The sequence below is a fragment of the Oncorhynchus clarkii genome, chromosome 5 (assembly GCF_045791955.1).
Source record: "Oncorhynchus clarkii lewisi isolate Uvic-CL-2024 chromosome 5, UVic_Ocla_1.0, whole genome shotgun sequence".
Taxonomy (NCBI): Eukaryota; Metazoa; Chordata; class Actinopteri; order Salmoniformes; family Salmonidae; genus Oncorhynchus; species Oncorhynchus clarkii.
Window position 1 is genome coordinate 73,705,669 of NC_092151.1, and position 70,634 is coordinate 73,776,302.

At 43.6% G+C, this 70,634-nt stretch overlaps 4 protein-coding genes and 1 pseudogene across 7 annotated transcripts; 3 read left to right on the forward strand and 2 right to left on the reverse strand.

Annotated features, from left to right (window-relative positions):
• The first annotated feature begins 3,264 nt into the window (after nt 1–3,264).
• Nucleotides 3,265–34,152, forward strand: LOC139409371 (capping protein inhibiting regulator of actin dynamics-like). 2 transcript variants are annotated; one of them, XM_071154430.1, is made up of 9 exons: nt 3,265–3,336; nt 28,456–28,624; nt 29,225–29,357; nt 29,639–29,794; nt 29,924–30,166; nt 30,301–32,965; nt 33,142–33,335; nt 33,473–33,632; nt 33,837–34,152. In XM_071154430.1, exons 3-9 carry the CDS (start codon nt 29,316–29,318, stop codon nt 33,995–33,997), a joined length of 3,621 nt encoding a protein of 1,206 aa, XP_071010531.1. In that variant the 5' UTR covers nt 3,265–3,336; nt 28,456–28,624; nt 29,225–29,315; the 3' UTR covers nt 33,998–34,152. The 2 variants fall into 2 exon arrangements, with proteins under 2 accessions (XP_071010531.1, XP_071010532.1); XM_071154431.1 differs by having other exon boundaries at nt 3,292–3,336; nt 28,470–28,624.
• Nucleotides 34,153–35,709: 1,557 nt separating this feature from the next.
• LOC139409757 (beta-alanine-activating enzyme-like) lies at nt 35,710–37,860 on the reverse strand (annotated as a pseudogene).
• Nucleotides 37,861–45,229: 7,369 nt separating this feature from the next.
• LOC139409372 (amidophosphoribosyltransferase-like) lies at nt 45,230–56,185 on the reverse strand. Of its 2 annotated transcripts, none has more exons than XM_071154432.1 (11): nt 55,973–56,185; nt 51,444–51,510; nt 50,876–51,082; nt 50,663–50,775; nt 50,420–50,565; nt 48,662–48,734; nt 48,415–48,566; nt 48,115–48,242; nt 47,780–48,001; nt 47,395–47,515; nt 45,230–47,319 (listed from the first exon to the last, which is right to left on the reverse strand). In XM_071154432.1, the coding sequence occupies exons 1-11, from the start codon at nt 56,101–56,103 to the stop codon at nt 47,147–47,149; spliced, it is 1,533 nt and encodes a 510-aa protein (XP_071010533.1). In that variant the 5' UTR covers nt 56,104–56,185; the 3' UTR covers nt 45,230–47,146. The 2 variants fall into 2 exon arrangements, with proteins under 2 accessions (XP_071010533.1, XP_071010534.1); XM_071154433.1 differs by lacking the exon at nt 55,973–56,185 and adding an exon at nt 55,449–55,585 and having other exon boundaries at nt 45,373–47,319.
• LOC139409616 (zinc finger and SCAN domain-containing protein 20-like) lies at nt 51,934–53,322 on the forward strand. Its single transcript, XM_071155037.1, has 2 exons — nt 51,934–52,345; nt 52,678–53,322. Exons 1-2 carry the CDS (start codon nt 51,934–51,936, stop codon nt 53,214–53,216), a joined length of 951 nt encoding a protein of 316 aa, XP_071011138.1. The 3' UTR covers nt 53,217–53,322.
• LOC139409373 (multifunctional protein ADE2-like) lies at nt 55,301–61,443 on the forward strand. 2 transcript variants are annotated; one of them, XM_071154434.1, is made up of 11 exons: nt 55,301–55,342; nt 56,585–56,644; nt 56,743–56,779; nt 56,948–57,145; nt 57,823–58,001; nt 58,219–58,398; nt 58,537–58,650; nt 58,800–58,883; nt 59,790–59,970; nt 60,830–60,988; nt 61,106–61,443. In XM_071154434.1, the coding sequence occupies exons 1-11, from the start codon at nt 55,316–55,318 to the stop codon at nt 61,270–61,272; spliced, it is 1,386 nt and encodes a 461-aa protein (XP_071010535.1). In that variant the 5' UTR covers nt 55,301–55,315; the 3' UTR covers nt 61,273–61,443. The 2 variants fall into 2 exon arrangements, with proteins under 2 accessions (XP_071010535.1, XP_071010536.1); XM_071154435.1 differs by lacking the exon at nt 55,301–55,342 and adding an exon at nt 56,023–56,512.
• The last annotated feature ends 9,191 nt before the right edge of the window (nt 61,444–70,634 follow it).

The following is a 70,634-nucleotide window of genomic DNA, read 5'->3' on the forward strand; positions in this document are numbered from 1 at the left end:
ACCGTTTAATTTATTTTCTTTGTTATATATACAGTGCCTTGCGAAAGTATTCGGCCCCCTTGAACTTTGCGACCTTTTGCCACATTTCAGGCTTCAAACATAAAGATATACAACTGTATTTTTTTGTGAAGAATCAACAACAAGTGGGACACAATCATGAAGTGGAACGACATTTATTGGATATTTCAAACTTTTTTAACAAATCAAAAACTGAAAAATTGGGCGTGCAAAATTATTCAGCCCCTTTACTTTCAGTGCAGCAAACTCTCTCCAGAAGTTCAGTGAGGATCTCTGAATGATCCAATGTTGACCTAAATGACTAATGATGATAAATACAATCCACCTGTGTGTAATCAAGTCTCCGTATAAATGCACCTGCACTGTGATAGTCTCAGAGGTCCGTTAAAAGCGCAGAGAGCATCATGAAGAACAAGGAACACACCAGGCAGGTCCGAGATACTGTTGTGAAGAAGTTTAAAGCCGGATTTGGATACAAAAATATTTCCCAAGCTTTAAAAATCCCAAGGAGCACTGTGCAAGCTATAATATTGAAATGGAAGGAGTATCAGACCAATGCAAATCTACCAAGACCTGGCCGTCCCTCTAAACTTTCAGCTCATACAAGGAGAAGACTGATCAGAGATGCAGCCAAGAGGCCCATGATCACTCTGGATGAACTGCAGAGATCTACAGCTGAGGCGGGAGACTCTGTCCATAGGACAACAATCAGTCGTATATTGCACAAATCTGGCCTTTATGGAAGAGTGGCAAGAAGAAAGCCATTTCTTAAAGATATCCATAAAAAGTGTAATTTAAAGTTTGCCACAAGCCACCTGGGAGACACACCAAACATGTGGAAGAAGGTGCTCTGGTCAGATGAAACCAAAATTGAACTTTTTGGCAACAATGCAAAACGTTATGTTTGGCGTAAAAGCAACACAGCTGAACACACCATCCCCACTGTCAAACATGGTGGTGGCAGCATCATGGTTTGGGCCTGCTTTTCTTCAGCAGGGACAGGGAAGATGGTTAAAATTGATGGGAAGATGGATGGAGCCAAATACAGGACCATTCTGGAAGAAAACCTGATGGAGTCTGCAAAAGACCTGAGACTGGGATGGAGATTTGTCTTCCAACAAGACAATGATCCAAAACATAAAGCAAAATCTACAATGGAATGGTTCAAAAATAAACATATCCAGGTGTTAGAATGGCCAAGTCAAAGTCCAGACCTGAATCCAATCGAGAATCTGTGGAAAGAACTGAAAACTGCTGTTCACAAATGCTCTCCATCCAACCTCACTGAGCTCGAGCTGTTTTGCAAGGAGGAATGGGAAAAAATGTCAGTCTCTCGATGTGCAAAACTGATAGAGACATACCCCAAGCGACTTACAGCTGTAATCGCAGCAAAAGGTGGCGCTACAAAGTATTAACTTAAGGGGGGCTGAATAATTTTGCACGCCCAATTTTTCAGTTTTTGATTTGTTAAAAAAGTTTGAAATATCCAATAAATGTCGTTCCACTTCATGATTGTGTCCCACTTGTTGTTGATTCTTCACAAAAAAATACAGTTTTATATCTTTATGTTTGAAGCCTGAAATGTGGCAAAAGGTTGCAAAGTTCAAGGGGGCCGAACACTTTCGCAAGGCACTGTACCTCAATTACCTCGTACCCCTGCAAATCGACTCAGTACTGGTACTCCGTGTATATAGCCAAGTTATTGTTACTCATTTTGTATTTATTCCTCATGTTATTCTTTAAAATGATTTATCTTTTTTTCCTCTGCATTTTTGGGAAGGCCTGAAAGTAAACATTTCACTGTTAGTCTACTCCTGTTACCAAAGCAAGTGACGAAAACAATTTGATTTTATTTAGATTTGTTTATTAGTCACATGCACAGCGTACGCAGGGTACAAAAAAAGATAAATGAATGAGAAAATAATCATTTAAAAAATAATATACACATTTACAACTGTAGCAATGATAAATGTCCATTGGGGGGTGGGGGCAGGGGAAGTGTCTGTTGGGGGTGTAGAATGCCCATAGGGGGAGCAGCCCGGGAGTGAAGTGTGAAGTCATGAGACAAGAATGCAAATTATAATAATATATACATTTACAAATGTAACAATGTCCATTGTGGGGTGTGGGCAGGGTAAATGTTTGTTGGGGGGTAGGAAGTCATGGGGGCAGGAGGGAGAAAGGGGGAGCAGTGGCTATTTAGCAGCTTGATGGCCTGGGGATAGAAGCTATTAGCCAGTCTGACAGTTTTTGCCATGACACTCCTGTACTGTCCAGGTCTGAGTGATGGAAGCAGGGAGAACAGGCCGTGGCTACCTGCCACAGAGGGAGGGCCCTCTGACCTTCTCACCCAATGGGTTTTGAGAAGAAGGCAAGGAGAGAGGACATGAGGAATCAAGGAAATGAATTGATATTCTCCCTGAGTCTGGGAGCTGACAGAGGAAGAGAAGGACTTGTGTATATATAAATAATTTATCCTATACCGACTCCTACTGGAAGACCAGCCTACCTACAGCTGCAAGCAGCTGTTTTCAGTTTCTGACTGCATAAGTTTATGAATGCCCTTCTAGCAGCATTTTTGCACATTGATCTGATAAAAGGTTGCCTACATTTATGCTTTAGGAATTATTAAAGCACCCACTCCCATTGCAAGTAAAAATAGTAATTAATCTGGTTCCTTTTGCCAGGGTTGGCTCAAGATGCACAGTACAAAGAAGTCAGTCATGCCAGTCTTGATCAGAGAACAATAACGATGTGAATACGTTATGCCTCATAAATTAATTGAGAAAGCGCACATTCTTCACATATCATTTTTTTCATAATATTTTGAGATCCATTGCACAGCTGCTGACGGAAGAGACATTTTGATTGGTGCAATACTAATTATACAAGACAGAAATATGATAGCCACTGCACCGTGACAGACTGAGACAAACAAGCACCTCCACTCCGAATAAAATACTAGGCCTATTCATACATTAGGCCTATACAAGATCAATAGCCAAAGCTATTTGTGTGAAGATATGCTATATACAGGCAACCATTTTCGACCAACAGATGAGCCGCATCGCAGCGGAGATCGGTTGTGGGCGTTAGGTGATTTTTGTGCCAAGCACAGCCTCCGCCAGCCCCACCCTCCCGCCTCATGTGCTTGCAGGTTTCTGTTCGATTGTCTGTGCGCTTTGCCGTGCGTGCGTGTCGGTGCGAGCACCCGCAGCATCAGTAACACAAAGAGCGTCGAAGAGCTGTGGATGGGAGATACAAGGCGCGGCGGGCAACTTCAAGACCGATTTGCGGGCAAACAAGATCACTTATAAGGTGGTGGGAGCTTGTCCTTTACTCTTGCATATTTTCTTAGTCATAAATGGTGTCTTTATTTTCAATAAGCTGCTGACCTTGTCACAGCCTTTCATTTTCATTGACCTGCTGACGATTGCTCCATCTTCAGAGATGTGTGTGCACTGGAAAAGGACAGTGTCGTTTCATTTGATTATAAATGCGTAAATATATTTGGCATGGCTCGAATTGTGGAGATCATTGGCTATTTGGCATTTTCATTATATTATTTTATATTGCAATTGGAACACGTTCACCCTACAGCTTTCATTTATGTTGGCTACTGTCTCAATTTACAGAAGGCATATTTGTGATAAAATATGAAATAAACGACAGATGCTTTGATCTCCATATGCTTAAGACAGCCTTTTTATATCAATGTATAACCAGGATTGCAGCTCCTACGTTATATTATAAACCCTTATGTTATATCCCTGCATCTCTTTGTAGGCTACCTGTGCTGTGCCATATCCTATTGTGTCATGGACCAGAGAGATGGCATTATGCTTTTCACGCAATATTGTTTCTACTCGTATCCCCAGATATCAGATGGAATGTCTAAAAACAGAAATCATTGTCTCAAACCTTGTAACACGGAAGGCGCATAAACGCAGGTTTGTTGAATTTCAGCCAATGATTTTGGCCTCGATTTCTTCAATGCAGCATGTACCGTTATAAATTGCAATTTTTCCTTTGATCTTAATATAGAGAACATGAATAATTGAATTTAGCCAGAAATTGACATTCAGTGCTGTTATCTGCAGTAAATACACTGTATCTCGGTTGGGTGATGCCGAGTTGTGTTCCTATCAGTTATGGTTGGCTTATTTTGAGTAACTCATTAGCTTACACATTGCAGAGTAAGCAATATGATGATCCAGTAAGGCCCCATACCTTTATGTGTGATGTAGCCTGTAGAAAAACATAATTTTAAATGGCCAGCCATGTTTATGTCTCCAAGCCAGGGAGGGGAGCATGTTGACATTAGGCCTCTGAGAGAGTTTCATATCTCATAGTACATATACTACCTTTCAAAAGTTTGGGGTCACTTAGAAATGTCCTTGTTTTTTAAATAAAAGCAAAAAAAATTGTCCATTAAAATAACATACAATTTATCAGAAATGCAGTGTAGACATTGTTAATGTTAATGTTGTAAATTACTATTGTAGCTGGAAACGGCAGTTTTTTTATGGAATGTCTACATACAGTTGAAGTCAGAAGTTTACAAACACTTAGGTTGGATTCATTAAAACACGTTTCTCAACTACTCCACAAAGTTCTTGTTAACAAACTATCGTTTTGGCAAGTCGGTTAGGACATCTACTTTGTGCATGACACAAGTCATTTTTCGAACAATTGTTTACAGACAGATTATTTCATACACTAAATTGACTGTGCCTTTAAACAGCTTGGAAAATTCCAGAAAATTATGTTATGGCTTTAGGAGCTTCTGATAGGCCAACTGACATCATTTGAGTCAATTGGAGGTGTATCTTTGGATAAATTTCAAGGCCTACCTTCAAACTCAGTGCCTCTTTGCTTGACATCATGGGAAAATCAAAAGAAATCAACCAAGACCTCAGAAAAACAATTGTAGACCTCCACAAGTTTGGTTCATCCTTGGGAGCAATTTCCAAACGCCTGAAGGTACCACGTTCATCTGTACAAACAATAGTACGCACAGTATAAACACCATGGGACCACACAGCCATCATACCGCTCAGGAACGAGACACGTTCTGTCTCCTAGAGATGAATGTACTTTGGTGCGAAAAGTGCAAATCAATCCCAGAACAACAGCAAAGGACCTTGTGAAGACGCTGGAGGAAACAGTTACAAAAGTATCTATATCCACAGTAAAACAAGTCCTATATCGACATAACCTGAAATGCCACTCAGCAAGGAAGAAGCTACTGCTCCAAAACCGCCATAAAAAGCCAGACTACGGTTTGCAACTGCACATGGGGACAAAGATCGTACTTTTTGGAGAAATGTCCTCTGATCTGATGAAACAAAAATAGAACTCTTTGGCCATAATGACCATTGTTATGTTTGGAGGAAAAAGGGGGAGGCTTGCAAGCTGAAAAACATTATCCCAACCGTGAAGCACGGGGGTGGCAGCATCATGTTGTGGTGCTTTGGTGCAGGAGGGACTGGTGCACTTCGCAAAATAGATGGCATCATGAGGATGGAAAATTATGTGGATATATTGAAGCAACATCTCAAGACATTAGTCAGGAAGTTAAAGCTTGGTCGCAAATGGGTCTTCCAAATGGATAATGATCCCAAAAGCATACTTCCAAAGGACAACGAAGTCAAGGTATTGGAGTGGCCATCACAAAGCCCTGACCTCAATCCTATAGAACATTTGTGGGCAGAACTGAAAAAGCGTGTGTGAGCAAGGAGGCCTACAAACCTGACCCAGTTACACCAGCTCTGTCAGGAGGAATGGGCCAAAATTCACCCAGCTTATTGTGGGAAGGTTGTGGAAGGCTACCTGAAACGTTTGACCCAAGTTAAACAATTTAAAGGCAATGCTACCAAATACTAATTGAGTGTATGTAAACTTCTGACCCACTGGGAATGTGATGAAAGATATTAAAGCTGAAATAACTTATTCGCTCTACTATTATTCTGACATTTCACATTCTTAAAATAAAGTGGTGATCCTAACTGACCTAAAACAGGGAATTTTTACTAGGATTAAATGTCAGGAATTGTGAAAAACTGAGTTTAAATGTATTTGACTAAGCTGTATGTAAACTTCCGACTTCAACTTTAGGTCTACAGAGGTCCATTATCAGCAAACATCACTCCTATGTTCCAATGGTACGTTGTGTTAGCTAATCCAAGTTTATCATTTTAAAAGGCTAATTGATCATTAGAAAACCCTTTTGCAATCACGTTAGCACAGCTGAAAACCGTTGTGCTGATTGAAGAAGCAATACATCTGGACTTCTTTATACTAGTTGAGTATCTGGAGCATCAGTACTTATGGGTTCGATTACAGGCTCAAAATGTCCAGAAACAAATAACTTTCTTCTGAGACTTGTTTGTCTATTCTTGCTCTGAGAAATGAATGTTGTCCTTCTAGGCAGAGTTCCTCTGTCCAGTGTCTGTGTTATTTTGCCCATCTTAATCTTTTCTTTTTATTGGCCAGTCTGAGATATGTCTTTTTCTTTGCAACTCTGCCTAGAAGGCCAGCATCCCGGAGTTGCCTCTTCACTGTTGACGTTGAGACTGGTGTTTTGCGGGTATTATTTAATGAAGCTGCCAGTTGAGGACTTGTGAGGCGTCTGTTTCTCAAACTAGACACTCTAATGTACTTGTCCTCTTGCTCAGTTGTGCAACGGGGCTTCCCACACTTTCTATTCTGGTTAGAGCCAGTTTGCGCTGTTCTGTGAAGGGAGTAGTACACACGGTTGTGAAAGATCTTCAGTTTCTTAGCAATTTCTTGCATGTAATAGCCATCATTTCTCAGAACAAGTATAGACTGACGAGTTTCAGAAGAAAGTCATTTGTTTCTGGCAATTTTGAGCCTGTAATCGAACTGACAAGTGCTGACGCTCCAGATACTCAACTAGTCTAAAGGCCAGGTTTAGTGCTTCTTTAATCAGAACAACAGTTTTCAGCTGTGCTAACATAATTGCAAAAGGGTTTTCTAATGGTCAATTAGCCTTTTAAAATTATAAACTTGGATTAGCTAACACAATGTGCCATTGGAACACAGGAGTGATGGTTGCTGATAATGGGTCTCTGCACGCCAATGTAGATATTCCATTAAAAATCAGCCGTTTCCAGCTACAAGAGTCATTTACAACATTAACATTGTTTACTCTATATTTTTGATAAATTTAATGTTATTTTAATGGACAAAAAATGTGCTTTTCTTTCAAAAACCAAGACATTTCTAAGTGACCCCAAACTTTTGAACGGTAGTGTACATCGAACCCTAAATGACCTTAGAGTGCCTAGGTCCATGTCTTAAATAAGACCAAAGTGCTTTGGCAAGAATAATTATATCCCTGCTTGGATGGATGGTTGGGTAGGTAGTTGATAAATTGTATTTGTATTTATTATGGATCCCCAGCAGCTACTCTTCCTGGGGTCCAGCAAAATTAAGGCAGTTTATACAATTTTAAAACATTATAATACATTCACAGATTTCACAACCTGACGGCACGTCAGGCCCCTACTCCACCACTACCACATATCTACAGTGCTAAATTCATGTGTATGTATAGTGCGTGTGTGTGTGTGTGTGTGTGTGTGTGTGTATGCATGTGTTTGTGCTAATGTTTGTGTTGCTTCACAGTCCCCCCTGTTCCATAAGGTGTTTTTTTTATTTGTTTTTAAATCCAATTTTACTGCTTGCGTCAGTTACTTAATGTGGAATAGAGTTCCATGTAGTCATGGCTCTATGTAGTACTGTGTGCCTCCCATAGTCTGTTCTGGGGACTGTGAAGAGACCTCTTGTGGCATGTCTTGTGGGGTATGCATGGGTGTCCGAGCTGTGTGCCAGTTGTTTAGACAGACAACTCGGTGCATTCAACATGTCAATACCTCTCATTAATAAAAGTAGTGATGAAGTCAATCTCTCCTCCACTTTGAGCCAGGAGAGATTGACATGCATATTATTAATATTAGCTCTTTGTGTACATCCATACAATTTTCCTAAGTCCTTTTTTGTGGCACCTGACCACACGACTGAACAGTAGTCAAGGTGCGACAAAACTAGGGCCTGTACGACCTGCCTGGTTGATAGTGTTGTTAAGAAGGCAGAGCATCGCTTTATTATAGACAGACTTCTCCCCATCTTAACTACTACTGCATCAATATGTCTTGACCATGACAGTCAACAATCTAGAGTTACTCCAAGCAGTTTAGTCATCTCATCTTGCTCAATTTCCACATTATTTCTTACAAGATTTAGTTGAAGTTTAGGGTTTAGTGAGTGTTCTGTTCCAAATACAATGCGTTTAGTTTTAGAAATATTTAGGGCTAACTTATTCCTTGCCACCCACTCTGAAACGAACTGCAGCTCTTTGTTGAGTGTTGCAGTCATTTCAGTCGCTGTAGTAATTGACGAGTGTAGTGTTGAGTTATCCCCATAGATAGACACTCTGGCTTTACTAAAAGTGAGTGGCATGAAAGTTAGTAAAAATTGAAAAGAGCAAGGGTTCTAAACAGCTACCCTGGGGAATTCCTGATTCTAAATGGATTATATTTGATAGGCTTCCATTAAAGAACACCCTCTGTGTTCTGTTAGACAAGTAACTCTTTATCCACATTGTAGCACAGGGTGTAAAGCTATAACACATACATTTTTCCAGCAGCAGACTATGATCAATAATGTCAAAAGCTGCACTGAAGTCTAACAAGATAGCACCCCCAATCATTTTATTATCAATTTCTCTCAGCCAATCATCAGTAATTTGTGTAAGTCTGTGCTTGTTGAGTGTCCTTTCCTATAAGCATGCTGAAAATCGGTTTTCGATTTGTTTACTGTAAAATAGCATTGTATCTGGTCAAACACATTTTTTCCCAGAAGTTTACTAAGGGTTGGTAACAGGCTGATTGGTCGGCTATTTGAGCCAGTAAAGGGGGCTTTACTATTCTTGGGTAGCGGAATGACTTTAGCTTCCCTCCAGGCCTGAGAGCACACGCTCCCTAGTAGGCTTAAATTGAAGATGTGGCAAATAGGTTTGGCAATATCGTCTGCTATTATCCTCAGTCATTTTCCATCTAGATGGTCATTGTTGATAGACAACAACAATTTTTTCACCTCTTCCACACTGACTTTACAGAATTCAAAAGTACAATTCTTGTCTTTCATAATTTGGTCCAATATACTTGGATGTGTAGTGTCAGCGTTTGTTGCTGGCATGTCATCCCTAAGTTTGCTTATCTTGCCAATGAAAAAGTCATTAAAGTAGTTTGCAATATCAGTGGGCTTTGTGATGAATGAGCCATCTGATTCAATAAATAAAGGAGCCAAGTTGGCCCCAAAGCATTTTACTATAATTCTTTGTATAATTTATCTTTGATTCATAGTGTAGTTTATTTTAATTTTTATTTAGCTTAGTCACATGATTTCTTAATTTGCAGTCCGTTTGCCAATCAGTTGGGCTGCCAGACTTATTTGCCATTCCTTTTGCCTCATCCTTCTCAACCATACAATTTTTAAATTCCTCATCAATCCAAGGGGATTTAACAGTTTTTACAGTCATTTTCTTAATGGGTGCATGCTTATTAGTAGCTGGAATAAGTAGTTTCATAAATGCGTCAAGTGCAGCGTCTGGTTGCTCCTCATTACACACCAAAGACCAGCAAATATTCTTTACATCATCAACATATGAATCACTACAAAACTTCTTGTATGACCTCTTATACACTATATTAGGCCCAGTCTTTGGAACTTAGTTTTTTTTGGTGATCACTACATCCTATGGATTTGGATACTGCTTTAAAGCAAATATCAAGGAAAACCAAAGTTCCAGTAACTACCTTGCGAAGGTGTAAGGTCCTCTGCCTTTGACCAAAGTGCTTGTTGTTTCTCAGATTGTACAGTCAAGTCGTCTCTTGCTAGACAGAAACATAATTTGTCAAAGACATATAGTATTGCTGTGTTGTTTATTTATACATTTGGGTCTGTAACCCTTGGCATCTATGGTGAGGCAGGCTACATGTAGCAAATAGTGTTATTGATATACTGTACGAAAATACAAATGGAAATTAGCTCGGTATATTTAAAATAGCATATTGAGGGTATGTCAGAAAACGATATCTCTGTGGCACACAGTGTAATTACATCACTTGATTCCTTCCCAGGTCTGTCCTAATTGTTATCTGGCCCTCTGTGCTGTAAGTTTTGGACTCCCGAGTGGTGCTGCGGTCTAAGGCACTGCATCTCAAAGCAAGAGGTGTCACTACAGTCTCTGGTTCAAATCCAGGCTGTATCACATCTGGCTGTGATTGGGAGTCCCATAGGGCGGTGCAAAATTGGCCTACTGGGGTAGGCTGTCATTGTAAATAAGAATTTGCTTAGTTAAATAAAACTATAATATTACATTTTGACCGATTTGGTTCAATCTAAAATTGCAGTCATAGAGAGCATCCTTTAGGGAATTCTCTGAATGAATTGACATGCATCCTGTTTTCCCAGCATTGCCTACAAACTACTCTATGGAGTTGTTTAAATATATATACATTCAGTACTGGCTCCCTCTTCCATAAGTGGATCTGAGCCCTTCCTATGAAGTATGATCCATGAGCCTCTTGCAATGGCATCTGATCCAATCACACTATTCAAACACAACAAAATCCCTGTAGTACCACAGACTTAAATCCATCAGGACATTCCTGAATTGGACCAGCTTATCATAATGCATCATCGTACAGGCCAATCATACTGGAGGAATTCCAATAATTACACATTTGCGTTCAAATTAAAAGCCACACTTATGATCCCTGAATGAATTAATGCCTTACGATATAAGAAAAAAAGGCTGCAACTGTATGACTGAGAATCATCGCTGCAGGCTGTTGATCTTGGCCTGTAAACCTCCCAGCTCATGTAATGTTGAATGATTTAGACTTATTCTCCTCTCATTCCCCTTCTGTGTTTTGTGGGAGTTTCTATGAATTAAGCCAGTCAGAGAGCAGTGAGTCTATGATGTGTTATACTTTTGTAATGTCAGCCAGCCTCCAGGCTGGTAAAGCCCCATCATTACTACTGTACTGTATATCCCTATGAGGCTGTAGTGTGATACTACTGCCAATTCCCTCCTGTAACACGACACCGTTCCAACCCCATTATGATGCTGGAGGAGACCGTTACAACTGTGAAATGATTATGGATGACTTGTAGCTAAATAAGATTATTTGTTATCTGTTGAGGTTACTGTAAATGATCTCAGATTACAATAAAAACATATTACTCGATGGAACTCGTATAGCTTTACCCTATAATGGAATTTGGTGTTAAGTCCAATAAAGCATTGTCAGTCTATGATCATCCTGTGACATCTCTTTAGATCTAATGAGTTCTAGCCCGCTCAGAATTTTATAATTCTATGAAATATCATGTTACTGTTAGAACCCTTTGACAACATAATGATTCCACCAGCATATTCTCAGTGAAGGAGTCCACAAAGGCTCTGAATTCCTCAAGACTGCAAGGCAGGTCTCTTGACATTAGAGAAGTTATATGAGAGACTGCAATAACATTATGAAGCATGCCGACTATAATGGGTACAGATACAGTTACACACACATTTACAGTTAATTCACAATGATTGGCTGTGTGTGCGTGCGTCAGCCAGTTGAAATGATGAATGCCACTTTGTTCTCACCCTGCACTGGCTGATCTGGCTAAGAAACAAAGTATCACTTTGTGCCTCTTCAGCAACAGACACAGCAGAACACACGGCATCTAGCCTGTCACAGGCCAAAAGACCACCCCTCCCTCTCCTCAGAGACACTTTCTCCTGCCCACTCACACATTTACAGTGCCTTCAGAAAGTATTCATACCCCTTGACTTATTCCACATTTTGTTGTGTTACAACCTGAATTCAATCATTTTTTTCTCTCTCACATGTTTACACATAATGACAAAGTGAAAACATGTTTTTAGAAATGTTAGCAAATTTATTGAAAATGAAACTCAGAAATATCTCATTTACATAACTATTCAAACCCCTGAGTCAATACTTTGTAGATACAGCTTTGGATCCGATTACAGCTTTGAGTCGTCTTAGGTATGACTGTTTCAGATTTGCACATCTGGATTTGGGGATTTTCTCCCATTCTTCCTTGCAGATATTCTCAAACAGCTGTTAAGTTAGATGGGACGCTGCAGTGAGCAGCAATCTTCAAGTCTTTCCACAGATTTGTAATTGGATTCAAGTCTGGGCTTTGGCTGTGCCACTCAAGGACTTTCACATTCTTGTTCTGAAGTCATTCCAGCATTGCTTTGGCTGTATGCTCTGGGGTCATTTTTACTGTTGGAATGTAAATCTTCACCCCAGTCTAAGTTTTTTTGCACTCTGAAGCTGGTTTTCATCAATGATTTGCCTGTATTTGGCCCCATTCATTGTTCCCTCTATCCTTACCTGTCTCCCAGTCCCTGTCGCTGAAAAGCATACCAATAGCATGATGCTTCCACCAGCATGCATCATGGTAGGGATGGTGTTACTGTGACACAGCAGGAGGGTGGAACAGCCACACATACACACCACTCACATAGAGATATCTTTGCACACAGATACGACAGCAGCAAGGTAAGACTGCATTCTTATGCACAGAAACGGACATTATTGCTCTTTAAACATCATTCAAGATCATCTAACATTAATTAACATTAATGTATGCACAGTACACAGTGATAGAAGCACTGTTAGCTTGCTCTTGACTCTAATCAACAAATAGCAGGATCGTATAATGCTCTCAAAACAAAAACATGAAATTATATTTGAACAAAACTGCATTTTACATTTCTTCCTGGTAAATAGATAATGTAATACTGTATACTGTATCCTCCAAGTTCATAGGATGAAAATAATTTACCAGGTAAATTGACAGAGAACACATTCTCATTTACAGCAACGACCTGGGGAATAGTTACAGGGGATGAATGAGCCAATTAGAAGCTGGGGATGATTAGGTGGCCATGATGGTATGACGCCAGCTGGGGAATTTAGCCAGAACACCGGGGTTAACACTCCTACTCTTACTATAAGCACCACGGAATCTTTAGTGACCACAGAGAATCAGAACACCCGTTTAATGTCCCATCCGATAGACAGCACCCGACACAGGGCAACATCCCCAAACACTGCCCTAGGGCATTGGGATATTTTTTAGACCAGAGCAAAGAGTGCCTACTACTGGTCCTCCAACACCATGTTCTGCATCATCTGGTGTCCCATCCAGGGACCAACTGGCCTTAACTTCAGAGGCAAGCCAGCAGTAGAATGCAGGGTGGTATGCTGCAGTAGGTAACATGAAAACCGGTTTCCACATGAAGTGTCAGCCTCACATCACTGTGCCATTGTGAGATGTCCAGTGAGAGAAAAAAAGCCTATTTGTTTGTTTTCGTTGTCATTGCATGGCACACGATGGAAGCCTATTACCTCACTAGTAGTCAGTAGGGTAACGATAACCCTGCTGGTCATGTGACTGCTGCGTTGTGTGTCTCATGCTCTGTCCCACAATCCAACCATCTCTCTTCTGCTACTCTTCACATCTAGACTTCAACTTCATGTTATTTTTTCATCCCTTCTATCTTTCTTTCTCTAGCCTATCCTTTTATATTTTTCACTCCAACTGTTATATTAAAGCTGATGTTGTCGCTCTCGGTTTTATAGATCATATATACTTGGGGTGGCAGGGTAGCCTAGTGGTTAGAGCGTTGGACTAGTTACCGGAAGGTTGCAAGTTCAAACCCCTGAGCTGACAAGGTACAAAATCTGTCGTTCTGCCCCTGAACAGGCAGTTAACCCACTGTTCCTAGGCCGTCATTGAAAATAAGAATTTGTTCTTAACTGACTTGCCTGGTTAAATAAAGGTAAAAAAAATAAAAAAAACTTGCATATGGTAAGACTTGCTCAATATTAAGCTGATCCACCCCTTAAAATTAAAACATTTAAATACTTGCAGTATGGTGACAGACCGCATCATTTGGCCATCATACTTCTGTGTATGTACACTACCGTTCAAACGTTTGGGGTCACTTAGAAATGTCCTTGTTTTTGAAAGAAAAGCACATTTTTTGTCCATTAAAATAACCTAAATTGATCAGAAATACAGTGTAGACATTGTTAATGTTGTAAATGACTATTGTAGTTGGAAACGGCTGGCTTTTAACGGAATATCTACATAGGCGTACAGAGGTCCATTATCAGAAACTATCACTCCTATGTTCCAATGGCACGTTGTGTTAGCTAATCGAAGTTTATCATTTTAAAAGGCATTATAAAACCCTTTTACAATTATGTTAGCACATCTGAAAAATGTTGTTCTGATTAAAGAAGCAATAAAGCTGGTCTTCTTTAGACTAGTTGAGTATCTGGAGCATCAGCATTTGTGGGTTCGATTACAGGCTCAAAATGGCCAGAAACAAAGAACTTTCTTCTGAAACTCGTCTGGACAAGCCTCTTGATCTCTATGGTGTCTCCTTCATTACTGATTTGCCAAGAGGATTTTACCATGGAAACCGGAGGTTGCTAAACTTCAGATATTTTTCATCAGTGTATGGAGAGAAGAGAGAGGGCAGCAAAGAGAGGGATACATGTTACACTAACAACCCTGTTGTCATGTATTGTGAAGCATTGCAGACATTATTGGTCAATAACAACTGATATTCTGTAACCAAGAAGAGGCCCTTACCTGAATCTATGGATTCTATGTCCCTCTTGTCCCCCGCACCCACCATGCTACAGTACATGTAGTACTACTGACTCAGACTTCTTCCTCATCCATACCTTCAATTACTTTAGTTGCCTTGATGTCATACCTTTTCTCCATCTTATATCCCTAACTCTCAATAGAGTGCCTTAAGCAACCCTAATAACTTTAATAACAACCCCAAGGCTGCTGTTTACCTTTCTGTTTGTATTTCCCTTTGTTTCTCCCAAAGCCCCAGAGAGAGGAGGCAACAGCAGCAGCGCCGCTGGCCTGGTCTGGGTAAAAGAGACAGACATTGTGCAGAAGGGCAGATCGATGTTCCCTAAGATTTTACTGCAGTGGTGCGCAGCCCTGTCGAGTTGTGCCGTTGAAATAGGTAAAGGGTTACACTGCTGCATCGCATCCATGCGCTTCGACAATGACAACAAGCTGTTTCCGCTGAAAAGCTATACGGCACTTTAGCCGACCCATTGCGCTATCATGGCACTGAGTTATGCTATTGAGCTACGGCTGTTAGCTGTCCCACTATGCTTATGGCTATAACCAGTGCTATGAAGCCATGGTGTAGGGCTGTGTCACAGAGGAGGGATGTGGAGCTGTTGGGTGGCTACACAGCAGTGTGATGCTATACCACTGCCACTCTGTGTTGCAGCTGTACCCTTGTCAAAGGCATCTCTCTCTCTCTGCTTCTGCAGAGCACATAGCCGCTCCTCGTGCTTCTCTCATCCTATCTGCAGCTCTGCTCTCAAGTCTGTCTACTGCGTGCCAGCGCACGCACACACGCACACAGACACCCACACGCATGTACACACTCGCATACACGCACGCACACACACACACACAGACACACACATGCAGACAAACGCACGCACACACACAGACACACACACACACACACACACAGACAAACACACGGTCTCATTGCCACGCAGACACCTGCTCAACATACACTCTCATGTGGTCAGTTCAGCTAAAGCTAAAGCTATTATATATATACTCACACACCGCATATATACGTCCATATCCACACACATACTGTACACAAACATACTGAACACACACATACTGTACACAAACATACTGTACACACATACTGTACACGCTTTCACACCATTCACATACATATACAGTACACTAACACACGTCATTACAATCAATAACACAATCTCTCTCTCACACATCAATACACACAGTATACTCCAACACCTTCCCTCTCTTACATCTCCACATACATCTCCTTGTTCTGTGCTAACTAGAGTCAGTCAGTAGAAAGAGCCATTCTGAGTGAGGCATTTCTGAGAGGCTCTGTCACCCTCAGGAAGGAGAAGCATTGAGCAGAGGGAGTACAGCACGTTGCTGATCCTTCTGGGGACGGGATCATTTTCTCTGTCTGTCTCTCTCTCTCTTTCTCCATGTCTCTATCCCTCTCTTTATCTCTCTCTATCCATCTCTCCCTCTACCCCCCTTCTCTCTGTCTTTCCCTCTACCCCTCTCTCTCTGTCTTTCCCTCTACCCCCCTCTCTCTCTCTTTCCCTCTACCCCCGCTCTCTCTCTGTCTTTCCCTCTACCCCCCCTCTCTCTGTCTTTCCCTCTACCCCCCTCTCTCTCTGTCTTTCCCTCTACCCCCTCTCTCTCTGTCTTTCCCTCTACCCCCTCTCTCTCTCTCTGTCTTTCCCTCTACCCCTCTCTCTCTATTTCTGTCTTCCCCCCCTCTCTTTCTCAATACTGTCTCACACATGCCAGGCTTCTGGCCCAAGGGATTGGGATTTACACACCATGTGTTTCCACTGTACATGTGAAAGCGGTGGCTCAACAAAGTGCAGAGACTGATGAGAGGTGTTGCAGCCTACAAAGTGCAGAGACTGATGAGAGGTGTTGCAGCCTACAAAGTGCAGAGACTGATGAGATGTGTTGCAGCCTACAAAGTGCAGAGACTGATGAGAGGTGTTGCAGCCAACAAAGTGCAGAGACTGATGAGAGGTGTTGCAGCCAACAAAGTGCAGAGACTGATGAGAGGTGTTGCAGCCAACAAAGTGCAGAGACTGATGAGAGATGTTGCAGCCTACAAAGTGCAGAGACTGATGAGAGGTGTTGCAGCCTACAAAGTGCAGAGACTGGTGAGAGGTGTTGCAGCCAACAAAGTGCAGAGACTGATGAGAGGTGTTGCAGCCAACAAAGTGCAGAGACTGATGAGAGGTGTTGCAGCCAACAAAGTGCAGAGACTGATGAGAGGTGTTGCAGCCAACAAAGTGCAGAGACTGATGAGAGGTGTTGCAGCCTACAAAGTGCAGAGACTGATGAGAGGTGTTGCAGCCTACGAAGTGCAGAGACTGATGAAAGGTGTTGCAGGCAACAAAGTGCAGAGACTGATGAGAGGTGTTGCCGCCTACAAAGTGCAGAGACTGATGAGAGGTGTTGCAGCCTACAAAGTGCAGAGACTGATGAGAGGTGTTGCAGCCAGAGGGCTGTGTGTGTGATTGAGGTGTTGTAGCCAGAGGGCTGTGTGTGTGATTGAGGTGTTGTAGCCTACAAAGTGCAGAGACTGATGAGAGGTGTTGCAGCCAGAGGGCTGTGTGTGTGATTGAGGTGTTGTAGCCAGAGGGCTGTGTGTGTGATTGAGGTGTTGTAGCCTACAAAGTGCAGAGACTGATGAGAGGTGTTGCAGCCATAGGGCGATGTGTGTGATTGAGGTGTTGTAGCCTACAAAGTGCAGAGACTGATGAGAGGTGTTGCAGCCAGAGGGCTGTGTGTGTGATTGAGGTGTTGTAGCCAGAGGGCTGTGTGTGTGATTGAGGTGTTGTAGCCTACAAAGTGCAGAGACTGATGAGAGGTGTTGCAGCCAGAGGGCTGTGTGTGTGATTGAGGTGTTGAGACAATTGGTTGGTGAGATAAAAACAGCATCTTTCATTTGAATCTATTTTTTACAACATGATGTTTCTTAAATTGTCTCTGTTAGTGGTGAACATGGTGAACCATGTGGTTTTGTTCAGAAGTTACACTGCAGTCATGTGTGATGGGTGTTATTCACATTGTGATTAGGTGGAGGATCTCTAATCGAATGCAGGTCTGGAGGAACAAAGGACTTCCCTGCTGGGCTAACACGTTATCCACAGCTGCAGTGAGAGAAGGAGATAGTTGAGAGAGGGAAGTAGAGAGAGAGTACTGTGAGTATTCTGTGATTTGCTCAGTTAGGATTATCTTGATTTGAAAGATGTGTAATTCTCATTAACACTTGAATTTAATTGCAACCCTTTTCTGAGCTATGTAAGGTGTTTGTTTGGCTATCTAAGCAATAATTGTATATATATTCTTTTTTGTTACCTTTATTTAACTAGACAAGTCAGTTAAGAACAAATTCTTAATTACAATGACAGCCTAACCTGGACAATGCTGGGCCAATTGTGCGCCACCCTATGGGACTCCCAATCACAACCGGATGTGATACAGCCTGAAATTGCCAGGTAGAATTGTCATTGCCAGGCAGAGGATAAGAGGCCTAGGGAGAGAGAGGAGGGCAAGGGACAAGTGTGCTATTCAAACTGCACACTTTGCATGAACTCTCATGTTTCTCCCTTCACTCAGTGAGTGCTGCTCTGTCATCTCCTTTTCTCCTTCCTTACACGGGACAGGACTCACACTCTCACACTAAAGACGACAACAACCCCTGTGTTCCTGCTCTTTTTTCTTACCACAGACAATGTGTGTCGTTACCATTGCTAAGGACGCCAGGGAAACTAAGCGTGACACTCATTTATCCAAAAGCCCAGGTAAATATATACAGTGCCTTGCGAAAGTATTCGGCCCCCTTGAACTTTGCGACCTTTTGCCACATTTCAGGCTTCAAACATAGATATAAAACTGTATTTTTTTGTGAAGAATCAACAACAAGTGGGACACAATCATGAAGTGGAACGACATTTATTGGATATTTCAAACTTTTTTAACAAATCGAAAGCTGAAAAATTGGGCGTGCAAAATTATTCAGCCCCCTTAAGTTAATACTTTGTAGCGCCACCTTTTGCTGCGATTACAGCTGTAAGTCGCTTGGGGTATGTCTCTATCAGTTTTGCACATCGAGAGACTGAAATGTTTTCCCATTCCTCCTTGCAAAACAGCTCAAGCTCAGTGAGGTTGGATGGAGAGCATTTGTGAACAGCAGTTTTCAGTTCTTTCCACAGATTCTCGATTGGATTCAGGTCTGGACTTTGACTTGGCCATTCTAACACCTGGATATGTTTATTTTTGAACCATTCCATTGTAGATTTTGCTTTATGTTTTGGATCATTGTCTTGTTGGAAGACAAATCTCCGTCCCAGTCTCAGGTCTTTTGCAGACTCCATCAGGTTTTCTTCCAGAATGGTCCTGTATTTGGCTCCATCCATCTTCCCATCAATTTTAACCATCTTCCCTGTCCCTGCTAAAGAAAAGCAGGCCCAAACCATGATGCTGCCACCACCATGTTTGACAGTGGGGATGGTGTGTTCAGCTGTGTTGCTTTTACGCCAAACATAACGTTTTGCATTGTTGCCAAAAAGTTCAATTTTGGTTTCATCTGACCAGAGCACCTTCTTCCACATGTTTGGTGTATCTCCCAGGTGGCTTGTGGCAAACTTTAAACGACACTTTTTATGGATATCTTTAAGAAATGGCTTTCTTCTTGCCACTCTTCCATAAAGGCCAGATTTGTGCTATATACGACTGATTGTTGTCCTATGGACAGAGTCTCCCACCTCAGCTGTAGATCTCTGCAGTTCATCCAGAGTGATCATGGGCCTCTTGGCTGCATCTCTGATCAGTCTTCTCCTTGTATGAGCTGAAAGTTTAGAGGGACGGCCAGGTCTTAGTAGATTTGCAGTGGTCTGATACTCCTTCCATTTCAATATTATAGCTTGCACAGTGCTCCTTGGGATGTTTAAAGCTTGGGAAATCTTTTTGTATCCAAATCCAGCTTTAAACTTCTTCACAACAGTATCTCGGACCTGCCTGGTGTGTTCCTTGTTCTTCATGATGCTCTCTGCGCTTTTAACGGACCTCTGAGACTATCACAGTGCAGGTGCATTTATACGGAGACTTGATTACACACAGGTGGATTGTATTTATCATCATTAGTCATTTAGGTCAACATTGGATCATTCAGAGATCCTCACTGAACTTCTGGAGAGAGTTTGCTGCACTGAAAGTAAAGGGGCTGAATAATTTTGCACGCCCAATTTTTCAGTTTTTGATTTGTTAAAAACGTTTGAAATATCCAACAAATGTCGTTCCACTTCATGATTGTGTCCCACTTGTTGTTGATTCTTCACAAAAATACAGTTTTATATCTTTATGTTTGAAGCCTGAAATGTGGCAAAAGGTCGCAAAGTTCAAGGGGGCCGAATACTTTCGCAAGGCACTGTATATATATTTTTAAAGTGATTTTAGACAAGGCCTTAAAAAGATTGGACTCAGACTATAATTAATGATAACCTTGGGAGAATACAAGGAGGCCTTTGTTGGCTTATATTTATACCTCTTTTTAACTGTCTCATTTAGAAATGCATGGTGTGGTGATGCAGTGATGGGTTGTACAGTAACTGATATCAAAAGCTTACAGGGCTTATCTTAGACTTGTGTGATGGTTTAAGGCCTCTGTGTGACCCTGTGTGTGATTTCTGCACTCTGTACCTACTTGTATCACCTATTGATATCTACTTTCCTATGGTGAATTAATACATTCTGAAAGGATGAAATTGAAAGGACAAAAACGAAAGGAAATAAAGCAACGCATCAGGACAGCGAGCAGTAAACCCCTGTAGATTATTGATTATCCAAGCTAAAGTAAATAACTGAAATTGATCAGTGGAATAGTTTTAGTTAACAACTCTGAATATGGACTTACATAAATCAATTCACAGCCTGAGCCCATATCTCTTCACTCTAGGCTTAGGCTTGAAGCATTTCCTTTCTGCATTTACAGACAGCCCGATGTGATGTTAGGCTATAGTTCAAAATATAGGTCTGTGTTGATATTAGAGAGTAATAATAGCTTTACTATGTAGTCGATTATGTTTAATGCTGATCATTCAGACTTAACCCTAAAGTAGACGTGTGGAATGCTACTAGTTGTTCTACTCTGCTGAAAACATGTCCTTTCTGGTTTCATTTTTTAAACTTTATTTAACAGTTAAGAACAAATTCTTAATTACAACAGCCTAGGAACAGTGGGTTAACTGCCTTGTTCAGGGGCAGAACAACAGATCTTATTTCAATCTAGCAACCTTTAGGTTACAGGCCCAACAATCTAACCACTAGGCTATCTGCTGCCCCATGCATGAGTGTGTGAGCACGCCAGGGGCAGTGAGTGCAGTATGGGCCAGCCAGTGAAACAGAGCAGAAGCAGTGTAGTATGGGCCAGCCAGCGAAACAGAGCAGAGGCAGTGTAGTATGGGCCAGCCAGCGAAACAGAGCAGAGGCAGTGCAGGACAGGCCTTAATGCTGGGAATAATAGGGCATCATCCACAGTAGAACACTCAAAACTTCTCCAGAGGGAGAAACAGTCAAATCAAAGTTTATTATTGTCACGTGCGCCAAATACACCTTACAGTGAAATGCTTACTTACAGGCTCTAACCAATTGTGTGAAATAAAGGTGTGTGTGTGTGTGTGTGTGTGTGTGTGTGTGTGTGTGTGTGTGTGTGTGTGTGTGTGTGTGTGTGTGTGTGTGTGTGTGTGTGTGTGTGTGTGTGTGTGTGTGTGTGTGTGTGTGTCGGGGGGTAAGTAAAGAAATTAAACAACAGTAAAAATACATTTGAAAATAACATTAGCAAGGCTATATACAGACACCTGTTAGTCAGGCTTATTGAGGTAGTTTGTACATGAATGTATAGTTAAAGTGACTATGCATATATGATAAACAGAGAGTAGCAGCAGCGTAAAAGAGGGGTTGGGGGGTGGCACACAATGCAAATAGTCTGGGTAACCATCTGTTTACCTGTTCAGGAGTCTTATGGCTTGGGGGTAAAAACTGTTGAGAAGCCTTTTTGTCCTAGACTTGGCACTCCGGTACCGCTTGCCATGCGGTAGTAGAGAGAACAGTCTATGACTGGGGTGGCTGGGGTCTTTGACCATTTTCAAATCAAATCCAATTTTATTTGTCACATACACATGGTTAGCAGATATTAATGCGAGTGTAGCGAAATGCTTGTGCTTCTAGTTCTGATAATGCAGTAATAACCAACGAGTAATCTAACCTAACAATTCCACAACTACTACTCTACTACTATAAAGAATATGTACATAAAGATATATGAATGAGTGATGGTACAGAACGGCATAGGCAAGATGCAGTAGATGGTATCGAGTACAGTATATACATATGAGATGAGTAATGTAGGGTATGTAAACATTATATTAAGTGGCATATTTTAAAGTGGCTAGTGATGCATGTATTACATAAAGATGGCAAGATGCAGTAGATGATATAGAGTACAGTATATATATATGAGATGAGTAATGTAGGGTATGTAAACATTATATTAAGTGGCATTGTTTAAAGTGGCTAGTGATACATTTTTTTACATTTTTTTTTTTGTGGCACTTGACCACACGACTGAACAGTAGTCAAGGTGCGACAAAACCAGGGCCTGTAGGACCTGCCTTGTTGATAGTGTTGTTAAGAAGGCAGAGCATCGCTTTATTATGGACAGACTTCTCCCCATCTTAGCTACTATTGTATCAATATGTCTTGACCATGACAGTTAACAATCTAGAGTTACTCCAAGCAGTTTAGTCATCTCAACTTGCTAAATTTCCACATTATTTATTACAAGATTTTGTTGAGGTTAAGTGAATGTTTTGTCCCAAATACAATGTTTTTAGTTTTAGAAATATTTAGGGATAACTTGTTCCTTGCCACCCACTCTGAAACTAACTGCAGATCTTTGTTGAGTGTTGCAGTCATTTCAGTCGCTGTAGTAGCTGACGAGTATAGTGTTGAGTCATCCACATAGATAAACACTCTGGCTTTACTCAAAGTCAGCGGTATGTCGTTAGTAAAAATTGAAAAAAGCAAGAGGCCTAAACAGCTACCTTGGGAAATTCTTTATTCTACCTGGATTATGTTTGAAAGGCTTATATTAAAGAACCTCTGTGTTCTGTTAGACAAGTAACTCTTTATCCATATTGTAGCAGAGGGTGTAAAGCTATAACAAATACGTTTTTCCAGCAGCAGACTATGATCAATAATGTCAAAAGCTGCACTGAGGTCTAACAAGACAGCCCCCACAATCATTGTATTATCCATTTCTCACAGCCAGTCATCTGTGTAAGTGCTGTTCTTGTTGAGTGTCCTTCCCTATAAGCATGCTGAAAGTCTGTTGTCAGTTTGTTTACTGTAAAATAGCATTGTATCTGGCCAAACGCAATTTTTTCCAGAAGTTTAGGGTTGGTAACAGGCTGATTGGTCGGCTATTTGAGCCAGTAAAGGAGGCTTTACTATTCTTGGGTAGCGGAATGAGGCCTGAGGGCCCACACTTTCAAGTAGGCATAAATTGAAGATGTGGCAAATAGGAGTGGCAGTATTGTCTGCTATTATCCTCAGTAATGTTCCATCTAGATTGTCAGACTCCGGTGGCTTGTCATTGCTGATAGACAACAATATTTTTTTCACCTCTTCCATAACGACTTTACAGAATTCAGAAGTACAATTCTTGTCTTTCATAATTTGGTCCGATATACTTGGATGTGTAAGACTCAAGGCTGTAATCGCTGCCAAAGGTGCTACAACAAAGTCCTGAGTAAAGTGTCTGAATACTTATGTAAATGTCATTTTATTTTTTTGTTATAAATTTGCAAAAAAAATCTAAACCTGTTTTTGCTTTGTCATTATGGGGTATTGTGTGTAGATTTATGAGGGGGGGGGGTAGGAAACAATTTTAGAGTAAGGCTGTAACGTAACAAAATGTGGAAAAAGTCAAGGGGTCTGAATACTTTCCGAATGCACTGTACACGTATTGAACACATGTGTCTAAACACACCTCTCATACTGGCAGGCAAAGATATGTGATTACCGGTATGCACTAGTCTAGTGTAAAATAACATTTGATTACATTTTCTTAATTTTCCTTGGCATGTGAAATAGTTTTCAACTAGGACACTCAGTGAGGATAGAAAAGCATTTTAGTGGGAAAAGTGATAGCCTCCTTCCCAGTTCTTGACTTGGATGGAAATAGGGGCCGGTACTCAGTTTGGGTACCTGTACTGCTTATATTAAGGTGCAGGAGCGCCGCAATACTTTTGAGCTAATATTCTATAAGAGGAACAGGAGGTCAAGCAGTAGAACATTTGAGGTGTACTCAGCGCCTGTGAGCTCCTGCCCAAGTCAAGCACTGCTCCTTCCACTCTTGAGATACAGTAACAATATAATATCTATGGATAGCATATCTACACTGATTTCAACAACAGTCAGGAGATCCCTGAGAGACAACTTTCAGACGTTTTATTTTAGACACGGAAATGTGTATCTTATATGACTGGGAGTGTATAACTGACTGGCAAGGAAAGATAATGAGGAAATAAAGATAGGAAGCAAAGGTCCTCTTATCTTCAGTTCAGCTCTGTGGCATGGAAACTGCTTGGTTGTCAAGACTCAATCACTACCAACTGAAATCATGCCCTGTCAGTGTCTGCTAGTGAAGGGGGTTGCATCGGCCAGGGTTGTGTAGCAGGTAGCTATGATTTATGTTTTTGACAGTAATTTACTGATACAATATTTCACACCTGGTTATTGGTCAATAAATCACATAGCCAATACTAACAAAATTATATTTTGCTCTTGTAATGTAATCATTATGCTATAGTAGCAGTAAGCAACCACCTTGTAGATAAACTAACAGCAAGCTTCCTTCATAAGAGCTGTAACTAAAACAGCAGTAATATTTGTGCAATATAAGGTTAATATCTCTGAGTGTGGTTTTCCAATTAATTTGTGGAGAATAGAAACTATATGGACACTGATGTGTCCTTGTGCACATTGTCATTGTCATTTCCAGAGATAAACTTCTTTACTCAGGGAAGCGCATTTTGTACTCAGATAAACAGGAAATTCATCTTAATATAATTTCCTGTGTGGTAGAGCTTCACTCCATATTATTACAGGGGATTCTGTAGATATATTGGTTTATTTTGTTTGTGGGCTACCTGGAGTGCTAGCATTCTACAACATGGCAGCTCTGAAATGCTCTGTGAACCAAGGTTATTATAGTAAACGAAAACCAATCATGAAAATAAACTAAAATTATACTGACAATATTATCTTTGACTCCAAAACAAACTAAAATAATAACCCTAATGAATTATGTTCAGTTTGAGTTTTTTTCTCAACTTTGGGCAAAAATCTAATGGGGTTTCAAGCTACTGAATCTGGAGGGTAAATGCTGCTAGTATATAGCCATGTTTTAAATAGTCCTAGTGTGTGCATCACTATCACTAGCTATCACGGAGAAATGTCTAGTTAGTTAACTTGATTCTTCTTACATGTACTACTTAAGTAAAAAAAATCCTTCCACCATATTGGCGCACTATTCCTTTTAAATCCAAGTCACAGATAATGACTTAAAGATTTGAACCTAACCTTAGCCCTCGAGAACCCATCTTACGCAAAGCTACACAGCCATATGGTTTTCATTTGAACTGACCACAGCAGGGCCAATGTGTACAACAGTCCCGACACTCTGATTAACCGTTAATCACTGTGTTCAATGCAGTTTTAGAAAACTCTGAATTTTTTTCATATCACCAAAATAATTTTACAAATACAAAGATACACTTACTGTGCACTGTTTTAACACAGATTCCCACAGAGGTGTTTTGTGTTGCACTTCCTGAGCTAATGGAAACTCGGGAGGGAACAAAAAACCTGTCAATTCAAAACTGTGTTACACACAAAAAAAATCTGTGGTAAAACAGCAAGTGTAAAGTTATTTTGGATTATAATTAAGTTGAGCGTTCAGGGTTTCAAAAACCGTATAGCAATCCAGGATCAATTGTTTCTAGATAGAGCGTTTCACACTTGACAAAATCACCTCAGCTAATCAAATGGGATGTGGAATTACTCCAATATAGCATTGGCGTCATGAGAAGGGCTAACCTAACCTATGACTTGACCCATCACCTTATCAAATATGGTGGATAAATAAGATAGTTTACTCAGGCCATTTACCATTTAAATGTTTTTTAAGGTTCCGTCTGTGTAAGTGGGCATTCCCTCTCTCGCAGGAGCATGCTTTCCCGCATGAGCTCATGATATCATGACACAAGGCGAGACCCAGATGCAGACACAGGAGGCAGATGGTTGGGGTCTTACAATATTAATTAATCCCAATAGGGTAAGGCGAGAGAATGGTCGTGGACAGGCAAAAGGGTCAAAACCAGTTCAGAGTCCAGAGTCAGGCAGAGGTCAAAACCAGTTAAGAGTCCAGAGTCAGGCAGAGGTCAAAACCAGTTAAGAGTCCAGAGTCAGGCAGAGGTCAAAACCAGTTAAGAGTCCAGAGTCAGGCAGAGGTCAAAACCAGTTCAGAGTCCAGAGTCAGGCAGGGGTCAAAACCAGTTCAGAGTCCAGAGTCAGGCAGAGGTCAAAACCAGTTAAGAGTCCAGAGTCAGGCAGGGGTCAAAACCAGTTAAGAGTCCAGAGTCAGGCAGAGGTCAAAACCAGTTCAGAGTCCAGAGTCAGGCAGAGGTCAAAACCAGTTCAGAGTCCAGAGTCAGGCAGAGGTCAAAACCAGTTCAGAGTCCAGAGTCAGGCAGAGGTCAAAACCAGTTCAGAGTCCAGAGTCAGGCAGAGGTCAAAACCAGTTCAGAGTCCAGAGTCAGGCAGAGGTCAAAACCAGTTCAGAGTCCAGAGTCAGGCAGAGGTCAAAACCAGTTCAGAGTCCAGAGTCAGGCAGAGGTCAAAACCAGTTCAGAGTCCAGAGTCAGGCAGAGGTCAAAACCAGTTCAGAGTCCAGAGTCAGGCAGAGGTCAAAACCAGTTAAGAGTCCAGAGTCAGGCAGAGGTCAAAACCAGTTCAGAGTCCAGAGTCAGGCAGAGGTCAAAACCAGTTAAGAGTCCAGAGTCAGGCAGAGGTCAAAACCAGTTCAGAGTCCAGAGTCAGGCAGAGGTCAAAACCAGTTCAGAGTCCAGAGTCAGGCAGAGGTCAAAACCAGTTAAGAGTCCAGAGTCAGGCAGAGGTCAAAACCAGTTCAGAGTCCAGAGTCAGGCAGAGGTCAAAACCAGGACGACTATCAAAAAGAGAAGAGCAAAAGGAGTATGGGGAAAAACATGCTGGTTGACTTGACTAACATACAAGATGAACTGGCACAGAGAGACAGGAAACACAGGAGGGAGACACCTGGAGGGGGTGGAGACAATCACAAGGACAGGTGAAACAGATCAGGGCATGACACACAGTTCCTCCATAATATCTGACATGCTCACAGGAGAGAGGGAACAGCTGGCTCTGGTCTACTTTGTGTCCTCTCCCTAGTCGCCATACCTGCCCGACCAGATAAAAGTGTGTCAGTGAGATGTCTCGCTTTCTCTTCTGTCTTTGACCTTATGTTCAGTTGCATAAAGTAACAACCCAAAAACAAACAAAAAACAATATAACCCAAATGCCTCCTAGGTTCCCACTCATGCTTTCTGTCCCTAACACTAAACCTAAAACTGAAACTAAATAATATAAAAACGAAGTTAAACTAAATTAAAACTAGAAAATCAGGTCTGAAAACTCGCTGAAACTAAACTGATTTGGGAAATAAAAACACAAAAATATAATAACCTTACTGTTGACATTAGGAGCTCCCTACACTTTAATAAGAGATCTGTTGGTCAGCTAAGTTGCTGCTCAGATGAAACACCATCTGACAAGGTCACAAGAGACAGGACAGTCATGATAAGCAGGCAGTCATGATGAGCTTCACCGCCATTGTTTCTGCGTTTGTAGTAAACTTCTGGTTATGCGATTGCATAGCTGGGATTTTCAAGGTTGATTTGTAATGAGTAATTGGGGTGGTGAATACTCTACTCCAAACGACCCAGCTGTTGGTATAGTGAAGTTGGTATAATAACTCTCCTTGGGGACAATTTATGAATCAATTTGGCACAAGCCACGATAGAAGAGTATTTATGTGATGAAGGAGCATGTGCAAACGTCAGTGATAAATCACATCTATGTGGAATTAGACTACCTGGAACCTCAAAAGTCCACAGCACACCATGGTGTGTAGATAACATGAACAGTATTGAACTGTCTAAAATTGCTTTGGATAAGAGTATCTGTGTAGCCTTGAGTATCTGTTCAAGTGAAACAAATGTATGTTTGCATATGAGAAAGAGAGACAGTCGTTCAATGAGTGAGTGATTTCCTGAATGACTTCCAATGGTCCAGTCAGGTCAGAATGATTCCGCCTTTTTATGATTCGAATGTTGGTTTTCCTCCATGTCCTTATGACTATTCCTACTTTATTTAGCACATTCTGTTATTCAAGGTAAGTATTATCAACCGATCCAAGGTTTTCTCTTCACCTCATCTGCTGTGGAGTTATTTTGTGTAGATTCACACACACTCACACTACGGGCCACTCATTTAGATGTAATTATACAGTCCACCACGGATGTGATAATGAAGAGCGATAAGGTGATATTGTGTAGCTTTGGTTATCATTTCTCTTTCTGCCTGCAGAGAGGCGACGACAGGGCAAATTCCAGCCGTTCAGACGCCTGTTTGGGAAGAGGAAGAAGAAGGCAGCAGAGCGGGACTTCAATACAGCAGAGCTGAAGGCTAGCTTCTCCACAGGGGAAGTGTCTAACGGAGTCATCTCAGATGATGAGGAGACCAATCAACATTTGAGGTAAACAGGACATCCATGCATTCTGTTTGATATTATGAGAAATACTCCAGTAGTCCAGGTTGCATTTATACACTGTTCATAATGTTGTCATGAGGACATGCAATGCAGTTGAGTTGCTCTACATTGCCGTTTTCCCCCTATTGCTTGTACAGGTCCCCACCTCAAAATGAAACAAGCTCTGAACACAGGTCTTATCAATAACTTAGACTGCATGGACTTGAGCACATTGTCTTTAATCCCTTCCAGTAAGCCACACCCAGACCACAGAGAAAGCCTCTAATACTATTTCCGCTAAGACCCAACGTGGATCCCACATATATTATCATGTGGCTTCTTGTTTGGCATGCAATGTTATCTATTTTCGAGTCGGTAGATTCGACTAAATCTCAGTCTGGTGAGAAAGGGGTGCAGTTCAGTTGAAATGTGGTCTATAAACTGCTTGACTGACTTTTAGATTTTAATTGGTGGAGTTTAGAGTGTGTGAAATGGTTTCTGTTTGTGCAAATGAATTTGCTCAGGGATACTACATCTTGTCAGAAATTAATGAGTGACTGACTGTAATAGCATGCTATAACTGTAGCTCCCATTATGTCTTTGCAGGGAGCTGAACCCCATTGGGTCTCAAGCCCTCTCCCACGACAGTGTGTTTATCCCAGAAGAAGCAGTACAGGAGCTCAGCCCAGAACAAACCATGTCCCAGGAAAACGTCTCCGATAAAGTCAGGAACTTGCAGGTGGGCCTTAAACACACATTCAGATGTATGTTCACAGTCTTGGTTGATGACTCTAATTACCATGTACTCGAAAGTCAACTGTTGCTCCCAGATAACAAGACACTTTAACGTTACTGCTGTCTTCAATGTTAACAGTGAGTGTGTGTGTGTCTGTGTGTGTGTGTGTGTGTGTGTGTGTGTGTGTGTGTGTGTGTGTGTGTGTGTGTGTGTGTGTGTGTGTGTGTGTGTGTGTGTGTGTGTGTGTGTGTGTGTGTGTGTGTGTGTGTGTGTGGAAAATACAGCGGCAGATAGCAGAGAATATCAAGTTTGGCCAGAAGCACCCCTCTCTGAGGAAGAGTGAGGGAGACGAGGGCAGCTCGGATGAAGAGGAGGTGCCCAATAGCCCTCTGAGGGTCTTAGCCCAAGTGGAGGCTGAGCCAGTGGACACAGAGCCAAAGGTAATAGCAGATCATTAATTGCATAATGTTTGGTTCACTGTTAGCTTATAATGATACCGTATTAACACAAATAATTTTTGTTGGAAATATAGGAAGATAATGAACATTTTATGTTTCCATGACAACCAGGGGGCCAGTCAGGACCAAGAGGCCGGTGAGAGCCATGGAGCTCCCCAGGCTGAAGCCCCCAGCACTCCAGTGAAATCTTCCAGGTCCAAACAAGTTCTTCCAGCCATCGGCACCATTGAGTCCATCGACCTGGATGAAGTCTCACAGTCTGTCCCTCGGCTGGACAACACCGCTGCCAAGCATAAGCTGTCTGTCAAACCCAAAAACCAGAGGATCTCCCGCAAGCACCACCGGTATACACAGGTGAGAGGGGGTCATGGTCCTTACAGTTGGTGGTCTTTCTTTGGTTTGAATGTGCATACATAGAATTGTCATGTAGACTGAATATAGTGAGATAAAGCTCACCAATAGAAATCAAAATACATATTTTTTTCCAGGATCTGCAAGAGGTGGATATCCCTGGCATACAGCAGGAGGAAAAAGATGCAGCAGACAGCCAACACAGGAACGCTGAGGAGGAGACACCCCCAGAGAAAACCAAGAAGCAGAAACTGCAGGAGGAGGAGAGATGGGAGTCCAGGAGAAAGAGAGAACTGGCGGAACAGAGGCACAGAGAGGAAGAGGAAGATAGGAAGAAGAAAGCAGAGGAGTGGCGGCTGTGTGAGTTAGAGGAGGAGCGATGTTGCGAACAAGAGGAGGGACGTATACTTAAAAAGGAGGAGGAAAGGAGGCAGAGAGAGGATATGGAGAGGAGGATGAAAGAAGAAGAGGAGAGGAGGCAGAGAGAGGAGATGGAGAGGAGGATGAAAGAAGAAGAGGAGAGGAGGCAGAGAGAGGAGATGGAGAGGAGGATGAAAGAAGAAGAGGAGAGGAGGCAGAGAGAGGAGATGGAGAGGAGGATGAAAGAAGAAGAGGAGAGGAGGCAGAGAGAGGAGATGGAGAGGAGGATGAAAGAAGAAGAGGAGAGGAGGCAGAGAGAGGAGATGGAGAGGAGGATGAAAGAAGAAGAGGAGAGGAGGCAGAGAGAGGAGATGGAGAGGAGGATGAAAGAAGAAGAGGAGAGGAGGCAGAGAGAGGAGATGGAGAGGAGGATGAAAGAAGAAGAGGAGAGGAGGCAGAGAGCGGAGATGGAGAGGAGGATGAAAGAAGAAGAGGAAAGGATAGAGAAAGAAGAAGAAAGAAGGATGAGAGAGGATTTGGAGCTTATGCAACGAGAGGAGAAGGAGAGGACACTGGAGGAAGAGGAGAAAGAGGAAGAGGAAAGGAGTAGGAAAGAAGAAGAGGAGAGGAAGCAGTGTGAACTGGAGGCAGAGTGTCTTCGTGTAGATGAGGAAAATAGACTAAAAGAGGCAGAAGAGGAGGAGAGAATGACAAAGCAGGTGAAGAAAAAGAGAAAACTGCTTGCAGAGGAGGAGAGGAAGAAAAATGAGGAGGAGGAGGAGGAGGAGAAGAGGCTGTGTGCAGAAGCGGCTGCGAGCAGCTCGGACCCTGAGAGGAAGAGGAGGGCAGAGGAGGTGCGCTGGAGAGAGATGGAGAAGAGACAGAGGCCGTTCACCGTCAAAGGGTCCTCTGGGGAGAAGCAGATCCTGTTCCAGATGGTCAACCTAACGCCTGTTATACCGGCCTCCAGTCAGCAGGGGAGCGCTGTGACTGAACACAGAGAGAGAGCCAAGGCCTCATCGCTTGGAGGAGCTGACTCCCCCACCCTCCTGTCTTCTCAGTATGTCCGCCACACAGCCATCCTGGTGACAGGTTCCCAGCTATGTGGGACTGCTGTCAACCTGGACCATATCAACGAAATCGCTTGTAAGTCTCTCCTGGGTCTGGCAGATGAAAAGAAAGCTGCCATGGGAACCCCACTACCAACCAAGAGCAAGACCCCACTAGTACGTAAGTCTGGAAAAACCAAATCCCTCAGTGAGTCCACAGACCAGTCCAGTGCAGCCGTTCTTGCAGAGTGGGCCAGTATCCGCTGCAAGATATTTAAGGGGGCAGAGGAGGGGAAGTATGAGGAATATCCAGACCCCCATAGCCAAAGCCGACCCAGCAGTGAGGACCAGAGTCCGTTCCCCCATACCAACCTCAGGAAGACCATGTCCGCCGGCGCCAAGTTCTCCATCACTCCGGCCAGGAAGAAGTTTTCCGACTCCAGCAGGAACTCTGAGGTGTTGAATCCGGAAGAGAAGGAAGGAGGAAGCCCAGCCTCTGCTCTCTCCAACACCTCCTCCAGCACCTCTGTTCCCTCTGCAGCCTCACCAGCCCCAAGCAGCAAAGCCCAGAGCAGGGGTGGTAAGACCGTCCGGATCGCAGACGGAAAAGGGGAGTGCATGTTTGCCAAAGACCTCCCATCGTTCATAGTCCCCAGGTCTTCCCAGTGGTCCCCCAGACCTGAGGGGTCAGTGACAGACGCTGTGAGCCTGGGAGGAGAATCAGAGGACTCTGACGGCCGGGAGGAAGGGAGGGAGCAGGGCCAGCCCTCTCCGTTTGGGATCAAGCTGAGGAGGACCAACTACTCCCTCCGCTTCCACAGTGATCAGTCGACAGATAAGAGGAAGAAGAGGTACAGCGCCGGTGACAGCTTCAACGGTGTCCCCTCACCTCTGACCCCCATTGACCCTGACTCTGACACCTCAGTTTTCTCTGATAGATCCAGCCCTGCGTCTCCATTCAGAGAGAGCATTCCCGGGGTAAAGCCTGGACATATGGTTGTATCTCTTCCAAAGCCCCGGGCCAAGGCAGGCAAGTCTCCCACCCCTTCCATGCACAGCGAGGAGGAGAAGCCTTCCAAACCCTCACTCTACCAAAGACCGAGCACATCTCCTAAACCTGCCACCCCTCCCCCCTCTCCACTCCCCAAGGTGGGCAGAGGGGGTTCAAGCGATGCAGTGGTCCAGAGGACGAGGGTGGGGGCTGATTCAGCTGGCCATGAGGAGCGAGATGAGAGGAGGGAAGAAACCTCAGCTGTGGCCCAGCTCCACAGGAACGGCCAGGGACAGGGGGGTCAGAGGGAGGAGGAGCCCAAGGAGAAGAGGTCCTTCTTCCCCTCCATCAGTATGCCCTGGAGGGAGAAGGCTGACAGGAAAACGGAGCTCATCAGGAAAGGTTAGTGTCATCTTGGGAAGTGCATGTACTGCTAGTGCTCCAATCACCATGACAGAGATTTTATGGATTGTTTTTTTTTTTAGCGAGTAGGGATGTCACACCTGCATTTTAATTACTTGAGTGATTTTGTGTGTATGATGTCAAGTATGATGGTTGTCTCATCTCACCACTTACAGAGGGGAAGCCATCGCTGCAGAGCAGGCACTCGTTAGACAGCGTACGGGTCCAGGACAAGGAGGCGGGCCCTCCGTGGATCACTCTGGCGCTGCAGAAACAAAAGGGCTTCAAAGAGCACCAGCAGAGCCGAGACGAGCGCCGCAGCAATAGAGAGGCCAAACTGCCTGAGAAACAGGCCAAGGACAAAGACAGCGTATGATACTGCACTTTAACACACATTACTGTCCTTACCTTCATACCATTATGATTATGCTTATGCAGAGAGAGAAATGCATTCAGGGCAGTAGGAGAGACTGGGACAGTCCGCTAAAAGGTACATGTGTTTCACAGTGTGTGTTGGTTAGTCCTTCAGAGGGTAAGGGGAGTGGAAACACCAGCCCTCCCAAATCACAGACACCGGAGGAGGCCAAGAGACCAGACACCCTCCTGGGCTGCTTTGAGCGCCGGGACCACCTGAAGAAAGCCAACACTCTGCCCAGCACAGTCACAGGTAAGAGCTTTCATATTCACAACTGTTTGTCATCACACTTTCCCAAGATCAGATCAGACAGTTAGGATATCTCACATATGAAACATGATTCTATTACATCTGGATCATCATAATCAAACAAATCTGTTATCAAACTGGGTTATACAGTTTTATGGTGTCCTCAGCATGCATTATAACCCTTTCTCTCTGGGTCTTGTGTTACAGTTGAGATTGCAGACTCCACACCATCGCCCCCTGCAGTGAAGGAGGTGACCAAGCGCTTCCCGTCCACTGACTCTCCCCAGGTGTCCACTGAGCCGGCCTGGTTAGCTCTGGCCAAGCGCAAGGCCAAGGCCTGGAGTGACTGCCCTCAGATTATCAAATAACCTCCTCTCTAACCTCTACACTGCATCAGTACTGTACACACACTACCCATGAACTATGACCCCTGTCCCAAACCCTCCCGACCTCTCCTCTCTGCCCCTGATCTGCCCCTGCACTCTAACCTCAACCCAAGCCTCCCCCTATTTCACCATAACCATGTACTATGATAACCATGTACTATGATTAAAAGTGTGTTTCACATTCATAATATAAACACAGTCACACATTTACAAACACGAACACTCAGTACAAGCATGCACTTATACAAACACCTGAAAACACAAAGTTTAAGATTACCTGGCTGTATGTTATCAACTATATAATATCTTCCAACAAGTCAAAATATCCTACTGTAGCCAATCATGGCCACTGCTGGCCTTTGCAATAGCCAATCCCAACCCTTACTTCCCAACAGTAGCCAATCAAAGCACCACGGATGTAAAGAGATCATACATAACATAATACAAGAAAAAAAAGCTTATGTATTGAAAAGATCAATCCCACAGGTCTGAAAAGGGATATAGATTCTTCATTCAAGGGTACTATGGGAACAGTGTTTTAAGGGCTACCAGTAACCAATAAACCAACATGACAGATGATCACCCAGTTGTATCACCCTTAGAACCACAATATTTCTGTTACCTTATCTCGTGGGTATTATTTCAAGCACTGATTTTAACAGTGATGAAACAATATATTTGTAATCTCTGAGCCTTGTCTGCGTTGTACAAAAGCTTTTTTTTTTTTTACTTGTATTCAAAAGCAGTACTTAGTATAACTATTCTCACTGTGCCCGTGATGACTGTGACAGCTGTCTAAGATACTATATTGCAGAAAAAAAAAAGAAAAAAAAAATCCCTTAACAAAGTTGTTTGAAAATCACCGCAGTTTGTAAAATAACACTAAAATCTGTCAGAATCAAATGTCGACTGCACTGAAACACAGCACTAAAGACCAAGGTTCAAGTGGTTGAATTGCACAGTATTCTCACCATTCTAATGTGTCATGGATTTAGCTTTGCTATGGAATGAGACTACCTGCCTGCTGTAACATCCCATGTGCTCAAGTCACTGCTAATGTGATGATCCATAAGGCCTTTACATGGTCCTACAGCATTTGGAAAGTCACATTCTCTGAATCCCATCATTGGACAAGTTAAACTATATCACATCCTCTTAATTTACCTCAATGTGATTTGAACCAATCAGCCCTGCTGTGAGAACCTCTGCTGGGCTGTTTGTTGGTGACTGACAGCGTATGGATATTTCTTCCATCATTATCTTCCTCTCACTACTCAATGTAATGATCTGTATGTATGGATGTAAGTATGGATGTATGTTAGAGGCGGTTTTACCAGGACATTGGTCAGAAAAAAGCCTGTAAGGCTCAGTCAGTCACTTTGTCATTTATTTGTATTATTTTTTTTAAATTTGGTCGTGTGCAATAGTGTAGTATACAAAGTGTTGTATGTAAAAATAATTGGGGTAATAATTGCACTTTTTTGTCCCACTTAAAAAAGGTATTCATGAGAACATCTTTAAAGTGATGCAAATGTTATGAATTATAAATTAAATACTGATGTCTGAACTCAAAGCCTCAAGTCATATTTCTCCTCCAAATTAGTATCAATAGTTTGCATTTGTTTCCTATATTACTTTTAAATATTATAACATAGTACAAAAATACATGATGTCATACATGTCATCTCAGGAAACTATTCGAGCTCATCTGTCGGCTCCACACAGTACACAAAGTCATTGCGTCATTCGACCACCAGGAGCGCTGACACACCACAGGAGAGGAGCTCCCTGGGCAGAGAGAGGCTCTCAGAGTTCCATTCTCTCCATCCAGAACACACAGGGTCCCATCTGTGGAGGCCAGGCCCACCAATGTACCTTCCATACCTCAGGGGGACCCCTCAAACACACAGGGGCTGGAGTACACCCTCTGGTAGAGCCACATCAATGAGCCGTCAGCACAATTCAGACAGTACACACACCCGCCATGTGACCCACACACAATGCTCTGCTTGTCTGGTGTGATGCAGGGGGATGAGAAGACTGCCCTTGGTCACATACTGCCACAGCAGCAGAAAACACAGTATTAAAGATGAAACACATAAGTGAGCAATATCAATAGCTACTTGGTGAAAATGAAGATGTTAAGGAGAAAGACTAAAAATGGACATTATCTTAGTGCCAGTTCTTCCTCTCACCATTTTCCCTGTGTGTCTGAGGCAGCAGATGTTTCCATCCACAGAGCTGATGATTAGGTTTCCAATGAAGCAGCTTGGGATGGAGAAAAATGTAGTCTTCCTGGAATACATCTACAGGACAATACCTGTGTCCTGAAACAGAAAAAGAGTTTGAATCTTTTCTCATTCACACACAAGCATCTGTGATTTTTACAGGCAAGAAGGCATGGACACTCACAGGATGGAGACAAAGGAAGTTTCCACCAAGGGTGGCGACACACTGCTGTCAGAGAGGGATGGAGACAGGGTGAGGAGAACACATCTCCACTCCCACAGTGGTGCGTCCACACACACTGCCGAACCTAGAATACACACAAAAACACAATTATACAGTACTGAGCATGTGATTTAAGATTTACACTTGACACACACACACACGCACACACACACACATACACACACACACCTGTGGGTCAAGGGCATAGACGTGGCCATCCTGCGACCCCACCATCACCAAGCCTGCGAGGGGGTCCACAGTAGGACAGCTCTTCACAGCATCTCCAGTCTCAAACACCCACTGTCTCCCCAGACTGCACACACAGTTAACACACACAACCATCATAGCACCCTGAGATTAAAAACAGTTAACACACACAACCATCATAGCACCCTGAGATTAAACACAGTTAACACACACAACCATCATAGCACCCTGAGATTAAACACAGATAACACACAGCATAGATCCTCAATATACACTGTAGAATAGAATAGAAGACTAAATTAAACATAACCAAAAAAACAGATGCTTTATGTGGATGCTGACCAACCACGATGAGTCTTCCACATCAGGACACAGCAGCAGAGGACTCGATCCTGTCCTGAGACCCTCTATAACACAACAGCCCCCCAGTGACAGGTCCAGGGCCTGCATCATGTGGGAATGGGAACCAATGAACACTGTGGCCCTGGGGCCTCCTCTCTGGACCAGCAGGACTGGAGAGGCATCCACACACCTCTCTGTCTGACTGCAAGCTCACCCTCATCTCCAGACCCACAGCCTCTCTAAGGAGAGGGATAACACTGCTAGCACTGGGCTCATTGGTTTCCACTGCCTAGGAATGGTTGTGTTATGTCCTCTTATTGGACCCAAATGTCTGGGAGTGGCTGGATTCTGTGCTCTCTTTTTTCCTATGGGAGTGTATTTCTTGTTCTTATGATTGGTCCCTCTGAGTCTGAGTTTTCATTGGTCCTCAAAGGGTCTGAATGACCCATCTCTACAACCTCCTCTGGTCTCCTTACCACAATACATCTTAAATCCCTCTTCACAGAATAAATGACAACTCCCAGTGGTGTCTCTGCAGGGTCTGTATGCGGTCTCTTGGGCTGTGCTGGGGAGACAGGGTCTGCTGGATGTTTCTTGTCCACAGGATGGGACGTCCAGCTGTGCTCTAACTGGAGAGTCAGTGTTTCTGTGGCAACATGGTACAGGACGTCTGAGAAGGATCCGTCCAGTATAGCCTCCAGAAGCCCAGATGAAGTCACTCCTACGGTGGTGGTGATGTCATCACAGAGATGCACGGCTTGCAGTGAGTCGCCTCCACTAAACAGGAAGTTGGAGTCCTCCTGGATGGTTTCATCCTCTGCCTGACCTATAAAGTCTCCTGACATGCACAAATATACATGTATAAATATGTAAACTCTTGATGTAAAAGGGATACTGACTTGTTTGTATGTTTGTACTTAAGTGTCAAAAGTAAATGTAGTTGCTAAAATATACTTAAGTATCAAAGTAAATGTACAAATCATTTTACATTCCTTATATTATTAAACAAACAAGATGGCACAATTAAACTTTTTTTTATTTATTTTTTTACCAATAACCAGGGTCACATTCCAACACTCAGACATAATTTACAAATAAAGCATTTGTGTTTAGTGAGTCCGCCAGATCAGAGGCAGTGGGGATGACCATGGATGTTCTCTTGATAGGTATATACATTTGAACATTTTCTGTCTTGCTAAGTATTCAAATTTAACAAGTACTTTTGGGTGTCAGGGAAAATGTATGGAGTAAAGAGTATGTAATTTTATTTAGGAATGTAGTGAAGTAAAAGTAAAAGTAGTCAAAAATATAAATAGTAAAGTACAGATACCCCAAAAAACAACTTAAGTAGTACTTCAAAGTATTTCGGGGCGTTCCTAAAAGACGTAGAATCGCAAGCTAGCGCGAGGTCGCGCTGTTTTAAAGGAGGGAGTAGTGTAACGACCCTGGGTTTATAAGCGCGTATATCGACTATTCCGCTTGAGCATGCTCTTGGGGCAAAGTCGTTAGCGCGCTGGACTTCGGGCTAGAAGGTCGAGGGTTGAGACTTGCTCCCTGCCTGCTTCATTACAGTACGTGCTGTCGCATGAAGATGACAGCGTGTAGAAAATATTGCGTCACATCGTGAAATATCCAATCATAATTTAGTATTTTATTGTGGCAAATGTGAACATTTTTCACGTCGCAGTCGACGTCCGTTAATCTCGAATATAAATAGTATAAATAGTAAAGTACAGATACCCCAAAAAACAACTTAAGTAGTACTTCAAAGTATTTCGGGGCGTTCCTAAAAGACGTAGAATCACAAGCTTTTGAACCTGTAATCGAACCCAAAAATGCTAATGCTCCAGATACTCAATTAGTCTAAAGATGGCAAGTTTTATTGTTTCTTAAATCAGGACAACAGTTTTCAGCTGTGCTAACATAATTGCAAAAGGGTTTTCTTATGATCAATTAGCCTTTTTAAAACGATAAACTTGGATTAGCTAACACAATGTGCCATTGGGACACAGGAGTGATGGTTGCTGATAATGGGCCTCTGTACGCCTATGTAGATAATCCATAAAAAAAATTGCAGTTTCCAGCTACAATACTCATTTACAACATTAACAATGTCTACACTGTATTCCTGATCAAGTTTATGTTATTTTAAAGGACAACATTTTTTATTTTCTTTCAAAAACAAGGACATTTCTAAGTGAACCCAAACTTTTGAGCGGTAGTGTATATATTGAGCATGTCAAAGTAAACACATAAAATACAATTACAACAGCATTTTTTATGTTCATTTACACATTTCTCATTTAATAAATTGTCTTTATATTGCCTCCATCAGTGGTGGATAATTCCAAACTGAATGGGACTAGGAGTAGCCTGTGGGGTGCGCCAGAGGAGCTGGAGCGCTCTCTGAGCAGTCAACGTAGCACTCTACTGGACCAGTATCCCAGCATGGTCAGCCAGGTAGGAGAGGCCTGGCGGCGCCGACATACAGTGCCTTGCGAAAGTATTCGGCCCCCTTGAACTTTGCGACCTTTTGCCACATTTCAGGCTTCAAACATAAAGATATAGAACTGTATTTGTTTGTGAAGAATCAACAACAAGTGGGACACAATCATGAAGTGGAACGACATTTATTGGATATTTCAAACTTTTTTAACAAATCAAAAACTGAAAAATTGGGCGTGCAAAATTATTCAGCCCCCTTAAGTTAATACTTTGTAGCGCCACCTTTTGCTGCGATTACAGCTGTAAGTCGCTTGGGGTATGTCTCTATCAGTTTTGCACATCGAGAGACTGACATTTTTTCCCATTCCTCCTTGCAAAACAGCTTGAGCTCAGTGAGGTTGGATGGAGAGCATTTGTGAACAGCAGTTTTCAGTTCTTTCCACAGATTCTCGATTGGATTCAGGTCTGGACTTTGACTTGGCCATTCTAACACCTGGATATGTTTATTTTTGAACCATTCCATTGTAGATTTTGCTTTATGTTTTGGATCATTGTCTTGTTGGAAGACAAATCTCCGTCCCAGTCTCAGGTCTTTTGCAGACTCCATCAGGTTTTCTTCCAGAATGGTCCTTTCGCAAGGCACTGTATGTCCGACGTGGCTGTAGGGGTTCTGAGGAGGTACCACAGGCTCAGGTGGTTCTCTAACAGAAACCTCAATAACCGCACCTTCAACATCAGACCTGCTCACAGAAAGACTACCCTCAACAATGGCCAATCCTTTCTCCAAACACCTCAGAACACCATACTGAATGTGAGTAACCCCAAGAGTCCAAAGTTGAACCTCAAAATGACAACAACCCACACCCATCTTCCTCCACAGACCAAGGTCAACCTCCAGGAATGGCCAGCAGAGAGGCTGTCCCACAGGAAGGGTACAGATTCAGGGAACGGACAACCGTCCCACCCTGTTCTAGTGATGGACTTCTCCTCTCGCCTCTCCTCTGCAGGCTCCAGTCCTGCCTCCTCCCCTCCCTCTGCAGCCCCCTCCCTTCTCTCTGCTCCCTCCTTTGCAGACTCCTCCCCTCCCTCCTCTGCAGCCTCCCTTCCCTCTTATCTCTCCTCTGCAGACTCCTCCCTACAGGAGAGCCCTGAGCCGGAGGAGCCCCCCTAAAACCAGACCTTCATGGTGTCCATGCCCTCTTCCCCATCCCCCAGGGTTAGACATACTACCCTGGACTTCAGTCCTGCCAGATCTGAAGACACCTTCACAGCAGGAGGGTTGAGCAGTCCATCTCTATGGAAGTGTGCCCTACCCACATTTCCCCATCAGAGGTTTTTCACAGCGGTATGCCCTGTGGTCTGTATGGAGATGTCTTCAGACAACCGCTCCCCAGTAGCACAGAGTCCCTACAGAGCCAGGCTGCTGATCTGGGACGGCCAGCGTGCAGCATTTAACGCCCACCATAGAAGCCCCAAGCCAGGCTTTGCTGGATATCATCAAAGAAACACTGTGGAGCCCAGATCTGCCCCTGAGTCTTCACCCTCCTCTCTTCATAGGCCTCTGATGCCACCCAGGAAGCCCCAACACCTGGACTCCTGCAGTCGCTCCCAGCTGAAACTCCAATCGTCTAGATCATCATCTGATCATGAGTCTGGGGCAGGCCAGCCAAGGCTCCGGCGACACTATTCCCTGGATTCCTTCTCCCCATCTGTCAGTCTCTTACGAAACTCTGCTAAGCAGATTGACAAGGACTTCCAGATGCTCTACCACAAGCTTGTCTGTCAGGGCAAATCCTCCTCCTCCTGCTGTACCTGTGAGAGGAGAGCAGAGACCACCAGAGGAACCTCCTCTTCTACTCTGGCTGCCCTGGCCCTGTCTCCTCACCACTCTGTCATGAGGAAGCGTTGCAGGGAGCTGGTCCAAGAACAGTCCCCAGAGTCCAAACGTTACAGGGATAGCTCCTTTGCGTCCTCCCCAGGATCCCTCCGCCAGAGGGTAGAAATGTTCAGGTGCCAGAACCGCTCAGGCAGCCATTTGTCCTCCAACCAGTGGGACATCTCCTGTGACTCCCACAACTGGAGCCCCCGCAGGGCCAGTCTGGCTCATACCCACCACAGCCCCCATTACCAACATCACTCATCAAATGCAGCAGTCAGGAAAGCTGAAGGCTCCTGGTCTGGCCTGCATGTTGATCAGCACTCTCCTGCTTGGGTAAGGGTCTTCCACAGAAACAATGTACATGCAGTCCAAGATAAATTATAATGTATGTCTTATTTTCTAACATTGCTTTCATCTGTCTGCTGTCTAGAGAGAGAAATACAGCCGATTTGTTGGAATTCATCAAGGTTTGTCTAGTCTCAGGGAAAACATCTACTTGTCTAATCTTTGATTGACCACTTTGGATTCAGTTCTGATGATAATTTATTCCTCCCCTCAGGAAAGTCAATTGTCAAGGCAGAGTGCCAATGTGGCTGTTTGCCAAGGTAACCATGACCTTATTCAGAAAGTAATATGTTCTGCATTGTTGTTTAAATATTTAATATATGCATTTCATTGTTTGTCACGTTAACCACCCTCCCTTCTTTCCCCCAGTTTCTCTAGGAGACAGCTTCTGTATAAATGTCAACCCACAGAAAGGCTGTCCTGTCCTGCACCTCTACCTGAGTTTTTTATATGCCAGAGTTGAAAACATCTCTGCTGTTTATCTGCATTTGAAAACATACTTAGGATGTCCCAATAACCATTAACTAATTTGTTATAATGAAATGTTTATGCAATGTCTTTTTATATACAGTACCAGTCAAAAGTTTGGACAAACCTACTCATGCAATGGTTTTTCTGTATTTTTACATTGTAGAATAATTAGTGAAGATTTTTTCAAATCTAAGAAATAACACATATGGAATCATGTAGTAACCAAAAAAGTTAAATAAATCAAAAATATATTTTAGATTCTTCAAAGTAGCCACCCTTTGCCTTGATGACAGCTTTGTGCACTCTTGGCATTCTCTCAACCAGCTTCACCTGGAATGTTTTTTCAACCATCTTGAAGGAGTTCCCACATGTACTGAGAGCTTCTTGACTGCTTTTCCTTCACTCTGCGGTTCAACTCATCCCAAACCATCTCAATTGGGTTGAGGTTGGATGATTGTGGAGGCCAGGTCATCTGATACAGCACTCCATCACTCTCCTCCTTGGTCAAATAGCCCGTACACAGCCTGGAGGTGTGTTGGGTCATTGTCCTGTTGAAAAACAAATGATAGTCCCACTAAGCGCAAACCAGATGGGATGGCATATCATTGCAGAATGCTTTGGTAGCCAAGCTGGTTAAGTGTGCCTTGAATTCTAAATAAATCACTGAAAGTCACCAGCAAAGCACCATCACACCTCCATGCTTCACGGTGGGGACCACACATGCGGAGAGCATCCGTTCACCTACTCCGTGACTCACAGACAGTGGTTGGAACCAAAAATCTAAAATTTAGACTCATCAGACCAAAGGACAGGTTTCCACCAGTCTAATGTCCATTGCTCGTGTTTCTTGGCCCAAACAAGTCTCTTCTGCTTATTTCTGTCCACTAGTAGTGGTTACTTTGCAGAAATTTGACCATGAAGGCTTGAGTCACGCGGTCTACTCTGAACAGTTGAGATGTCTGTTACTTGAACTCTGAAGCATTTATTTGGGATGAAATTTCTGAGGCTGATAACTCATGAACTTATCCTCTGCAGCAGAGGTAACTCTGGTTCTTCCTTTCCTGTGGCGGTCCTCAGGAGAGACAGTTTCATCATAGCGCTGGATCGTTTTTGTGACTGCACTTGAAGAAACTTTAAAAGTTCTTGAAATTTTCCATATTGACTGACCATGTCTTAAAATAATGATGGAATGTCGTTTCTCGGCTTATCTTGGTCTTGGACTTGGTCTTTTACCAAATAGGGCTATTTTCTGTATACCACCCTTCTCACAACTGCAGGGCTTAAAAGAACTAAGGAAAGAAATTCCACAAATTAACTTAATTAAGGCACACCTGCTAATTTAAATGCATTCCATGTGACTACCTCATGAAGCTGGTTGAGAGAATGCCAAGCATGTGCGAAGCTGTCAGGACAAAGTGTGGCTACTTTGATATAAAATATTTTTATTTCACACTTTTTGTTAATACATGATTCCATATGTGTTATTTCATAGTTTGGATGTCTTCACTACTATTCTCCAAATGTAGAAAATAGTAAAAATAAAAACCCTGGAATGAGTAGTGTCCAAACGTTTGGTACTGTATATACACTGCTCCAAAAAATAAAGGGAACACTAAAATAACACATCCTAGATCTGAATGAATGAAATATTCTTATGAAATACTTTTTTCTTTACATAGTTGAATGTGCTGACAACAAAATCACACAATTATCAATGGAAATCTAATTTATCAACCCATGGAGGTCTGGATTTGGAGTCACACTCAAAATTAAAGTGGAAAACCACACTACAGGCTGATCCAACTTTGATGTAATGTCCTTAAAACAGGTCAAAATGAGGCTCAGTACTGTGTGGCCTCCACGTGCCTGTATGACCTCCCTACAACGCCTGGGCATGCTCCTGATGAGGTGGCGGATGGTCTCCTGAGGGATCTCCTCCCAGACCTGGACTAAAGCATCCACCAACTCCTGGACAGTCTGTGGTGCAACGTGACGTTGGTGGATGGAGCGAGACATGATGTGCTCAATTGGATTCAGGTCTGGGGAACGGGCGGGCCAGTCCATAGCATCAATGCCTACCTCTTGCAGGAACTGCTGACACACTCCAGCCACATGAGGTCTAGCATTGTCTTGCATTAGGAGGAACCCAGGGCCAACCACAGCAGCATATGGTCTCACAAGGGGTCTGAGGATCTCATCTCGGTACCTAATGGCAGTCAGGCTACCTCTGGCGAGCACAGAGGCCCCCCCAAAGAAATGCCACCCCACACCATGACTGACCCACCGCCAAACTGGTCATGCTGGAGGATGTTGCAGGCAGCAGAACGTTCTCCACGGCGTCTCCAGACTCTGTAACGTCTGTCACGTGCTCAGTGTGAACCTGCTTTCATCTGTGAAGAGCACAGGGCGCCAGTGGCGAATTTGCCAATCTTGGTGTTCTCAAATGCCAAACGTCCTGCACGGTGTTGGGCTGTAAGCACAACCCCCACCTGTGGACGTCGGGCCCTCATGGAGTCTGTTTCTGACCGTTTCAGCAGACACATGCACATTTGTGGCCTACTGGAGGTCATTTTGCAGGGCTCTGGCAGTGCTCCTTGCACAAAGGCGGAGGTAGCGGTCCTGCTGCTGGGTTGTTGCCCTCCTACGGCCTCCACGTCTCCTGATGTACTGGCCTGTCTCCTGGTAGCGCCTCCATGCTCTGGACACTACGCTGACAGACACAGCAAACCTTCTTGCCACAGCTCGCATTGATGTGCCATCCTGGATGAGCTGCACTACCTGAGCCACTTGTGTAGGTTGTAGACTCCGCCTCATGCTACCACTAGATTGAAAGCACCGCCAGCATTCAAAAGTGACCAAAACATCAGCCAGGAAGCATAGGAACTGAAGTCGTCTGTGGTTATCACCTGCAGAACCACTCCTTTATTGGGGGTGTCTTGCTAATTGCCTATAATTTCCACCTGTTGTCTATTCCATTTGCACAACAGCATGTGAAATGTATTGTTTATCAGTGTTGCTTCCTAAGTGGACAGTTTGATTTCACAGAATTGTGATTGACTTGGAGTTACATTGTGTTGTTTAAGTGTTCCCTTTATTTTTTTGAGCAGTGTATATTGAATTTCCTATAGATGTTATAACTGCCATGGGTGTTTCATAACTGAGTGCATAATAAATACTGAATGACTTAAATTGTAATAAAAAAAAATACAAGGTTTTCAAAAGTATTTTATATTAATTGCTTTTGTTTTCTTACATATTCATGAATTGTTTATCATGATGGGGAAAATGAAAGCACAATTAACAAATTAAATGTTCAGTCTTTCAATCTACATGGAACAAAAATATAAATGCAACATGTAAAGTGTTGTTCCCATGTTTTATGAGGTGAAATAAAAGATCCCAGAAATGGAATGTTAATTTCTCTACCGTAAGCTGCCTCCAGCGGTTTAGAGATTTTGGCAGTACATCCAACTGCAGACCACGTGTAACCATGCCAGCCCAAGTCCTCCACATCCGGCTTCTTCACCTGCAGGATGGTTGGAGATGAGCCACCAGGACAGCTGATGTAACTGGGTTTGCACAACTGAAAAACGTCCTCACAAACTGTCAGAAACCATTTCGGGGAAGCTCATCTGCAAGCGCGTCCTCACCAGGGTCTTGACGTGAGTGCAGTTCGGCATCGTAACTGGCTTCCGTGGGAAAATCCTCACTTTCAATGGCCACTGGTATGCTGGAGAAGTGTGCTCTTCACAGATGAATCCTGGTTTCAATTGTACCGGGCCGATGGCAGTGTATGGAGTGTGGGCAAACGGTTTGCGGATGTCAACGTTGTGAACTAAGTTCCCCATGGTCGGGGTTGTGGTATGGGTAGGCATAAGCTACGGAAAACAAACATGATTTCATTTTATCGATTACAATTTGAATGAGATCCTGAGGCCCGTTGTGCCATTCATCCGCTGCCAACAACTCGTTTCAGCATGATAATGCACAGTCCCATGTCGCAAGGATCTGTACACAATTCCTGGAAGCTGAAAATGGCCTATACATTATTCCATGGCCTGCATACTCACCAGACAAGTCACCCATTGAGCATGTTTGGGATGCTCTGGGTCGATGTGTACGACGGCGTGTTCCTGTCAATACCCATCAACTTTGCAGTCATTGATGAGTGGGACAACATTTGCCAGGCCTCAATCAACAGCCTGATCAACTCTATGCAAAGGATAGGTATCTGTGACCAACAGATGCATCTGTATTCCCAGTCATGTGAAATCCATAGATTAGGGCCTAATGATTTTATTCCAATTGAAGATTTCCTTATAAACTCTAACTCAGTAAAATATTTGAAATTGTTGCATTTATATTTGTTCAGTGTAGTATGCACTTTACAGGAGGGACAGTGATTAGTCTGAAAGTAGGGAAACAGGATTCAACCACTTTGTATACAGGATATAAGCAAAATACATTTGCAGGTCAATTTAGTAGAGGTTTAAGGCTAAATTAAATGGAAGCAAGTTGTTTTCACATAACGTTTTTGGTTTGAAGTTGTGCATCTTACAGCTGATAAGGCCACTTGTAACTAAGCTCTCCAATGAGAGAAAGGGGTCAGAATGCTAGTTTTTAATAACAATGGAATATTATGTGGAATGAAAAGGCTGGGTTGAAATGTAATACATTGACGTGCATAAGGTTATTGTGTTGCCAGAGTGGAAGCATCAAGGCCCAACGGTTTCAGACCAAAGCAGGCCAGGCACGACTCAAACCGTAACAGCTTGTAGCTACTACAAAAATGTAGTAGCTACAGCAATTCTGTGTTTACTTGTCAAGGTGAGGCTGTGCCTCAGGCACCCATACTGTGACCAAGTAGGCTCCAAGAGGCACTTCCTTGGTTAGAGTATGGTTAAGGTTCACACTTTAGACATTAGGTTAAGTACAATAACAGCAGTAGTGTGGTCAAGATAGTGGTTGTGGTTTGAGGTTGGGGTCAGCGGTCACCACTCCAGTTCCACAGGGTATTTGCCTGTGAGGCAGGCGGTGCAGTGGCCCACTCTCCTGCTGGCCTTGGTGTTGGTGCTGATCCGCTCATCCTTCTGGAGGGAGGGGATTCCCCCCTGCACAGCTGACACCAGGCCCTCCACTGACAGATACTGCACGCTGGTGGCACCTACATTACAGAACAACATCGTTTTAAGATCTGGACCACACACACACGTCGAATAATAAGTATTCCGGATCTCACCAATGTAGCCAGCAATGTCCTTAAACTCTGGCCTGTTAGCAATGAGCTCCTCTTTTGTGGGGATGTTGATGCCCATGTAGCAGGGGAACCTGATGGGTGGGGAGGCAACGCGGATGTGGACCTATGGGAGGGGAGGTCAGCAACCAAAATGAGTGGTCATTACAGACAGACAATGTGAGACCAGATGTCGTCTTTCATTGTCGAGAAGGAACCTGCAAGTAAGAATTTCATTGGACATGTATACCATGCGTATCACATACATAAGACTAATAAAACTTAACTGAAACTTGAGTAATCAACCATTATAAACAGGAGAGAGAGACTAACATGCAGTATAATTGATATTAAGAGCAGGACTGATAATGATCAACTCTGGGCCACTCACTTCTGTGGCTCCTGCTTCCTTCAACAACTTGATTATGGGGGCGATGGTGTTGCCCCTGACGATGGAATCATCAACAAGCACCACCCGCTTGCCTGCAAAGTTGTCTGTCAGCGCACCAAACTTCTTGGCCACCCCCAACTGCCTGAGCCGTGTGTTTGGTTGAATAAATGTCCTCCCAACGTAGCGATTCTTACACAGAACCTCTACGTACGGCAGTCCCGACTGCAGAGATGGAACAGAAGAGTACAAACTGAAGCCTAGAATATTGTATGAATATGCACGAGTCAGAATATGCACCCTATTGCTATCAACATTCAATAGGTGCCACGACTCACCTGCTCTGCGTATCCCAGTGCAGCAGGAGTAGCAGACTCGGGCACAGTGCTGACCACGTCTGCCTCTGTAGGGGCCTCAATGGCTAGCTGCCGTCCACAGCGCTGCCTGACTGTGTACACCATCTGACCTGCAACACCAGGTGGAAACACTGAGGAAACTATAGCTAGTCTGGCATCAGCTAAAAAGCAAGTAATGTGCTGTAACCTCCCAGCCAAACTATTTACTACTCTCACTGACTCAGTACTACAACTTAAAACGTTTTTGTGTTATTAGCCAGGACAACTACTATCTATGCCTACCTTCAAATATGGAGTCTGGTCTGGCAAAGTAAACATATTCAAAGATGCAAAAGGCAGGGAGGTCTCCCTCGGGGCGAGGGACAATGCTTAGGGACTTCACACCGTGTTTGGAGATCTGGACTATCTCTCCAGGCATCACCTCTCTGTAGTACCTAAGGAACAGACAGAGAGAGAGAGAAGCTTGTGAGCCACAGGACCACATGTTGCCATGGCAATAAGAGGTTGGTCACTGGTGATGAGAGCTCACTTGGCACCGATTGACTGGAAGCTGCAGGACTCTGATGACACCACCCAACCCTCTGTGTCTCTCTCGCCAGCACCTGACAGAGGACACAATATGGCCTTGTCAATCATCCATCCTCTCAATTTTATATACAGTACCAGTCAAAAGTTTGGACACACCTACCCATTCAAGGGTTTTTTCTTTAAACAATTTTTAATAACACATATGGAATCTTGTAGTAACCAAAAAAAAAATGTTAAACAAATAAAAACATTTCACATGAGATTCTTCAAAGTAGCCACCCTTTGCCTTGATGGCAGCGTTGCACATTATTGGCATTCTATCAACCAGCTTCATGAGGTAGTCACCTGGAATGCATTTCAATTAACATCGGTTTTCCAGCAGGAAAATGCTTCCAGCAGGACAATGCTCCAAGCCACACAGCCAGGTCAATCAAGGTGTGGATGGAGGACCACCAGATCAAGACCCTGTCATGGCCAGCCCAATCTCCAGACCTGAACCCCATCGAAAACCTCTGGAATGTGATCAAGAGGAAGATGGATGGTCACAAGCCATCAAAGCCGAGCTGCTTGAATTTTTGCGCCGGGTGTGGCATAAAGTCACCCAACATCAATGGGGTTTTAGGCTGGGTTTCTGTAAAGCACTTTGAGATATCAGCTGATGTACGAAGGGCTATATAAATACATTTGATTTGATCAATGTGAAAGACTGGTGGAGGGCATGCCAAGACACATGAAAGCTGTGATTGAAAATCAGGGTTATGGGGGCTGGGTTCGAATCCAGGCTCTGTCGCAGCCAGCCGCGACGGGGAGGCCCAAGGGCGACGCACAATTGGCCTAGCATCGTCCGGGTTAGGGAGGGTTTGGCTGGCAGGGATATCCTTGTCTCATGGCGCACTAACGACTCCTGTGGCGGGCCGGGCGCAGTACACGCTGACCACGTGTGCGGTGTTTCCTCCGACACATTGGTGCGGCTGGCTTCCGGGTTGGAAGCGCGCTGTGTTAAGAAGCAGTGTGGCTTGGGTTGTGTTTCGGAGGACGCATGGCTCTCGACTTTCGCCTCTCCCGAGTCCGTGCTGGAGTTGGATACCACAAAAATTGGGGAGAAAAAGGGGGTACATTTATTTTGTTTAAAATCAGGGTTATTCCACCAAATATTGATTTCTGAACTCTTCCTAAGTTAAAACATTAGTATTGTGTTTAAAAATGAATATGAACTTTTTTTCCTTTGCATTATTCGAGGTCTGAAAACACTGCATCTTTTTGGTTATTTTGACCAGTTGTTATTTTCTGAAAATTAAAGCTCTAAATTACAATATTTTTATTTGGGAGAAATGTTGTCAGTAGTTTATAGAATAAAACAAAAATGTTAATTTTACCCAAACACATACCTATAAATAATAAAAGCAGAGAAACTGAATTTTGCAGTGGTCTCTTTTTTCCAGAGCTGTATATAGTTGCGATCAAATATATTGGCACACTTGCACGACTCACTATTTCTTCTAAAATAATATTACTTATTTATATATATTTTTTTACTTTGTGTTCACACAAGTATTTTTTTGATTTACAAATTGCACAGGACCCAAAAAATATTTTTTTTACTTTAGTCAAAAAAATGCCTGAATCATAATTTGGTGTGCCAATATATTTGACTAACTGTACATAGATTAGTAACTCTGCTCGTAGATGAGTTAAATCAAAAATACACACGACAAAGACACACAAATACCATGCAGCGCTTAGGAAGCACCAAAAACACCTGCAGTGTGGAGTTTAGAAATGGGGACGAGGCGTCCGATGCTGAGCGGTCTGTTTCCGTACGGGTCACGGATAGCATAGATCACATCTGTGTACATCACCAGCAGTGAGTAGGATGTAGGGGTCTCATGCATCAGGTTCTTTATCCTGCAATAGAAAGAATAACAATCAATCAAGATGATCTTTACAGGGCATAAAATAAATGGGGTATTATTGGAATGGATTAGAAGGCCATAGTATGGACCTGGCCACCCAGTCAGGGGCATCCAGCTCCTCCATGGGCGGAGTCAGAGCCAGCAGCTGGGTGATGAGCTCACTGTCTGAGCTGGTGGAGAGACCCACGCCGTGACGCATCACCTGCCATACACACACAGTTATGTATGCTCATACACAAAAACACAATAATCAACTACAATATAAACAAATACACACACAGTCATATGACAGCATGGCCCACCTTTTTACGCAGTGCGGCTGCATTGACCAGCTCCCCGTTGTGTGCCACAGCTATCTTGCCGTGCAGTGTGTCCACTACAAAGGGCTGGCAGTTCTGCAGCTCAGAGATGCCCGTGGTGGAGTAGCGTGTGTGCCCGATGCCCAGGTTACCATAGCGCAGCTTCAGAAGGTCCTCAGGTGGAAAGGCATTGTTCACTAACCCCATCCCCTGTGAAGGGAAGCGACATACCAAATCAGAACAATAACACATGCAGACATCTTGGACACACATACTGAACTAAAAGCTTGTGCATTCATAAAAATAAATACAAATTGTAGCCAAAATGTGATTAGTAAAGCTTTAACGTGATGACAAACTGTTGTCTTATTTCTGTACAGCAGGTTCCCTCCCCGTCTGAGACTTTAGTTGACATGTTAATGTGTTTTGTGGTAAAAGTGGTGGTATTGTGCTTAGTTTGAGGACACTGAAAGGATGTTGAGTTATCATCATTATCTGGAATGAGTGATTATAGCCATGTTTCTCTTTCATGTTTTCATACTGAATGGTTCTGTATGTCACACATTTTTACCTTGAGGGTGTTGTATGTTGGTGGGTTGACTCCATTACTTGTGACGATTCCAGCACTTTCCTGACCCCTAAATAAACAAAGACAAATAAATTGCTTGAATAACATTTAGGTTCTAGTCTTAAGACAATTTGCTTAATGCAACATGTTTGAGGCTAGCTTTTCTGTATGTATACTGTCTTAGGGCAGACTTAACCGGTTTGGTAAAGGAGAAGTGTTTTAGAACAGAGGACAAATGATGGGGTATGTGTATCTGCAGTGGAGTTGCCTTATATGGAGTGGCCTTGCACTGCAGCCTTAGCAAATTTGCCAAGCTGCTTCTCGGATTACAGTCCATCCGTTCCTCCCCCACACCACACAGCTTAAGCCAGTAGTGAGGCTGCTTTGATTTGGTGGGCGTTCCTCTCGGCTTAACCGCCTGGTTGCCTTGGGAACCAGGCACCAGAGGAAGGGGGGCTGGGAGAGAAAGAAGCATTTCCAGGTCAGCTCAAACATGGAGAAAGGAGCAGGGAGACAAAGAGGAGGTGAAGAGGAGGAGATTCTAGAGGTGGAGGAGACAGGTGCAGCAGGGCAGTGGAGGGAAATGGAGGTGCTGGCTCTTCTGTCAGTGTGGGGGGAGCTGGGAGCAGCTCAGCATTCAGGTGTATGCAGTAGAGCCACATTTGAATGCATCTCAGAGCAGCTGAAAAGGCTGAGCGTGCTGCGTGGCTGGAGGGAGTGCCAGGCCCAGTGCAGGAGGCTTGGACTTCAGGGCAGGAAGGCTGAACAGCCAGGCACATCCACCAACTACAGCCAGGGGGAAGCAGCCATGATGGACACCCAAATGAACCAAAGTGACTGGGAGGAAAAGGAGGATCTTACCAGTGAGAAAGAGGCTCACTCTTCCTCAGTCATAATACAGGAAGGTAAACTGGAACAGTGTACTGGCTGAGAAAAAAAATAGTATAATGCTGACACACTGGACTTTTATAGACTAATTTACAATAAAATAAAATCGGAAGATGTTTAGTATACACAAAAGTAGTCGAATTAGCATAATCTTTGAGGTATCCCTCATTTAGATAAAGAGGCCGCTTCATGACAGAAATGTTGACTCAGACATAACTGGAGTCACATACCATTAGCCAAGAAAAAGGGTTACACTGAATCTAAATAAACAAGAGTATCAGTAACAGACAATATAAAAAATGGACCCCCTGATTGACATTCCTTTAAAAATGCATGTGTGTTTGTTTAGGAGGCCTGTGTCAGATTCTTCACGAGGCTCTCCCTTATGCCCAATACGTGGGCCCTGAGGGGGGCCGCCATTGGACAGATGAGGAGGTGCGAGCTCTGCTTTGTGTCTGGTCTGACCGCCACGTCCGCCAACGCCTCAAAGGAACGCTACGCAACAAGGCCATCTTCCAGGAGATGGCCCGCTGCATGCAGAGGGGCTTCGGAGTGGTGCGCAACTGGAAACAATGCCGGACTAAATACAAGAACCTCAAGTATGAGTACAAGACAGCCAAGAGTGCCCAGGACGCTGCAGGCAGCAGTGGAAGTGGCCCAGGAAGGTACATGAAGTTCTTTGATGAGGTAGAGGCCATAGTGCTGGACAAGGGATTTGAAGGGGGCCAGGATATGCAGGGAGGACCTGAAGGGGACCAGGAAGCTGGGAGGCTGGGCCCTCTGGAAGGCAAGACTCAGTCTAAAGAACCTGAAGGAGACCTGGTCATTGAGATAGACGATGGTGAGATTTTAACAAAAAAAATAATACTACAAGTTTATAGCTGGTGATGAGATACTGAATGAATACATTGCTTAGACCTACTTTTAACATTTCTAGAACAATGCATCTTTCAGATGACAACAGTGACGATTATGAGCTAGACACAGACCAAAACCAAAGGGAATCAGGTATGTATAATCAAATAACCTATAGCAGAAAAGCCTTCTGAAATGATGTGCAGTACATGGGCTTGGCATAATTGCTTATGCTCACTCTATTCTACATTCTGTCTCCCATCCTAGGAGTCTATCTATCACCATTGGATCAATCTAGCTCCGAGCAGTTCCACGTGGTAACGGTGTCTGACACAGGCCGGAACTGGAGTGACCAGGAGGTGCATGCTCTGATCCAGGTGTGGTCGGAGGAGGGTGTGTACAGGCAGCTGGAGAGCTCCACCAGGAAGAGGGATATCTTTGTGCAGATCTCCTGCCGGCTACTGCAGCAGGGGGTGGAGCGCGACTGGAAGCAGTGTCACACCAAATACAAGAACCTCAAGTACCTGTATCGCTCCCTACAGAGGGGCAGGGCTGACAGCACAGACCCACGCCGTCTCATGAGGTTCTATGATGAGGTGGATGCCATTTTGACCAGGTCAGATAGTGGACCTGCTATGGGATATGAGGAACAAGCAGAGGCTGGCACCATTTTGGCTGGGGCCATGATGGGGTATGAGGATGACACAGATGCCATGACTTGTCCAGTTAACTCTTACACAGCTCAAAGCTATGAGGTTATCCCAAAGAATGAGGACAAACAAAGACACACAGGTAAGAAAGTGACTCCTTTGTAGAGCAACCTAAGGTCACTCCAAATCATTTAGTGGTGACTATATAAAAGTCACCACTAAATGCATTTGTCCACAGGCTAGAATGCAAACAAACAGCTATGATTAGTGAGTGTCCTGTCTGTAACTGACCACAGTGGGGGCTGTCCTGGGTATCCAGGTCATGTTGCATTCCGGTATTTTGACCTTGAGATTACAGTAGTCCATTATTAAACACTCTCTGTTCAGAAATGACTCTCCATATCACAACAATTTTAAAAGAAATGGGGGTAACTGCATCCAGTGTGTCCCTCATGATGTAAGCTAAACCGTGGAAATGAATTCCTTGTGACTCGGAACATGCTTCTGTTAATCAAACAGAACGTGACCCACCCCAGCCCCCTTTGATCTAAGACAATGGCTTCCCTGATTGACTGATAATTGGCTTCCTTCACAGCTGTAGTTTAGTGGTGACCATAAAAAAAAATAGCAGACACTCCAATGCAAGCCATTACATCTTCAGACATATCCCACATCTTTTGTTGCCTATAACAAGCTAAACTATAACATAAAAAAATAAACCCCATCAGCCCCAATGCTGGTAGTTTGAGCCAGTAGAACCTGGTTGGGGAAAATAAGTTATGAAATTGTGCATTAGTGATGTTGCATGCCTCTGTCTTCCTTCCAGACAATTCTGATACCGATAAAAGACAGGATCTGACTGCAAAAAGAGGACTGAAAAGGAAAGCATTGATTCAAGGTTTGAAATTGTACCTCCTCCTTCCACAATTATGTCTCATCTCATTTTTAAATCCACTCGCGACCAAAGGCTCAGTAACAGAATAATGATGGACGTGTGACTGTGAGTCAGTCCTGTGACTTACCAATAAGAGTCCTGATCTAATCATGGGAGAGTGGGCTGGTGAGAGGAGTCAAAACTGCTGAGAATGTGCAAAAACACTAGCCTTCTTTACAAAACTGCAATTTGAATTCAGTGTATCCATGTGCTCAAAACGCAGAACAATAAGATTGCAATCTGCACATTCTTTAGTATACATTTTGAAATGTTTTCTTAGAACACATCATCACAATCAACTTGAGAGGACCAAGGTCAAGAATCAGACTTCTACACAAAAGTGATTGATGAATCAATGATGAAGGCATTTAACCCCTCAACTCAATCTCTCATGTATTAGCCCTTTTGAATCCTTGTTTTCTTTAGATACCTGTAGAATTGTGAAGAAAAATGATACTGGGAGCAGCTGTGCTGAGAGTATTGATTTCCAGTGCAAATTGGAGGAGGAACAAAACATTCCCATTACAGAGATCAACTCAGTCTACTCAATGGCAGCCTCTGTCCGACAAAAACAGGTAGGCCTAATCACGTCCGAATGTTACAAATGATGTTATCATTGTAACCAGTTGACTGTTGTATATAATAGGAGTAAATGTGTCTGAAAGTTGTGGCACACAATACCTTTAAGAAAGATTTGAGTGGAGTCTGCATTGGAGAAATGTAGCACTCTGGAATCCAAAGAAGTCCAGAGATCGCCATACTTTAACGGGAAACAACGTAACACAATGTACAAAGTTGGGGCGGCAGGGAAGCCTAGTGGTTTGAGCGTTGGACTAGTAACCGGAAGGTTGAAAGTTCAAACCCCCGAGGTGACAAGGTACAAATCTGTCGTTCTGCCCCTGAACAGACAGACAGTTAACACACTGTTCCCAGGCCGTCATTGAAAATAAGAATTTGTTCTTAACTGACTTGCCTAGTTAAATAAATAAAAAAGTTGAAAAGCAATGTGGAACGTTGACGCCACACCACGTTGTTTTGAGACATTGCGAACTACAATGCATTTTTTAAGTGATGAAAGTTGTAACCATTATAGCAGTGTAGCTAATCAATTATGGGCAAGATAGTGGGAATTTGTGATTAGCGGATGGCTATAAAAAAAGTTAACGACGCTATTTAAATTTGCTACCTAGAAAACATCAACTCACCTATGTTGTAGCGCGACAAGTCCCAAAGTTAACACTTGGGCAACTTCTAGTTGTGTTGGCCATTCTCCTGCGGCAACACAGCCGAAAACGCCGCACTCTTCTCCGATGCCAGATTCTTCGAACTCGCTCATTCTTAAGTTCCTGGGCCTCCGGTGCTTGTCGACTTCACACAGCGTGTATCTATCTCCACGCTTCAAACACTGGCCACGTGTTGACAACAGAGCTACGGCTTAACGAACGGGCTCAACCTACAGGGATACAAAATGGGGAACTTCATTGACGTCCCTGACTCTGTGTCAAATTGCGAAAGTAATACAAACTCATATCGATTAGGACTTTGACTGAGAACCGATATGTAGTCATTCACCCTATGTTTTTTGGTGATAAAGTTATTAGAATTATTTGAAAGTATTCAACAGATAGTAAGTAAAAAAAAAAAAATTAAAAAATCAAAGACACCTATTTTACAACTAGGTCAGTGTTTGGGATGATCTGATATGTTGGGGTGAGCAGCGGAAGAAAAAAAGTTTTCCCCACGTGGTGAGGCCTACATTACTATAATTGGTTATTCCTGAATCAATACTAAATTGTAATTGGCTTTTCTGGATTCAGAAAATCAGTCGTGACTCCTGCAGCACATTTCTCTTTCTGCGCCGAATCCACGAGTTGCAGGTAAAGTGGCGAGAATTATAGATGAAAGTAAGATATTTTTGGTGTACATTTCCCACACTGTTGATTTAATTTAACTTTTTACTTGCTTTATTTTTCAGGGTTTCAGATTATCTACCAACATGGCACCTGCATCAGGTATGGTTTCGTGTAAAATAAAACTTGTACAACATATTTTTCTTCAGTTGCAAACAGCATCAAGTCGGAGTGACAATATAATTGGATTCCCACTGTAAAACCCGCGTTTCCGTAAATAAGTGTTGCAGCGTCGATTTCGTACTGATGTTTTTCTGCTTTCTGTTAAAGTGCTGAAACTTGGACAGAAACTAAATGAGGGAAAGACCAAGCAGATATTCGAGCTCGTGGATGAGCCAGGCCATGTTCTGGTCCAGTCCAAGGACCAAATTACGGCCGGGAATGCGGTGAGGAAGGACCAGATGGAGGGTAAGGCCGCGATAGCAAACAGAACCACGAGCTGTGTTTTCAAGCTACTGCAGGAAGCGGGTGAGTCTTCTGGCTACAGTGTTTTCAATTATCATTCATGATTGTAGTTTGTTAATGTTACGGATTAGTTTGGTTATGTGTCGGTGAGTGTGATAACTAGTTTAGATGTGCCCTCCTCCATATATTCATAATATTCTGTAATCAATTTTAAAGCTTTATGGTAATGTGAGAATATGTATGTATGTATGTATGTGTGTCTGGCTGTGCCAACGTTCATGAGTGCATTTTTCCACAGGCTAGAATGCAAGCTAGAATGCGAACAAACAGCTATGATTAGTGAGTTTTCTGTCTGTAACTGACCACAGTGGGGGCTGTCCTGGGTATCCAGGTCATGTTGCATTCCTGTATTTTGACCTTGAGATCACAGTAGTCCATTATTAAACACTCTGTTCAGAAATGACTCTCCATATCACAACAATTTTAAAAGAAATGGGGGTAATTGCATCCAGTGTGTCCCTCATGATGTAAGCTAAACCGTGGAAATGAATTCCTTGTGACTCGGAACATGCTTCTGTTAATCAAACAGAACGTGACCCACCCCAGCCCCCTTTCCTCCCCTTCATCTAAGACGATGGCTTCCCTGAATGACTGATAATTGGCTTCCTTCACAGCTGTAGTAGTGGTGCTGTTTAATCACCAATGGCTGAATAAGTCCTTGTGTTCTTTTTATACCTCAGGCATTAAGACAGCCTTTGTAAAGCAGCAGTCGGAGACTGCGTTCGTGGCAGCCCACTGTGAGATGATCCCCATTGAGTGGGTCTGCCGGCGGGTGGCTACTGGATCCTTCCTGAAGAGGAACCCAGGCGTCAAGGAGGGCTACAGGTTCTCCCCTCTGAAAATGGAGATGTTCTTCAAGGTGTTTGTGTGTATTTGTATCTGTCCAATCATGCCCAGCAGAGAAAGTCTCTCTGATAATCCAATCTTCCTGCTTAATTTGCACACATTCATTTTCCGCTCAAGTGAAAACATTGCAAGTTAGGTGCTTCATCCATCATCAATCTTCATACAAATATTTCCGTGTTCTACAGTTTACATCGTTATCTGAAATCTTGGTTACTATTTGTTTGTCTTAGGATGATGCCAACAATGACCCTCAGTGGTCGGAGGAGCAGCTGCTGGAGACTAAGTTCTCTCTGGCTGGGCTCAACATCGGCCGCTGTGAGGTGGACATCATGAACCGCAGCACTGTTGCCATCTTTGAGGTTCTGGAGAGGGCCTGGGCCACCCAGAACTGCACACTGGTGGATATGAAGGTATGTGGCTCAGCACCACCCTCAGATGGTCAGGGGAGGTAATGAAGTGGACCATTGTTTTGCTCTTAGTTAGTTCTGGAAGTTTTGAATTGAATGTCTTCCCGTTAATTAACATGCATTTCTCTGACTGTTTGACAGATTGAGTTTGGTGTGAATGTGCGCACCAAAGAAATTGTGCTTGCTGATGTGATTGACAATGATTCCTGGAGGCTGTGGCCTGCGGGAGATCGGAGTCAGCAGAAAGACAAACAGGTGAGATGGTCTGCTGCATAGCTCTGTCCAATGCTGCTATCCTGCCTTCCCTTTATGGAAAAATGCTAATGTTGCCATAATTTAACCACCTCAGATTTTGAGTTGCACCATGTTAACTGTAGTATAAACCTGTGTCTTCTTCTCTGCAGGTGTACCGGGACCTGAAGGAGGTGACTCCTGAGGCCATGCAGATGGTGAAGAAAAACTTTGAGTGGGTCTCTGAAAGAGTGAAGGTAGGCTAGCTTTGTGTATCCCACTAGTCCGGTGCCCTTTAGCCTAAAATAACAGGAGCTGACTAGCTGTATCTCTTATCAGGACGACAGCCACTACTTTGTTTTGAATCAACATACTGTAATGATAGAGGATCAGGGCCCAGATTTACAAAGCACTTCTTATGCAAAAACTTAAAGATTCTTAAGAAGAAAAAATAAGAACTTCGTAAGTGCAATTCCTCAATATTTTAAGGATTAATGATTTTCATACAAACTTCTTAAATGTCTTTAAGATGTGTGTTGCTATGCAACTATTTTAGCTAGCAATGGCAATCATGTTATCTTATTTCTTACTGAGATTACTGTTCTAAAACATGTTCTTGGGTTTAAAATGATCAATACTGAAACTTTCAGATTAAGTTTGTGAATTAAACAATTGCTTTCATGAGCTTTTTATCTCACTGCCCTGAGTTTAAGACAAGGGTTTAGCTATCTTGGAATTAACAACATTTCCAATAACTTTATTTTCAATAATCTAATTTCTAAGGCGAAATGTAAATACTTAAGAACCTTTTTGAAGAATAGTAACTTAAATCTATTGTTAAGGAAAAAATGGCAGTTAAGAAATTTGTGAATCTGGGCCCAGGTAGTTTAACATGAACTTGTCTGTTAATTGAGGTCCATTCCAGTGTTATAACCTATACATTATGCGATTCTCACGTGAATCCCAGCATTTAAAATAGCTCAACCTTTTTGTGACCAGTCTTTGATCAACCCGAGTAATCTCAGATTTGCATACTCCCTCACAACGTCTGTCAATTTAACCCAGTTTGTTTGAATCTGTCACATGACACATGTACAGCCCATAGTGAAATAGTTTAGGTCTGGCATTCAGTAGAGACTGACGGGGTGTCTGTGTGTCCCTAGCTTCTGCTGGAGCCCAAGGCCTGTGGCAGAGTGGTGGTTCTGATGGGCTCCACCTCTGACCTAGCTCACTGTGAGAAGATCAGGAAGGCCTGTGGCTCCTACGGAATCCACTGTGTCCTCCGAGTCACCTCTGCACACAAAGGACCAGACGAGACTCTTCGCATCAAAGCTGAATACGAAGGTGGGCTAAGCTCAGCCTTATAGCCCTAACCTTACTGGCAACCCCTAACATGCTGACCATGCCGCTTGTGTTGCATGTGCGAGCGTTGCAAAATAAATGTACACATACATGATATTCGATCATTACACACACACTGCTCGCGCGCGCCAACGAGCATCTGCATTGCCAGGTGCTAAAATAGAAGTTAGTTCTATTTGTGACGCTCAATGTGCTCCAAGTCCTGCCTCCCATCTCCTCGTTGGAATTTAGGAGTATATACGCACGTGGGTGATTGAAAGATGAACGGAGGTCGGTTGTGATAATGCACCTTATTAAAGTTGGTTGCCAATCGCCATATAAAGTCCAAAGAAGAAAAAGAAGCCTGAAGTAAGGAGGGGAGATGACGAGAAATTAATTCGGTTGACCATTTTATCTGTGGACTAATTGTCAGAGTAGAGAACCTTGTGCATTTCAGGACAAATTAGCTAGCTAGCTAAATAGGGCAAATTAGTTAGCAACAGCAAGCTAGCTAAATTGCCCTAAATGTTTAATGCCTTTTGACCTGTCCCTAAATGAATATAATTGGTTCTGAGTTGGTTTTGATATTTCAACCTGCGTGTCCTGATCGCGTTTGGTGTGGGTGGACAAAAAAACAAGAACATAGCTACCCCTCTCTACATAGATTGTTCAAGTATTGTACAAGCCGTTGCCTGCTTATGTTTATTGAAAGTGGAAGATTATGTGGTACATACATTTTGAATAATGGCTCGGTATGTGGAGTAACTGTGCAGTATACTGGCTAAAATAATGCCTATCTAATATAAAACATTATACATTTTACTCTTCTGTATGGGTGGGCTAATGTGCAGTATTTTCCCAGGAGACGGAGTACCAACTGTGTTTGTGGCTGTGGCGGGCAGAAGCAATGGCCTTGGTCCAGTGATGTCAGGAAACACAGCCTACCCAGTCATCAATTGCCCTCCTATCACCCCTGACTGGGGGGCACAGGACATCTGGTCATCTCTTCGCATGCCCAGCGGTGAGTACATCCCTCCATGTGGTCTGTCTTGCTGTGTGTGTACAGTAATGTATGGTTATTCTCCTTGAAATTAATCTGTGTGTTTACCCTAACCCTGACTGCTCCTCTCTCCCAAAGGTCTTGGCTGCTCCACAGTCTTCTCCCCTGACGCTGCAGCCCAGTTTGCAGCTCAGATCTTTGGGCTCAGTGACCACCTGGTGTGGTCCAAACTGCGGGCCTCCATGCTCAACACCTGGGTGTCTCTGAAGCAGGCTGACAAGAAGCTGCAGGCCTGTAGCCTGTAAGGAGCCACCTGTACTGTACCATTCCAAACCCTGCCAGAGCTCTCTAAGATGGGCATTGTGAAGGATCACTGCTTGTCTGTGTCATGTCTAATGAAATATTTGCCATGTAAAATCAGCCCTACAACACATTTCTCTAATCATTCCCTTAATAAAGTGATTCATGTGTATAAACATCTGTTTTCTATTTCATATACAGTATACACTACATGACCAAAGGTATGTGGACACCTGCTTGTCGAACATCTAATTCCAAAATCATGGTCATTAATATGGAGTTGGTTCCCACCTTTGCTGCTATAACAGCCTCCATTCTTCTGGGATTGCTTTCCACGAGATGTTGGAACATTGCTGCATGGACTTGCTTCCATTCAGCCACGAGTATTAGTAAGGTTGGGCACTGATGTTGGCCGATTAGGCCTGGCTTGCAGTTGGCGTTCCAATTCATCCCAAAGGTGTTCGATTGCTTTGAGGTCAGGGCTCTGCAGGCCAGTCAAGTTCTTCTACACCAATCTCGACAAACCATTTCTGTATGGACCTCGCTTTGTGCACAGGGCATTGACATGCTTAAACAGGAAAGGGCCTGCCGCAAACTATTGCCACAATGTTGGAAGCACAGAATCGTCTAGAATTTCACAGCCACAGACTATTTGTCCTCCACCAAACTTTACAGTTGCCACTATGCACTGGGGCAGGTAGTGTTCTCCTGTAATCTGCCAAACCCAGATTTGTCTGTCGGACTGCCAGATGGTGAAGTGTGATTCATCACTCCAGAGAACACATTTTGTCCAATGTCAGCTCCAGCTGACGCTTGGCGATCTTAGGCTTGTGTGGGGCTGCTTGGCCATGGAAACCCAATTCATGAAGCTCCCGACGAACAATTATTTTGCTGACATTGCTTCCAGAGGCAGGAACTCGGTAGTCAGTGTTGTAACTGAGGACGGAAGATTTTTACTCGCTTCAGCAGTCCCGTTCTGAGCTTGTTGCCTACCACTTTGCGGATGAGCTGTTGCTCCTCCAAGACGTTTCCACTTCACAATAACAGTAGTTATAGTTGACCTGGGCAGCTCTAGCAGGACAGAAATTTGATGAACTGACTTGTTGGGAAGGTTCCAACCCATAATTAAATATGGCAATGTACTGTACAGACACATCCAAAATGATTGGCACCCTTGATAAAGATAAGCAACAAAATACTGTATAAAATAGTTAATACAAATACTGATCTATACACTTGGGTCCTCTACCAGGCAAGTGGTGTTCAGGTTTTAATTGTTGCCAGTGTGTAATTGGGATTTGTCTCTTCATTTGAGTTCTTTGCCTTTCCCCATGGTGAAACAGGAAGCCATGAAAGGCCACAATATAGTTCCTTAAACTAAGATTAATTTTAAAAAGTAGAATGTTAATGCAGTATAACGATGTACTCAGAGTCAGGAAGCAAGTTCAGGGATTGAAAAATACATTTTTTTTATTTTACCTTTATTTAACTAGGCAAGTCAGTTAAGAACAAATTCTTATTTTCATTGACGGCCTAGGAACTGTGGGTTAACTGCCTGTTCAGGGGCAGAACGATAGATTTGTACCTTGTCAGCTCGGGGGTTTGAACTTGCCATGTTTCAGTCGATATTATGGAGTTAATTTGGAAAAAAGTTAGGCGTTTTGATGACTGGATTTTCGGGTTTTTTTGGTAGCCAAACGTGACGCACCAAACGGAGCGATTTCTCCTAAACAAATAATCTTTCAGGAAAAACTGAACATTTGCTATCTAACAGAGTCTCCTCATTGAAAACATCTGAAGTTCTTCAAAGGTAAATGATTTTATTTTAATGCTTTTCTGGTTTTTGTGAAAATGTTGCCTGCTGAATGCTAACGCTAAATGCTACGCTAGCTAGCTACTGTTACACAAATGATTGTTTTCCTATATTTTGAAAATCTGAGATGACAGTGTTGTTAACAAAAGGCTAAGCTTGAGAGCTAGCATATTTATTTCATTTAATTTGCGATTTTCATGAATAGTTAACGTTGCGTTATGGTAATGAGCTTGAGGCTGTATTCACGATCCCGGATGGCTAAGTGCAAGAGGCCTAGGAACTGTGGGTTAACTGCCTGTTCAAGGGCAGAATGACAGACCTTGTCAGCTCGGGAACTGCAACCTTCCGGTTACTAGTCCAACCCTCTAACCACTAGGCTACCCTGCCGCCCAGAGCACTACGCTGGGGCCATAAGGAGCAGCCTGGTAACGTAGAGGCCAGAAAGGGAGCACACGTGACATGTATAGTACATTTTATTAATTTTAATTATAAGAATCATTAGGGGTGCCAACAATTTTGACACCTTTCTTTTGGGGATTTAAAAAAAAAACTTGTTAAATAAATAAATAAATCTATCTAAGCAACGATTTTACTATAAAATAATATGATTCCCCTCCCCTTGCATACTAAAGGCCTACAGCTCAGTATTTTTTGCTCATCTTTGTCAAGGGAGGCAATAATTCCAGATGTGACTGTACAGTGCATTCGGAAAGTATTCAGACCCCTTCACTTTTTTCACATTTTGTTATGTTACAGCCTTATTTGAAAATTGATTAAATACAAAAAATCCTCATCAATCTACACACAATACCCCAAAATGACAAGGAAAAATCTGTTTTTTAGAATTTTAGCAAATGTATTAAAAATAATTGGAGTCCACCTATGGTAAATTCAATTGATTGGACATGATTTGTAAAGTCAGACACCTGTCTGTATAAGGTCCCACAGTTGACAGTGAATGTCAAAGCAAAAACCAAGCCATGAGGATTGTATCGAGGCACAGATCTGGGGAAGGGTACCAAAAAATGTCTGCAGCATTGAAAATCCCCAAGAACACATTGGCCTCCACAATTCTTAAATGGAATAAGTTTGGAGCCAAGACGCTTCCTAGAGCTGGCTGCCCGGCCAAACTGAGCAATTGGGGGAGAAGGGTCTTGGTCAGGGAGGTGACCAAGAACCCGATGGTCACTCTGACACATCTCCAGAGTTCCTCTGTGGAGATTGGAGAACCTTCCAGAAGGACAACCATCTTTGCAGCACTCCAACAATCAGGCCATTATGGTAGAGTGGCCAGGTGGTAGCCACTCCTCAGTAAAAGGCACATGACAGCCACCTTGGAGTTTGCCAAAAGGCACAGAAAGGACTCTCAGTCCATGAGAAACAAGATTCTCTGATCTGATGAAACCAAGATTGAACTCGAATGCCAAGCTTCACGTCTGGAGGAAACCTGCCACCATCCCTACAGTGAATTATGGTGGTGGCAGCATCATACTGTGGGGATGTTTTTCAGAGGCGGGGACAGAGAGCTAGTCAGGATCGGGGGAAAGATGAACGCAGCAAAATACAGAGAGATCCTTGATGAAAACCTGGTCCAGAGCGCTCAGGACCTCAGACTGGGGTGAAGGTTCACCTTCCAACAGGACAAAGACCCAAAGCACATCGAACATCTCTGGAGAGACCTGAAAATAGCTGCGCAGCGACGCTCCCCATCCAACCTGACAGTGCTTGAGAGGATCTGCAGAGAAGAATGGGAGAAACCCCCCAAATATAGGTGTGCCAAGCTTGTAGTGTCATACCCAAAAAGACTCGATGCTGTAATCTCTGTCAAACGCGTTTCAACAAAATACTGAGTAAAGGGTCTGAATGCTTATGTAAATGTAATATTTCAGTTTTTATTATTTTTTTTGCTAAATTGTCAAACCTTGATCTGTTTCAACCGTCTTGTGCTTTTTTCCACCCCCCAATAGTTGGCTCCCGTTTTCCCCTGTGTATTTATACCTGCATTTTCTGTTTGTCTGTTGCCAGTTCATCTTGTTTTAATATTTTTCCTTGCTCTCTAGTTCTTTGTTTCTAGCCTTTCTGGTTCTGACCTTTCTGCCTGACCTGACCTTTCTGCCTGCCTGCCATTATGAACCTGTCAGACTCTGACCTGGTTACAAACCTATGCATTTCCTCAACCTGCCCTTTGCCTGCCCCCCGTGTTATAATACATTATCTGAGAGCTGAACCATCGGCCTCCTGTGTCTGTATCTGGGTCATATCCTGAGTCGCGATAGTACGAACTGGCCATGACTGACCCACCAGACTCGGACCAGCTCCGCAACGCTGTCTCCGTTTAAGGAGTCACCATTGGTAACACGAGGAAGTACTTCAAGACCTTATGGAAGGACTCCAGCAGAATGCCACGCTTTCACTGCGTTGCTGGAGCAATTCTGTGGGTTATCTACTAAGCAGCAAGCCACAACAGAAACCCTCCAGACTCAGTTACCCAGCTACCAGTGGCGCTTCTCCCCAATCTACCCGGCTTCCCGAGAACCCTGTTGACCTCCTCCAGAGCACTACGCTGGGGATCCAGGATCCTGCCATGCGTTTCTCTCCCAGTGTTCTCTCATCTTTGAGCTGCAGCCCTCTTTGTTTCTTTCGGATCGCTTGAGGATAGCGTACTTGATACGACAATCCACTGTTTGCCTCAGTCTGGAGGAGTTTGTGGTGGAGGTTAGAAAGGTGTTTGATTCTTCGTTGTCCGGGAGAGAGGCTGCTCGTAAGCTACTGCGTCAAGACTCCTGTAGTATGGCAGACTACGCTGTAGATTTATGCACTTTGGCCGCCGAGAGTACCTGGAACCCGGAAGCTCTGTTCTACATGTTCCTGCATGGATTATCGGAGGTGGTTAAAGACTAGATCGCAGCCTGGGAGCTTCCCATGGATCTCGACTCTCTCATAGCCTTAACCATACGGATCGATGGGCTGCTACGGGAACATAGGAGGGAGAGGAGGTCTGCTCCCGGTCACACTCGCTCATCCACTGTGCCGACCTCACCTCCGAGGAATCTGAGAAGTCCCCGGGAGATTCCGATGTCACCCGAGTACCCTTGGGAATAACAAAGGTGCTTTGGAATCTCTTCCTCCGGAGCCCATTTAACTGTCCAGGGCCAGATTGTCTCCTGCTGAACGCTTACGCAGACGGAACACCAAGAGCTGTCTGTATTGTGGACAACAGGACATATCAATCTATCTATTAAAAGACCAGGCTCATCAAGTAGGTACGCTGGTGAGCCGTACGGGAAGATTCCCATCTTCCATTACTCGTACCCCTCTCCATGCTATCCTGTTTTGGGATGACCAGTCCAAATCTCTCCGGGTGCCCATTGACTCTGGGGTACAAGAGAGCTTTATAGACGCTACCCTGGTGTCGGAGCTGGGAATCCCCACACAACCCCTCTCCATTCCCATGGACATCAGAGCGCTGGATGGGCGCTCTATTGGCAGAGTCACTCACAATACGTTTCCCATTAACCTGAGAGTGTCAGGTAATCACAGTGAGTCTATGCAGTTCCTGCTCATTGAATCCCCTCACGCACCCGTAGTTTGGGGGTTTTCATGGCTCCAGAGGCACAATCCTCTGATCGACTGGGCTACTGGTCTGAAGTCGGCGCAGCCTGCCCCGGGACGTCTTCCTCGGATCTCTCCGCCATTCCCGCAGAGTACCAGGACCTCCGGGAGGTTTTTGACAAGGCCCACACTACATCTCACCCTCCGCATTGACCCTACGACTGCGCTATGGACCTTCTCCCGGAAACTACACATTCCTCGGGGGCGGCTTTATTCCCTGTCGGGTCAGGAGACCAAGACCATGGAAAGGTACATTGAGGACTCTCTTGCTGCAGGGAGTATTCGTCCATCTACCTCCCCCACCGGCACAGGGTTCTTCTTTGTGGAGAAGGACAAAACCCTGCGCCCGTGTATCGACCTCCTGGGCCTGAATGACATCATGGTTAAAAAAACGTTACCCTCTACCACTCATCTCCTCGGCTTTCGTGCCTCTCCAGGGGGCAAATACTTCTCAAAGTTGGACCTTCGGAACACCTACCATCTGGTTCAGGGACAGGAAGGAGACGAATGGAAGACAGCTTTAAACATACCTTGTTATGCCATTCAGACTGATCAATGCTCCCGCAGTTGTCTAGGCCCTAGTCAACAACATGCTCTATGACATGTTGAACAGGTTCGTGTTTGTCTACCTTGACGACATCCTTGTTTTTTCCCGGTCAGTTCAAGAACTTGTCCTCCACGTAAGACAGGTCCTCCAGCATCTCCTGGAGAACCAGCTTTTTGTTAAAGCAGAAAATTATGAATTCCATCACTCCACCATCTCCTTCCTAGGGTAGGCCATTGCTGCTGGAAATATTAAAATGGACTCTGACAAGGTGAGAGCAGTGGGGGATTGGTCTCAACCCACCTCGAGAGTGCAGCTGCAACGTTTCCTGGGGTTTGCTCATTTCTACTGCCGCTTACTCCCAGGTTACAGCACCTTAGCTTCCGTGATGGAGGTTGACACCTCGGACGTCGGAGGGGGGGCCGTCCTGTCCCAGCGTTCTGCCCTGGACCAAAAGCTGCATCCCTGCGCTTTCCTTTCCCATTGTCTTAACCCCGCTGAGAGAAACTACGACGTGGGAAATCGAGAACTACTTGCGTCAAAATGGTGTTGGAGGAGTGGAGGCTCTAGGCAAGCTCGATGGGCCCTGCTATTATGGGTAATTTTCCAGTACATGTATTGTGAAATCTTAAAGTAGTAAACAGAATCATTATGGGTTTAAGGGAAGCTAATACATAATCTTATAATTATCCTCACACATGCACCTGCATTATGTGTGTATATGTGTATTATTTTTTGTATCATTACTATGGTCACGCCAAGAAACGATGGGCTTAGATAAATTAGAAGTAAGACTAGGAAACAATAGTGGCAGAAAGCCAAAAGGTTTTGGTCATTTACATAAAGAGGAGTGACTATGTATGATGTGTCAAACTGAAACTGTATATAAAGACATCTCAGAGTCTGGGACCGGCAGTTGCCCGCGGAACAGCTCGGCTTGTTACTTTGAAATAAAGCCTATTCTGAACTCACAAACTCCAGTGTTTAAGATATATTTTTAAGAACTATTTCCACGACACTATTCACTCAGTTCAACTGTTCCATCTCCTACCGTCCGGGGTCCAAGAATGTGAAGCCGGATGCGCTCTCACGCCTCTATAGCCCCGCTGCTACACCGTTGGACCCAGAGACCACCCTCCCTACCTCTTGTCTAGCGGCTGCGCTCATCTGGGGTATAGAGAACCAGGTCCGTGAGGCGCAGCGTTCCCTGGGTGGGGGGGCGGCTAACCGGATGTTTGTCCTGGACTCTGCCCTGTTCCCCGGTCCTGGAATGGGCTCGTTCCTCCAGACTTGCCTGCCATCCTCGCTCCTGTCGGACCCTGGCCTCTAATGACGTTTTTGGTGGCCCACCATAGTTCCTGATGTCTCCGTGTTCGTCGCCGTCAGCACTGTGTGTGCTCAGAATAAGACTGCAGCAAGCTCCGTCTGCCACCTGTTCCTCAATGCCCCTGGTCTTTATATATCCCTGGACTTCGTTACTGGTCTCCCTCCATCAGATAGCAACACCACCCCTCTTCTCAAGACCACCACCAGGTATCTGCGACAGGCGGACCGCCACCGGACCCCTGCACTCCGCTATCGTCTCGGGCAGAGGCTATGGCTGTCCAGTCGGGAACTGCTCCTCCGGGTGGATTCCCATAAACTTTCCCCCCATTTTATCTGCCTTTTCCAAATCTCTAAGATTCTTAGCCCCTCTGCTGCTCGTCTTCTGTTGCCCCGCACCCTCAGTATACATTATACATTATACATTATATTATACAGTATACCCAACTTTCACATGTCTAGGATTAAACTTCTATTTTATAGCCCTTTGTCTCCTGATTTCTGTTTGTCTGTTGCCATTTCGTCTCGTTTCATTTTGGTTCTGATCTTTCTGCCTGCCCTGACCCTGAGCTGTCTTCCGTCCTGTACCTGTCGGACCTGGTTACAAACCTCTGCCTGTCCTTTGCCTGCCCCCGTGTTATAATAAATTATCTGAGAACTGAACCATCTGCCTCCTGTGTCTGCATCTGGGTCAAAACCTTTTTTTGCTTTGTCATTATGGGGTATTGTGTGTAGATTGATGAGGGGAATAAGGCTGCAATGTAACACAACGTGGAAAAAGTCAAGGGGTCTAAATACATTCCCGAATGCACTGTATTTCCTGTTGGACATACATTATTAAGAGAAACACATTTACACACATTTATCATAAATGTTTTTATTGGCTAGAATTTCAAGTGGTGACAATATCACAGACACTATCAAGAATGCAAGATCATCTTGATAGTGTTTATTAAGCATATATTTTCCCAAATTACACATGTAACTGAAAAATACATTTTACAAATGCTTAAAAATTTAGGTTTTGGAGAAAATCTCTGGCTTGGATTGCAGAATAGATTATTTTTCAGACATCTGTACTGCCTTATCTTCTGTTATTGGTGTACTTTGAATAGAAACGTCAAGTGTTGTTTTAGGCTTGTGATCTTTTCCCTGGTCATCCACCCAGATCTCTCCTGACTTGGCATACTTGATGGCTTTGTTAGCGGTGATGATGAAGGATCTAGGCTGTTCAATTAAATTAACCGCCTTGTAGTTTTCGAAGAGATATCCTTTGTCTGTTTTTCCAGTGACAAACATGACCTCGAAGGCAGGGCAGTCGATGTAGTCTCTCGCTGGGATGAATTGGATGGAAACGTCTTTTCTGCGAGCGAAGTTCAACGTTGATGCTGTTGTAGCTTTGGCATGGACGTCCATGAGCCCTATACGGATTTCTCCACCAATGTCAACAGTGGTGTCTTGGAGTTCCAACTTGGACTTTTTGCAGAAAATCTTAATGTTGTCGTCTGTTGCATTGGCAATGTGGGTACCTGTATTTCCCATTGCTGCAGCTGTGAGAAACATAATAATTATTTGATGAACAGTACACTAACAAAAATGTGATTGTTGTGATCTGTGAACTGACACTTTTAAACCACTGTAATCAAGTATTCAAGTGTAAAAAGCAGATATGCATAGAGAAGGAAAATGGGACAGAGAGGATTAATAAAGATAACACATCTGGATGAATTGGACAATTAGAAGAAGACTACTCACCTGGTTGGATTCAAAATCAGGTGATGAACTGAAGAGGGGTTTCAGAGTGTGATTCAGGAGCAATACCTCTATCTAGACACATCACTGGGTTTATATAGATCACATTCTTCCTCTTTTTATCAGATTCTTGAGAAACAAGAAGTCTTGTCATGTCCTGATAAGGATTAAATAATCTCCTGTTCTTCATTATCATTTGACTCTGTGATGAAAAACAAGTTGTTGCCAAAGTTTCAGAACTTGACTGCTGTACATTAGGGTTACATATTCAATCTAACTGTCATCAGTTGTTACCTATGTGGGGTGGTCCATTTGAGATAAAA

Bases quoted from the DNA above. Each gene is read 5' to 3' on its own strand.
- LOC139409616 (XM_071155037.1), top strand. From the start codon at position 51,934: ATGGAGAAAGGAGCAGGGAGACAAAGAGGAGGTGAAGAGGAGGAGATT. The intron at 52,346-52,677 runs GTAAACTGGAAC...GTGTTTGTTTAG, and splicing joins CTCAGTCATAATACAGGAAG to GAGGCCTGTGTCAGATTCTT.
- LOC139409372 (XM_071154432.1), bottom strand. From the start codon at position 56,103: ATGAGCGAGTTCGAAGAATCTGGCATCGGAGAAGAGTGCGGCGTTTTC. The intron at 51,083-51,443 runs GTAAAAATGTGT...TTCCCTTCACAG, and splicing joins CAACATACAACACCCTCAAG to GGGATGGGGTTAGTGAACAA. The intron at 48,735-50,419 runs GTGTTTTTGGTG...GTCCTCTGTCAG, and splicing joins TTCTAAACTCCACACTGCAG to GTGCTGGCGAGAGAGACACA.
- LOC139409371 (XM_071154430.1), top strand. From the start codon at position 29,316: ATGTCCCAGGAAAACGTCTCCGATAAAGTCAGGAACTTGCAG. The intron at 29,795-29,923 runs GTAATAGCAGAT...CATGACAACCAG, and splicing joins CAGTGGACACAGAGCCAAAG to GGGGCCAGTCAGGACCAAGA. The intron at 32,966-33,141 runs GTTAGTGTCATC...CACCACTTACAG, and splicing joins AACGGAGCTCATCAGGAAAG to AGGGGAAGCCATCGCTGCAG.
- LOC139409373 (XM_071154434.1), top strand. From the start codon at position 55,316: ATGGCAGCCTCTGTCCGACAAAAACAG. The intron at 58,399-58,536 runs GTATGTGGCTCA...ACTGTTTGACAG, and splicing joins GCACACTGGTGGATATGAAG to ATTGAGTTTGGTGTGAATGT. The intron at 59,971-60,829 runs GTGGGCTAAGCT...GTATTTTCCCAG, and splicing joins CATCAAAGCTGAATACGAAG to GAGACGGAGTACCAACTGTG.